The sequence below is a fragment of the Ylistrum balloti genome, unplaced genomic scaffold, assembly GCF_031769215.1.
Source record: "Ylistrum balloti isolate Yb309-2 unplaced genomic scaffold, AGI_CSIRO_Ybal_v1 Utg370186, whole genome shotgun sequence".
Taxonomy (NCBI): Eukaryota; Metazoa; Mollusca; class Bivalvia; order Pectinida; family Pectinidae; genus Ylistrum; species Ylistrum balloti.
The window spans coordinates 861,324-933,412 of NW_026782169.1; the positions used below are offsets into that span (position 1 = coordinate 861,324).

The window sequence follows — 72,089 nt, forward strand, 5'->3', positions numbered from 1 at the left end:
TATCTAATTTTTCTGGAAAGTGAATTTTTAACATAATTTCCATTTGTTCTTATGAAGAAATTTGATAAATGTTGACCAAAAATGCTTTTAAAGAAATTGGTCCATTGATAGATACTGGTAGTTACTTCCTGGTTCAACAGGCCACTGTGAAATAGGCTGTTAAATATATGCTAAGTTTGTGCTATATGTATATGAATTGACACTATGGCTAATAGCCTCAGCTTTCTGGTAATGCTACTTTAAAAAGGTATCTATTTGTACAAATGTGGCTAGAACAAGTGTATCCATATACATTAAGGGACATATGTAAATGAACATTTAGATATATTTTAACAAGTGCTAGTTAGTCCAAATATTAGAATTTTTTTTATCTATTTTTAGTCATTTCCTTTTACAAGTCAAGATTGATGCTTTGTACACACAAATTATTTTTCAATATTTTGTCGTTATTTCTCTTTCTTTCTTTTTTCTTTTGAAAAATAAACATTAATATAAATATATGGGTTCAATTAAAGGAACCCTAATGCCAGTCAATTAAAATTTGACAATGTTACAATATTTACAACAACACCAAGTACTAACATATTGTAGTCATTATTTTTCTAAGTGGAAAGCGGCTATTTTATCTGAACTTATTGGTACTTCTAGTCTACAAAATTAATTTGTTTGTCCACAAAATGATTAACAGATAAAACTTGACATGGATTGTAGTTTTTGTGGGTTTCTTGAGCAAGATTTATCCACAAAATCAATTGACAATGAAAATAAACATTTTTGTAAAACCACTAAATTTAAGACCCACAAATATATATAATTTTCCATTATCCATATCCTGCAATATCATATCTTTTCATGGAGTTTCATTTTTGTGGTTTTTCGAAATAAAAAAAAATAATTTAACACTCGATTTTGTGACTAAATATATCTCTATTAATCTGCTCATTCTTAACAGTAATTTTCAGGATTCAGAGGACAAACAAAATCATTGAAAACAAATCTGTAAAAGAAATTAATGATTTTTCAGTGTATGATTTTGTTTTGTCTGATGGAAGTGTGAAATATCTCTTGTCTGTTGTAATTCTGTAATAATGTCCGATGTTATCTATTTGATAGATTACTAATGAGCTCAGTTATACAAGTGTAGTTAATTAGCTCAGTGTAATTAATATGTTTCTGTGATGTTAGCACTGATATGGTAGCTAATCCTCTGAGACACCCTGAAGGAGATTGTTGTGAAACATGCATCACCAATTAGTTTCAACTGTTTCACTTTTCTTCCTTATTGTTTTTATTGATTTTTTCACAACTCTTCCCATTTAATGGTTGGACATACCCAAGATTTGCCTAATATTTAATATTTAATGTGTTTACGTAATTACCTACTTATTAAATATGTGTGAACTTTCTTAAGTCAGCAAAACTAATGATTACATCAGATGGTACCATTTCAGTGCAAATTTCGATATTCGTTTTGTACAAACCTTCCTATGTACCTTTGAAGTCTGTGATTGCTACAGTCTTTGATATATTATTGAGCATCAAAGATATTATAGCATTTTTTTTTTCTTTTTAACTTTAATTTCTTTGAGAAAATGATAAGATCACTGAAAATTTGACATAAATTTGAGAATTCATCCAGATTTTTTAGCATCAAATAATTTAATGATACATGATTTTAAATTGTTTATAGTAATTAATGTAAAAAAACATGATATTAACAAAAACATGACATTAAGCAATATGACATTAAGTGTAAGATATTGTGTTATTATCGAAACTATTCAAGGTTCTTGAGTAACAGTGAAGGTTAAAATCTAATGGAAGGTGTAGCCCTTCCTGGGATTACTGTTTTGTATTTTCCCCAATTGTACACTTGTCCTGTTTTTATTCCACAATAACTACAGGGATCAATGTATCACATCTGTCTGTAAAGCAGGGAGGGGGCTTATTAACAGACAGGAACTTGTCAGATAAGTACTGTATGTTTTCACTGACTTTAGCTTGTGTGACACAGTGATTTTTGGGACTCAGATATATGAGTCCTTGTCTCAGGCTTTTCCTGTGGGATTCACTCATATTTTGAGTACCCTCTATGTCTCTTAGTATCGGGACTCGTCAAAAATCCTACAAAATTACTGTGACAGGTTTTGTTCAGTGTGGTTTAGAATAAACACTACATGAATCGTGTGATGTTAAAGTGATTTTCACCCACAGCTGCTCACCACAGCTTTGTTTGTTTTAGCATGGAACATTCAACAAATGACATTCCCTTAACTTATGATATATATTTGTGTATGATTTCCAAGTAATATGTAAGTTTGAAGATGAATAATTTGTCTGGTTTACCTGGTATATGTTAATTAGTGTAAACAATACTTAATTTGAACCCACCCCTATCAGGAGCGCATACATGATTTTGGGTGAGACCGAGACTTAAAACTGAAAAATCTTCCATAAGGGAAGGGCACATGCTTGGTGCACCCCGCCTCTGGATCCACCAGTGCCTATCCCCCACCAAAACAGGCAATACACATATCATTTGTCTTGTGAGATATCCCTCAGTACATTTTAATTGACCAAGCTTCCTTAACTTTAGTTGAGATCAACGATTATGAGGATTCTATGTCATACTTTAACAGTCCACAATCAAGTAGCTTTCTCTTTGTCTTCCATAATGGTGCCCTTTTAGCTATGAAACTTGTCACAAAAACAAAATGGCCGACAATCAGCCATCTTGATTTTAGAGATCTTAGTTTAAAATCACTATTTTTCCATCAAGTATTTGATGGATTGTGCTTGACTATTCATTTATAGAATTCTCATTGGTTCTGTAAGTAATATTCTTGATGGATGTTAACAAAACAAATATATGTGTGTGTATATATATATATATATGTAGGTTTCCCTCTTTGATTGATGTCACAAAAATTATTCCGTCTTGTTGTAATGCAGAGTTATCTGCTCTTGTGAGCAGGAAGTGATTGTTATGTTATTAGTTTGCAGGAGAAAATTACGTCGTTTTCTCACAAATTTATGATGTTATTCTCTGGCAAACAAATGATATGATAATCAATACCTACTTATATGAGCAGATAAATCTGCTTTACAAAAAGATGGATTTTCACCTGCCAGTACATTGATGTGATAAACCTAAGAAGAATTTAGAAAAGAACACACAATAGTAGGGGCTAAACATTCCTGGTTTATAATCAATACACATATTCAACAACTTATTGTATTTATTCAGCAATAATCCCATGGCTGACATTAAGTCCACTCATATATTATTGTCCAGTGAAATTGCAAACTAATTAGATTTTATTGACCTGTAATAAGCCCACACCCTGATTTTGAGTTGTCCCCCCTTTGGTGTATTGCAGGATAACAGTATACATTTAACAAAAAAATGTAATATATAAATAGGTCAGTACTTGCTTTTTTATGGTTCAATGAATTAAAAATTGTGATTTTTTATTTTGCCATTTTTTTAATTGTTTGTAGTTTAAGAACAGACCAACATTGATATCAACATTGTCATCATATCATACATATATGAAAAAAAAGTTGGCTTAGTTTTATTATACATCCTGTATTGCCAGTGTTGGTTTCTTGTTTTTTCCCGGACTGTAAAAGTGTGCAGTTCTGGGTCAGTGAACATGCAGCTGTTTGTATAAAATGTCTACGTTGGCATTTATAACAAATCTCCAACATGACACAGAATACAGCTGTAGGCTATAATTCATGAAAATGAAATCTTGAAATATGACACTAAATGCTTAGGTAATGATTTTTAAGTTCCAGTACATGTAGTTACATTGTTATATAAGGATTCTACAGAATGTGATATATATAGAAAGAAAAAATCAAAGATTGACAGACAATTACTTAAAGCTGAGAGACATTTAATGTTTGATTCTGTAAAAATTTAAGACAACACACAGTTAAAACAGTAACCATTTTAAATAGAGTTATCTCCCCTTTTCATCTCCATACAAGTTTACATTATTGCTTTATGTCCTATTAACAGCCAGGGTCATCAAAGGACGTGCCAGGTTTTGGATGGTGGAGAAAACTCTGAGTTCTCAAAGAAAAACCACCAGCCTGCTGCCAGTACCTGGCAACTGTCCCTTGTAGGCTTCAAATTCGTGACCAAGAGGTGGGGGACTAAAGACGGCGACTGCAGCCCCCATGTCTCCAAACATCTATTGTAATAAAATGTCAACAGTTCATACTTAAAATAGAAGCAATTTGCAAATTCTTAATTGACAAACATACATGGCATTTTCACATATTAGATAGGTTTAGTCTTCTGAAGATAGAAAAAAAAACTACCAAACAGAAAAAAGGTTCATGTATATATTTGTCCTGCAATATGCCCAGCAAGTACATGTATCACAAATACTCTGACTCAGAGTAGAGAGATGATAATGATATAACATTTTGCTAACACTCTACTGAAAGTGTACTGAGTGGGATTATCATCAGACATGGGCTTATCAGCCAATAAATGCGGTATTTATAATTAAAATGTTCCAACACTGAGACACTACAAATATAAAGCAGTATAGCCAATTGGCCAACAGTTTGTATGTTAAATATTTGCTACAAACAAGCCAGCAACTCATTGCTTGTGGTTGATTAGATATTGTATAAACACAAGGCTAGAACAACACCTGCTGCTGCTGCTGAGGCGGAGGCTGTGTTACTAATGACAACCAGGTGTACAACTGCTGTAGTTGCTTTTGACTTTGATTATCTGCGCCTCAGCTAAACCAAGTGTCCCAAAATACTATATACATATTTGTAGCCATCTTAAAAATTGCTGGTAACATTTTTTTCCAAATTGGATAAAATGCTTAATGCTTGCCATTTTGTATACCAAGGTGCCATTCTCTCCAGACAAATATATCTATAATGACATATAAAATCTTAAATTAATGCTTTTGTTTTCTTTTTCTTTTTTAAGAAGCTCAGCTGGAAGTTAATAAAAATTAAGATATTTAATTTCTTTTTAAAATTAACTTTGCTGTTTTGGTTTTCAGATTTGTGCTTTTGGTGTTTGGTACTACTGGAAAAAGGGAATTAAGAATTTAAAATTGATTTGTTTGAAATTGATTGTTGTGCTGTAATATGTCTCTTGAAGAATATGGGCTAGCTGAAACAGCCTTGAAACAATGAGATCTGTATTTGAATGTATCATTTAAATAAATATTGAAATTGTTATAATAGAGAAAAAAAAAAGAAAATGGGTGAAGTTTGGATTGTTGTCAAAATGGAATTATCTCTCTTTCAGGAGTAAACTGGAAATAAAAATGTATTAATGTGTTGTAGATGTTAACATAACTCATCTACTTACCTTTTTAATTAAAAGTGCACTGGATTTTTGTTATAATATCAATTTTGCTATTTGTATTTCAGAAAGATGTACAAACATACGGGATCTTATATTCAGGGCAGTCGGCGAAGACTGGATATTCCTGGCCCTGCTGGGGGTCCTTATGGCCTTGCTCAGCTTCACCATGGATTACATAATCGAAAAATGCCAGGAAGGTACTGGTCAAGTGGTCACTAGCAGTCTTAAGGAATGAGAAATTTTAGGAATGTTACAATTTATTGTCAGCTTAACAAGATGAAGGCCAGAATAACTGCTTTAGTTTGGTTTATAAAATACATTTATTTGTAAGATATGAAATTTAATTTTACTACAACAAAACATACTGTGTCATTGATAATATTTGTGAGGGATTTAATTTTGTGTATTCACTGTCATTGAAGTTGGAATCTTTTTCCAAAATGATTGTGCCCTTTGTAACAGTATTTAGATATAAAACCATAGCATAGATTTGATTTATTTTTCTCAACAACCAGCTCTGAGGATCATGAAACAATCTTAAAGTTGTTTTTTTTTTTTTTTTTTTTTTGCTTAAACTGTCACATATGACCTCTATATTCATTGTCAATGATTGACTAAGTAAAAATTTAAAGACAGTTTTTTTACTTAAGATAATTTTATCAGGACCTATATCCCTAACTTCCAGCCTGATTATAAACATATGAACTGTTTATTTTTCCAGCCAAATTGTGGTTGTACGAGGAGGTAGCCTTTTCAGTGGGTCTACAATACCTAGCCTGGACCTTTTATTCCATAATATTTATCCTATTTGCGACAGGCTTCACACATCTCGTGGCGCCACAGGCTGTAGGTAAGTACGTCAGTATTATCATTTGTGATAATCTTTGATTGTTGCAAAATAGATTTTTAGTAAGTTATCCAGATGGCATTATCAAAAGTCAAATTTGATATATTTGCTATAACATTGTACAACCTATTTATGTTTATGTACTCAAACTCTCTAATGATTGAGTTTAACTTAGAATTACAGATAAAATTCTATACTTTTATTTAATTGGAACTTGCAAGTTTGTAAAAAAGGTTGTTTAAATTTAGTTTATATTTACTGTTTAAGAACCATTCAGCTTATAGCAAAACTAACAATCATTTCTTTTATAGGTTCTGGTATTCCAGAGATGAAAACAATACTTAGAGGTGTGGTATTGAAGGAATTCTTAACATTTAAAACATTGATGTCCAAAGTGGTTGGCCTCTGTTCATCCCTAGGCAGCACGCTTCCAATAGGGAAAGAGGTAACAGGATAGAAAATCTGGTTTATTGTTCGATCTCTTCTGACATAGTGATTAAAGCTCACAAGGTGTTTGTATTTTCAGGTACTTTTACTATTTTAGTCGTCAATAATAATAAACTTTATTTTTTTACAACAATTGTGAAACAAGTTATGTCAACTTATATTAATCACACTTGTTGACCAATACACCATATCATTACATGACCTTGAGATTCCTTTGATGATCAAACTAGTCTAGTTTAATCCACAAGTTGTCACACATGGAACTTTCAATTTTGCCATGAAATGTTCCAGGGGTGCAGAAATTGAAAGTGGAGTATCGTGGATGTCCTAAAGGCTAAATACTTGGTACATATGTATTCTATTCTGTTTATTACAGGGACCCTTTGTACATATAGCTAGTATTGTAGCCACATTATTAGGGAAGCTCACATCGTTCCGAGGAATATACGAGGTATGTATAACAAACTCTTCATCATTACTTTGTTTAATTTGATTGAATTCGGAAGCATTTTATGTTGGTCTTTACGTACAAAATTATTTCCAGCTTTTCCAATGATATGAACTGAATTTTGAAATAGAAAATTTATAAGGTTGTTAAATTTATTTCCGAAATTTATTATTCAGAAATATATAACATTTTGTTATAGAGAAATAATTTGTTCTACATGGACTGAATCTTTTACATGAAAATCTGACAATACAAATGATTAATCAAAATGACGCTCCCACTGGTGTCAAACGGTTATGTGGGTTTAACCAAGATAATAAGTGTGTGGAGTATTTTGGATTCATATCAGTTTGTTCATTAATTTCAGAATGAGTCTCGGCGCTCAGAAATGCTGGCTGCAGCTTGTGCAGTTGGAGTGGCTGGGACATTTGCTGCACCTATTGGTGGTAAGAACTCAATCTGTTTGTAAATATTGTACCATTGGGGTTTTAGAAATCCTAGGAAACTTTCAGTAGCTATTTAGTATGATGTAACAAGTGAGGTTGTGTTCATGGTTGTCTGATCTATTCAAACCACTTTCATACTTCAAAGTATTTTCTCCGTTACCTGTGAATGGGAGTACAAAACCCCTAAATTGATAAAATTTAAGACTCTTTGTGTCTGTGATATTTGTTCATTACATAAGTAGTGGACATTATTGTTATGTATATAAAACAATGTTTTATACTTTTGTTTGTCACAATAATAGCACTACAGTGCTAATGTTTTACTGTTTACCATATGCTACATTGAATAAAGTTTCCTGACTCTAGACTGGCTTTCAAGCATTAATACACTATAAGGAGTACGCCATGTGCCCGGTGTCAAAATATAACGAGGAACACTGTAAAGACCTTACATGCAATTTTACTTCATTTGTTCATATCTAGGGACAAATAACCTGTCACTTACATTCATATTTGCATCACCAGATGGAAAAATTTCATCCATGTTCCACTAGCACTTACAAATAGGATAACAAGTTGCTCACTTCTTTCAGTCCTTCTCCACCAAATGGGGGCTACAGGTTTGTCCTGGTCTGTCAGACCAGCACTACCAAAGGGGGCTACAGGTTTGTCCTGGTCTATCAGTCCCCCACCCCACCAGCACTACCAAATGGGGCTACAGGTGCGTTCTTGTCTGTCAATCCCCAGCCAGTCAGAGGGACTGCAAGTTTGTCCTCCTCTGTTAGTCAACCACTGGTATTGCAAGATAGGCCTACATGTTTGCTCTGATCTGTCTGACCCATACCAGTACAACCACAGTTGACTACACTAACTCAATCAATTAGTCATGTATCACACTGTCAGCTGCCAATATTTATATGTAAACTTGTTTTGGGAAGGATGAGTGTTGATGATACATTGTATCAGTTTTATTTTACTTCTGTTTGCTCCAGGTAATAGAAGGTTTAATTTTTCAATTCAATTTCCTTTCAGGTGTTCTGTTCAGTATAGAAGTAACAGCGACCTACTTTGCAGTGAGAAACTACTGGCGAGGCTTCTTCGCTGCTGTATGTGGGGCCTTAGTATTTAGACTGTTAGCATTATGGTTCAAAAATGAAGGTAGGATATTATGTGTGTTCTGAGACACAAGATAAAGTAAATCCTACATATTACTTACATATTGTATCTTTCTGCTTATAAATCAAAGTGATGGAAACAACTACCCATATATACTAGTAATAGGCTGAAATATTCATTAAATGAGAGTTTTGTATTTTTAGTATCAAATTAGGATAAAGTGAAATAATCAGTCAAACCTGTTTAAAGAGTACCAGAGAAAAGTGGCCTATATACACAGGTGGCCTTTATATAGAGTTTTTTTTTATAATTGCATACCACAAAGAATTAAAAAAAAAGGCCTTTGTAGACAGGTAACCTTTGTATAAAAGTGGCCTTTAAGGCAGGTTCGACTGTATTTATGGATATTTACGTAAAACCATATCAAAATACAATGTTTATGATTATAGAAATATAAAATTGCATTAAGTTGTGTTTATACTCCACGTGGTAAATGAAAATGATATATTCTTTAATACCGATTTCCTGACTATATTGTGTTACAGAAACCATAACAGCATTATTCAGGACGTCTTTAAGGACAGATTTCCCGTTTGATGCCTTAGAATTATTAGCATATTCATTTATTGGGTAAGTATTTACTATATACTTACATTTATGTACATCCAGTCCTTACTGTAATGCAAGGGGTTGGGATAGCTCTATCAGGTATATAGCTTTGGCCTATATCACCTTAGGTGAAGATTTGAGGTGGATGGTTAAACACTCCCTACCCATGATTGATGTTATCTCTCAGGAAGCTGAGAAAGCGACCTGTCTGTGCTGATGTATTTGTGTCCTTGGGCAAGTCACTTTACCCTAGTAGCACTCAAGGCATGTGATGAGCCTTTTGTATGGTGTTCGATGAGGTAGCTGGCAGTTACTAGAGAAAGATAAAATTTTATAAAGAAAATTGTGTTCAGTTTTATGTCTTTCAAGTGCTGACAATGGTACGTGATGGATGGTCTGTATGTTGTTAAGTGAGGTAGCTACACCTGCTACAGAAAGAAAGAAATTTGTTAAGGAAAACCATGCATAGTCTTACATCTTCCATGAGAATTACTTCATTTTTGCTTGAATCTTTGATAAAATCTGAAAAATTCTTAACAATTAAAATATCATCTTCAGTATTTGATGACCTTAACTTTAAAAATAATGTTACATTATGATAACTGCAGCTTCATAAAAAATGTTTTCATTTTAATATTATTTTCTTAACAGAATCATAGTTAATTTATAGTCCATACACTTAGTATATAGAAGAATAATTACTATTATTGAAGTTCTGTAACAAAAATTTCTGTTACCCTAAGAAGAAATTGCTCCATACTAGTGAAAGGAAATTGCACAAAGTTGTTTTATTGTATTTTAATATGAAATGATTTGTTCATTTGTTTCAGAGTCGTGTGTGGAAATTAGGAAAAGTTGTTTAATCGTATTGTAATATAAAGATTATTGTCCATTTGTTTCAGAGTCGTGTGTGGCTTCGGTGGGGCCTTGTTTATATTACTTCATAGAAAAATAATTTTATTTACAAGAAAACAGAAAAGAATGACAATGTTTTTACAGAAAAAGTAAGTATTTTTCCTTCGGTGGTATTACTATGTCATGCTTTATAAAATTTCATGTTTTCAATAAATCTGATCATTTATGATTGAGGATGAAACAGATTTACCCGAAATTCCTTAAACAAAAAATGAAATCAATGTAATAGAAGTAATATAATAACATAAGTTACTTGGTAGTCATAAAACTTCAAACGAGAAACACTAATTCAGGTAGTATAACTGGTTCTATCATAAGGGAATCGTCCTTTTAAAAAGTTAAAAAAAAGCTGAAAGAAATTAATTTCAGTATTTATGTGTATGAGGTATTTTTTTTTTTTTGTACCATATTTTTAGAAAAAAATCTATTCAAAGCAAGCAAGAGACATCAGAGATGTTAGTAAATTAAAAACTAATGTATATTTGATGACGGGTGACTCGCGACTGTCGTCACTGATGTTTTGGATCTGGTTTGTTTACAGTCGTTTTATATACCCGGGACTTGTCGCCCTGGTGATTTCCTCCCTCACATTCCCTCCAGGCCTTGGCCAGTTTTTTGCAGGAAGTGTAAGTAAACTTGGATTAAGTATTTGACATTGTTTAACAAAAAATTCCTGTTCATGTTTTACTGGTTACCACCTCTGGTGCAAATGAAATTTAATATTTACTGTTACTGTTGTAATCGACTTTATAAGTTTATTTTTTCTCACTAAACACAGATAAAGATAGCTTCTCTTGTGTGTGTAGTAATATATTACAAGTGAAGGACTTTGTGTAAATTTGTTGTCATTAGCAATGTAAATTCGTTCTCATTAGCCATACCTTAAATGAACATAACAATGTTATCTCCCCTTATTTTATTATGCTATAATTGTATTTTTTCATCATACAGTTAAGCACTGTTAAAAGAGTAATTGCCTGAAGATCATGTACACTTTCTTTCAAAGTATTGTACTGAATTATATCTGGGTGATATTTTGTAGTTGACAAGTCGACAAGCCATCAATGAGTTATTTAGTAACATAACATGGACGTCGGGTCAGGCAGACAACCTAGCAGAGGAGGAGATTATCAGCCATTGGAAGCATCCTGACACAAACATATATGTTAACCTTGTTATCTTCATTATTATGAATGTGAGTTGTTAGAAACGGCATGTGTCTTATGTTATGAATGCACAGAGCTCTCTTACTTAAACTTCAATCTAGAATTTTGTGGCTAAAGATGTTATTTCAGAAATTTTTCTATGACCTTATGGCAAACATAATCATGAAAAAACTCCCAGTTTCATCGTAAATTTTGAATATGATTTACATGTATTTACAAATTAACTGCAGTATGCAGGTTTTTATAATATTTTCCACTCAAAAATTTTCTACTACTTTTTACATGTAGAATCGGATCAAAAAAAATTAAAAAAACTTTTTTCTTTCGTTTGTAGTTTTGGTTTGGGGCCATTTGTAACACGCTACCTATCCCTGCGGGGGTGTTTGTTCCTGTCTTCACGGTGGGAGCTGCCTTCGGACGTCTTGTCGGAGAAGGCATGGCAGCGTGGTTTCCAGATGGTATTCCGTCAGGAAATGTGATCCGTAAAATTGTTCCTGGAGGGTATTCTGTCGTGGGTAAGTGTGATGTTGTCATTTACAGGTTATGCACAAGTTTCTTGGGAGGATGCTAATTGTGAGAATTTCTATAGCAAGTTTGCTATTTTGATCATTTATTGAGCTGTAATCAGGGTGATCTTTATTCAGAAGTGTGAGAGTTAAGAGTTATATATTCTTTTGTGAAGGTAGTAGTATGAAAAACATTTTTAAAATTGAACTATAATTTATATTGACTCAGAAAATCAAAACTGGGACGTATTAGTTTATACAAGTATACTCTTGTATATAGGTTTTGTTGTCTTTGACCAGAAACTACTGAAAACTTATCTCTTTAGAAATTCTTTAGATAAAATTGTGCTGATATTTTGTACAGGTGTTGCTCTTCAATAATTATATACTCATGTGAGTGTTACAGATTGCCATGTGTTTCTTCCAATAAAAAATATTAACCTCCAAACAGTGAATCAGTTATCCCACATTGTTGTTTAGGGAGTTATTGCCCTTGATTGTTTTAGCCTGAAAAAACCAGAGTTCCTCCCAACCAGTTCTTATCACAACAAGAACATTATGTATGATAAAACCATGACAACACTACCACCTCCATCTTATGAATTATTCATATGGAGCTGGCCATTTGTTCGATGAAGGTGACAATGTAGTCTTGGAAATATCACACATAGCTTCTTCCCGGTATAAGATTCTGATAGAAGAATCTTATATACTACTTACCAACCTGATGAAGATGCTTCACATTTTCCCAACTTCTACTTTAAGCTTCAGATAAAACCTCAATAAAGAGTTTACAGAGGGCTTGCTTGTTATATGAACCTATGCATGCTTAATTCGTGTCATGCTCTGGTCCCATTTTAAGAGTTAATGCCCTTGATATCATTCTCATTGGCAGCTTGATTAAGTGTTGGCCTATGAAACCTCGGATAAGAACTGAGGTGCATAGTTCAACACTTTCTACTCGTGACAGTTTGTGTTTCTCAGGAAGCTGAAAAGCGGACTGGTCAGTGCTCATAGGTTTGTTGCATACTTTACCCTCATTGGTCTGAGTGGCATGCAAGAGACCTCCCATATGTTGTTCACTGAGGTAGCCACCAGCTACTGAAAGGAAAATTTGCCTCTAAATGACCTTTGCTGTTCACAGAGGAGATAAACCTATCGAAGAAATAAACAGATCATTCACTTATATATGATCAATCGGTATAACTTTACACAAATCTGATTTGTCTGATGGACTTACATAAGTGTGTTCTGGGGTTTATCAAACTTTACACAAATCTGATTTGTCTGATGGGCTTACGTAAGAGTGTTCTAGGGTTTGGGTTTGATTGTTATAAGAGTTATGCTCCCTTGTTTACTGAGTCTAGAAAATATTTATCGAATCTACATCGTTTGAAATTACACAGTGAACTTTAGGTTCACAGACATGTTGTCTGTAAAATAAATCTTCTTTGTTTTACATTACTGACCAGTATAAAATACAAAGACACAGCAATTTTGCATTTAATTCACATTGATAAAAATTCTTGTCTATATTCATTGGTATAGTACCCTCTCCCAAAATAGTAGTTTAGTGTGTGTTAGAATGAGGTGTATGTTAAAGTATATAGTATACTCAAGTGCTAAATATAATTTACTAAATTTTTCCTATTGGGCACCCACTCACTGACACGCTGATCTGTTGGACACATCGTCACACATACCCATCTGTTGGTCACACTCTAACACCTGTTGGACTAATACACATGCATACCTTATGGACACAAATATTTAAACATATAATGGACACTTGTATGCCTGTTATATAAATACACATGCAAATCTGATGGGCGTACACTTACATTCTGCTGGTTATGTACTTGACCCCTGATGGACATATTTGCTCATCTGTTGGACATACCTGTTTTACACACACTTGTACACCTGTTGGACACACCTGTTTTACACACACTTGTACACCTGTTGGACACACCTGTTTTACACACACTCGTACACCTGTTGGACACACCTGTTTTACACACACTTGTACACCTGTTGGACACACCTGTTTTACACACACTTGTACACCTGTTTTACACACACTTGTACACCTGTTGGACACACCTATTTTACACACACTTGTACACCTGGTGGACACACCTGTTTTACACACACTTGAACACCTGTTGGACACACAAATAGGGAGAGGCTTAGTGGAATGGTTACCTGCTAAAATTATACACAAAACAGTCAAGCATAGAATTGTTCCAGGTGGATACGCCATCGTTGGTATGTTACAAAAACAATCTTGTTAGTCCTAAATTTTCATTATATTCAGGTGAACTTTTGTATAATAGTCTTAGTGTATATCGTTTCCTGTATCGTCACATTTCAAATATGGTCTCATGTAAATATGCAAATATATGGGAAAAAAAATTTGAATGACTCTGTAAGGTAACTGCCATTGTCCATTCAGATACAAGGAAACAAGACTTTGTTGTTACCATTGTGATGTCTCAATTGAAATATACATTCATTCTTACATGTAATTTCAAAATAAATTGACATCTTACCCACCAAATTGAATGTAAAATTCTAATTTTGTTCAGTACCATTTTAAAGAGTTATGGTCCCTGATATTATTCTCTTCCTACAACTTTTGAAAAAAAATAAAAGCAAAAAAAAAAAAAAAAATAAATAAAATAAAAAAAACAAACCCAAAACAGTAAATACTGACTTGTCAACAGAATCATAATTCAAAGTTGAATTCGATGAAACCATGGCAAATTATGAACAAAAGAAAGATTTACATAAACATCCCAAAAGTGATTGTACTTCTATCGTTGAAAATATGTAAGTTTATGAAAATAAAACTGAGGGAAAAAGTGATTTTTCTGGAGAAGTAAAGGTTTATAAATTAATACACCAGTCAAAGTCTTCAGATAAGTCAATAAATTACAAAATATTTGAAATCTTACTTTGGCCCGATAGACAGTGTGATGATCTTTTAAGTATCAATTTGAAAATAACAGTGCAACATATTTCTATAGGTATAATGAGGGGATGCCCCTTTCAAATGTAATATGGACTTTTTTTTAGATTATTTACAAATACCTATCTTGTATAAATGATAATTCATATTTATGTCTATAATGCTTATTGTTTGTGTGACAATATTTACACGTGAAGACATCTCCTGAGAATCTATACTTTTCATTGTTTTAAATTGTATTATGAAGTGTAACCTTTTGATATACTCTTCTGTGATGATACAGGTGCAGCCTCTTTATCGGGAAGTGTTACCAGGACAATATCAACATCTGTAATTGTGTTTGAGCTGACAGGTCAGATCAGTCACGTACTACCTGCAGTAGTAAGTATTTATCACACTCAATCGTTCACAAATTCGATTACACTTTTTTTTTTATAGTTTTAGCTTAAATAATCACCCCCCACCCCCCCACACTTTTACACTTTTAATTAGTATGAGAACTTTTTTCTTGTCATTGAAACAGTTTTTAACATGGTAAAGTTTTTCATCTGAACACTTTTTTTTACAGGTAGCTGTACTTATTGCTAATGCCATAGCCAATCAGCTGCAGCCTTCATTTTATGACAGTATCATCAAACTGAAGCGTCTGCCATACTTACCTGACATAGTGTCTTCCAAATCAAGGTATATAAATAGTGAAGTGTTGGTTTATCTGTCTCGGCAGCACTGTACATAGTTTATCTGTCTCGGCAGCACTGTACATAGTTTATCTGTCTTGGCAGCACTGTTATAGTTTATCTGTCTCATCAGTACTGTACATAGTTTATCTGTCTCAGCAGTACTGTACTTAGTTTATCTGTCTCAGCAGTACTGTACATAGTTTATCTGTCTGGACAGTACCGCACATAGTTTATCTGTCTCGACAGTTCTGTACGTAGTTTATCTGTCTCGGCAGCACTGTACATTGTTTATCTGTTTCAGCAGAACTGTACAGAGTTTATCTGTCTCGGCAGTACTGTACATAGTTTATCTGCCTCAGCAGTATTGTACATAATTTATCTGTCTTGGCAGTACTGTACATAATTTATCTGTCTCGGCAGTACTGTACATAGTCTATCTGTCTCATCAGTACTGTACATAGTTTATCTGTCTCAGCAGTATTGTACATAATTTATCTGTCTCGGCAGTACTGTACAGAGTTTATCTGTCTCGGCAGTACTGTACATAGTTTATCTGTCTCAGCAGTACTGTACATAGTTTATCTGTCTTGGCAGTACTGATAATTTATCTGTCTCGGTAGTACTGTACTTAGTTTATCTGTCTCGGCAGCACTGCCCATAGTTTATCTGTCTCAGCAGTACTGTACAGAGTTTATCTGTCTCGGCAGTACTGTACAAAGTTTATCTGTCTCGGCAGTACTGTACATAGTTTATCTGTCTCAGCAGCACTGTACATAGTTTATCTGTCTCTGCAGTACTGTACTTAGTTTATCTGTCTCTGCAGTACTGTACATAGTTTATCTGTCTCTGCAGTACTGTACATAATTTATCTGTCTCGGCAGTACTGTACAGTTGGTATTATTTGCAAGGGATTTATCTATGCTGTATTTACAGTCATTAAAGATAGTGCAAAATCAAATGCCCAGCACATTTTACAGTAAATGAAAATCTGAATTAAAAGTATTTATAAATCTATTCAGCTTATTATCAAGTCTAGACAGTATTCAAGAGCTCAAAAATAATATATTTCTTCCACATTTAATTTTGTTGAAGTGTTAAATAATTATGGCATGACAAACAAATCACTGTTCATTGGTCTTAAATGAAAGGTCAAGGTCACAGTAACTATAAATATATATTTGTTGATACTTCAAGTATGTATGTTAGGTATATCAGGTCTCTCAGACATTATCTAGTGTTTATGAGCCTTCCACTCTGGGTGGCTGGTTCGAGGCCTACAAATGGCTGTAATTGGGTACTGGTGGCAGATTGGTGGCTTTTCTCCAATAACTGTGGCTTTCCTCCACCAACTTAACCTGGCACGTCTATATATGACCCTGACTCTTAATAGGATGTAACCCAGTGTTGGCCAGACCACACACTTATAACAATACAAATGAAATCATTTGTGTCTGTGTGAATGAAATGTGTAATTAAGTGGATCTGAACGGCCCCTCTACATATAAGTACATGTTGTAATAATATTTTTATTTTATCGTGTCTTTTCAGCACTTGGAATGTGTATGTAGAAGACATAATGGTCACTGATGTCCAGTATGTGTCCTTTGTGTCCAGTTACGGTCATCTGAAAGACCTTATCACCAAGTCCATTCACAAAAGTTACCCACTAGTGGACTCTCCAGGTAAACAATCTTGATGGTCACTTTGATTTCATTGTAACAAGGTTTGGGAATATAAAATTTCTGTAAACAAACATTTGTTAACAGGAATAGGATTTTATTTCTTTTAGCTTTTTGACAAAATAAGTCAAAAATGTTCAGTTTACATTTGCTGTTTATTGTTTTCTCCACAAAAAATGGCTTAAAGTACATATTTATTAAAATTGATTATGCAAATCAAAAATAAAGGAGGAAGAAGATACTGGATTAAGTGTGCTAAAGAAAACATTGATAGGTCATTGGGACATTACTGGACCTCAAAATGAAGCAGTGGTAAGATTATAGATAATATCACTACTGTATAGTGGTGACCCATGCAGGAATGTATTGTAATTACTTATCAGAAATTAAGGTGGAGTAAGACGTCAAGGTGAGGATGTAAGTATACCTGGTGGTTCCATTGTTGTTCACCTTTTACTTATTTAGGAATGTGACATAACTCACTTAGATTAACCAAGATTGACATGGTATCAATGAAGCAGGAAATATTTATCCTTCTGGAACACCTGGTCTTATTGTTATTTTTTAGGAGTCTCTGTGGAAATATTTCATTGATGCACATTTTACCCCAGTTTCATCAAATTGTAGTTTGAATTTAGATTTGGTTGAAATTTTGTTTTGATATCTATCTAACATATATGTTTAGGTATCTAAGTTATGTAAATGGACATAGACACTCATTTAGATCTGAGATAGAGAATATCCTAATGGTATTCTGCTATTTTTAGCTGTTATAAGTGTTACTGGTTTGTATTTAGATTTCTGTAAAATTTCAATACAATATTTTGAATCGTAGGGTATCCTGATATTATAAGTTTAATCCTTTAAAAGTGCTGTTGTTTTGGTTTTTTTCAGATTCAATGATACTACTGGGGTCTATACAACGTTTTGAGCTAGAGCGGATCCTTTTGTTACACTTAAGTTACGACCAGAAAATCCTAATGAGCAACTCGGATGAGGACACGCCAGGAACACGAACCCCAAACTCAGAATTATCAACGGCCCAAAACTCTAGAGCCCCTTCACCCACAACTATTCCAGCTCTCACGGTCACTGAGTCCTCCCCAGCGCGATCATCGAGGTTCCAAGTTCTTAAGGTGGATGAAGTACAAGGCGGTGGAGGAGCAAACAGACTCCCAAACCCATTTAGAATGAGATTTTCAAAATCTGTAAGTGGTTTTTTTTTTTATCAAAAACATGATTGTGTGCAGGATTTTTTATCATTAAAAATTTTTCTTTAAATGGGACTGTGTTGGAGTAGTGGTAAAGGTGTGTGACCATCTTTATCATTAGCCTTCCACCTCTGGGTCGTTGGTTCAGAGCCTAATTGGGGTAGTCACCGGTTACTTGCCACAAGTTTTTCTCTGGGAACTTCGGCTTTTCTTTAGAACCTAAACCAGGCACATCCTTAAATGACCCTGGCACATCCTTAAATGGCCCTGGCTGTTTATAGGACCTAAAGCTACAATAAACCAATAGATCTGAAAACAAAGTAGAATTTTACTAATTGATGGACAATTTTTAAAGTAAAGATAAAAACAAGGATTTTGTTGAATCACTTTGAAAAATACATGGTATATTGGGAATCCATTGGAAAAAAATTGCTTGTTTAAAAGAATTACTGGTAAGGAAATTCATTTTAGCAATGTGTGACTTTAATTGCCTCACCATTTTGTATAAAATAATGTAATCCACCATTGTGATGTGTGACTTTGATAACATCTCTATTTTGTTGTAGTCCAACAGTCTGACAGAATTATCCGAGGAAGCTAAGGAGGAACAGACATATCATACTCTTCAACTTCCTCTCCGCTCCATCCTGAAAAACTCCAGCTCCACGTCCAGTATGGGCAAAGCTAGCAGCACCAGTGACCTCAAAAGTAAGGCCCCTTACTTTTGTATTCAAACATAAATTCTAAGTTTGTTTTTCCATCTCATACCTACTATATGTATGTATTAAATTGTTGAATATGGAATAAAATTATTTTTTAAACTAATGTAAGATATATATTTTAGTGATAATCATATTTTAGCCCATTTCACACTGACAATAATGTGCTTAAGTATCATTTCTGAATCTCTGTTTCAATTAATTTCTGATTTTGTTCAAGGACCAATTTTTTAATGAAATTTTGTTTACTTATGGAGAATTGTTTACTGCTTTGTCTCATGTTGTTTCCATGGAAACTATGGATATTATTGCACAAAATGGCCAAATATTGTCAAAGCAGCAATAATTATGTAGGCACTCATTCATCCTTGTGCTAATTCACCAAAACATGATGTTGCGCTAAAATTTGATTGTGTTAATAAATCCTTTATCTGCATCATTGTGCGATAATTTTGTGCACAAGATATCTCACGAACCCATGAAAATATTTACTTTATTTTTACACCATAGCATCTACAAACCAAATTCTACACCTGATCTGAATTTGATTTGTCAAAGTTAAAGGTCAAAGGTCACTGTTGACCACTTTTGAAACAACAGATTGTGTCAAGGTATCTGATAAACCTTTGAAAAGATTTAGTTAATATTTACACCATGGCATCAACCTACTAAGATCTACACCTGATCAGATGTTGACGGCCATTGGTCAAGTCAAAAGGTCACTGTTGACCACTTTTGAAACAAAAGATTGTGTCAAGGTATATGATAAACCCTTGAAAAGATTTAGTTGATATTTACACCATAACATCAACCTACTAAGATCTACACCTGATCAGATGTTGACGGCCATTGGTCAAGTCAAAAGGTCACTGTTGACCACTTTTGAAATGAAAAAGCTTATGTACAATATGTCTGATGAACTCCTCATTAGATAAAACCTCTCAGTAGATTTAAATCAGACAAAAAAGATAGGGCTATATCTATGTGAGCCCCTGCTTACTTTGTTTTTATTGTTTCAGCCTCTATAAATGCTTACTATGAACAGTTCCGGAACCAAAGAAAGGACAGCATTGTGGAGGACATGCCTTTTGTAATCAATGTAAGTCCTAGTATACTAGAGTTGTAATGTTGTAACAATGATGTCAGTTAGAAATAGTTCTTTGAGATATATCAGAATACATGACATATATTTCTTATTTTGTTTATGTTTTAGTCTGAATTTTGTTTCAATAACGGAAGAAAATAAAAAATACAATACTCCTGCCTGACCGTTTTTTTTCACTGTGATAATTGATTTAATTTTACAGAAGGGAAGTTTCCAGAACTTGGCAAAGAAAGTGCGACTGGTGAGTGTTTATATGTCAAATTTCTTCCATGTGCCCAAAATAAACTCTAAATTATTGATATATGATGTGACCATATCATAGACTGATATATTGAATCTTCCAGATAATTGAACAATTTTGTTGAAGATAAAAATATATGTCATCTCGTCCTGAAAGAACTTTAGAAATTTAAGTCTTGCTAGTTTTGCTCCCATAAAACATCATGGTTGCCCCCTCCCCCCACCCCTATGCCAGCCCCACCCCTATGCCAGCCCCACCCATCTCATCCCCACCCCTAATATATAAACCCTGTAACACTCCTGAAGTCCTTACTTTATCTAATTAACTTATAGAATTTCTTAATTACTTTTCCCTTAACATCCCAGTTTGTCCATTATCACAAATCCTGGGACATAATAATATATCAGTAGGCACTGTTATACATACCATCAACTTACATTTGTGTTTCAGGATCGTGAGAATAAAAATAAAAAGGTTGACACCACACCATTGTATATTACTGATACAAATTCATCGGTAAGACCAGGTCTTTGTCTTATTCGAAGTATATGTATCATAAGTAAAAATACTTTCTATATACAGTATACATACAAAAATTGTATCCAGTCTGATGTGTAACTATGAAGTATATTAATACCTATAAACATGATACTAGTATATCAACTAAAGAGTCATCTATAGTGTTATCAGCTGAATTGACATCTGTTTTGTAATTTTTTTTTCTTGAGGAGGGAGGGGAGTAGGGGATTTAAAAGATTACAATTTGAAGTCAGTTGTCTTCAGTGACAAATTCAGAAATTTATGTGGAAAAGAATTTGTATTTTAAATGGAATTTAAAAACAAATGGAAATGCAGCATATTTTAATACTTAATTCAAACATATCCATATTTAACTGTAGCATATATCCAGCTGTCCACTATATGTAAATTATCCCTGGCGATGCCAATTTCTTTGTTTCATTTTACATATATTATACATATATGTATTATCTTAGTAAATATTTTGTATTTCTATACTATTCCTGTACGTAAAACAGAAATTACTGCTAGTATTATGCGGTTTCAGTCTAAGGGATTTTAACCATTAGACTAATAGGTTGTTATAGATAAGTTTTAGGCGAGTTGAAATATTTATCGTCCAAAACTGAAATCAGTCATAGTAATCCATTACGCTGCCTAATTTACTTCACAATTCAATATCTTTAATTCTGGTTGACTCATGGTGGGAGGGATTATATTTTAAATGACAAAAAATAGCAGCCATGACATTACTGTGATGTTGTATCTTATACAGTACACACAGGCAGGTTGTGTACCCCATGGTTTTGTAAGTAACCCGTCTGAGATGTTGATATTTTGTCGTGGAAAGTTCTGCATTTGTATGTTTGATCTTGGACTGGATGTAAAATGTTACTTTGTTAATGGAGTTTTAAGCATGTTTTAGTACAAGTTCAATTTATGTTGTGGAATTTTTACTTCGGTAGACAATTTGATTGTTATGTCGTACTGTCAAATGCTTAAAGTCAGTAATGTATTTCTTAAATCAGAATTCTAGCTGGACTTTCTTTAATGCAAATCATATTGAAATCAGATTCTTAAAATGTTTGTTAATAGATTTTATAAAATATCCATTGAAAGAATGAATATAAAAGACTGTTTTTGTGGCAATCATACTTTATTCTTAAGTTGTATCAAGCATTGACCGTTCAATATGAAACAAATCTTCGAATTGAATGCTTTGAAAAACTGGAAATATGAATATTTTTATTCAGTATAACAGTATAATATTATTTGAGGATGTAGTCTTTTTGAAAACAGAGCTATATATAGTTTTATTTTTTAGGTCATCTGACCAAAGGGTCTGATGACCTATTGCGTCCGTCGTCCGTCGTAAACATTTTCAACTTCTCAAGTTCTACATGTCTCATTGAGCTGAAACTTACCTGAAATGATCGTGATATGATCCTGACCAAAGTTTGTAAATTTCAGGTTGGTCCGAAATCCAACATGGCCGCCATCTTGAAAATACATTTTCGACTTTTTCTCAAGTTCAAAATTTGAAATATTGTATTTTATGTCAGATGACCGTTAAGGCCCATAGGCCTCTTGTTATAAAATAAATGAGTCATTTGTAGTTACTGGCTAATGTGTTTTAGCAGAGTCCAGATTCTGACAGGGAGTTTCAGGTCTCCTTGTTTTTGTGGTATATGTCACTCTATAGACTGAATAATTAGTGATATTCTAGGCAAATATGATTTCATTTTAATTATTGTTATTGAGAACAACACAAAATCTGATAAATAACAGTTCTACAAGTGCTGCGAAGGTACCGCAATATTGTCGGGACAGTATAGTTCTCTCAAATATATGCCAACTGGACAATTAAAAAATCATAGTGACCTATCACTGCAAATTACCAAGCTACCTGGGACAAGGGTGAAAAATTAACACTGTGAAGTAGGACTTTTATACACAATCTATCTTGAAGTCTTACTGATTTGAAACACAACATTCATGTTCAAATATTTTATTTTTTGACCAGTTTATGACATTTTTTATGCTTTGAAAAATCTTGAATATTCATTGGAGAAATTAATTTGAATTTGATTTTTATCACAGAAACGTGTAAGTAAACTTCTCTGTTTTCTGGGCTTGTAGATGAGCTGATGATTGGTTTTAATTGCTGAAATTATATATATCTATTTAGAATATGGGCTTAACAGGAGTCGGTCTAAGTCTTTGAAAATTGCCTGTATAACTATATAGTGAATTTCTAAATCTTAAAACAGTGACAGAAGTGATGCTAAGGACAGGGGCTGTACAGGAGGGTCAAACTTCAGAAACTGAACCATATATTTTGAGAATATTTGATTTTAATAAGGTTATTAATTTTATGTTTATTTAAATTTCTTCTCAATTAATAAAGATTGATCCAACACTCCTTAGGTGGAACTTCGTGGTAACGTCCTCAGATAAATCTGTATAGGATTCAAAAGAGTTCCTTAAAAAAGGACAAATAAAACAAAAAGGAAACTCCATATTACAGGGATGTTTCGTGGAATATGACTTTTTGCTTTATATAATTTCTACTGAGATATTTGAAAGCATGACAGTATATATATATGTATATAACCTGCCTGCTTTGAATGGCTTCTTCCCCATCTGTCTGTATTCTCTCAGTGTTGTTCCACCATATCTTTTTAGTTGACCTTTGAACTCACTTGGATGCTGTTGATTTCTCCCCATTTTTCCAGTTCAGTTTTTTTTTGTGTTTGTTTACTAAATCCTTGTTTCTTATAATCCTTCTGTATATTATTTACAGTCTATAGAGATGTACTGTTAAAATTTTCTATTGTGTTATTTTGTGATGATTAAAACAAAAAGATTTTTTCTGAATGTAATTATAGTTGATATAATTGCAAATGACCTTCTGGCAAATCCCATTAAAACCCACTCCGGGGCTTTATGGAATATTTACTGGAGGGTTGCCATTAGTTTTATCTTGTCAAAGAAATATGATTTTTGCAATATCAATTAAAAATATATGCCCTGTTTTAGTTACCTTGGTGACGCATTTGCTGTATTCTATATTAGGTAATTTGTAGCTTAGCAATGCTTGCAGTAGTAGAGGTTTCTGGAATTTGGTTAATTTCTTGTTTTGCACTGTTAGACTTTGTAACATTGAATGAATACAGATATGTGTTGCTGTGGAGATTGTTTCGATATTGTACAACTTCATATCACATCAATTGAATGTTACAGAGAATATTACCACAAGGGTATGTGAAGTTTTAAGTAGGTGACAAAATGTGGAAAATTTTAGTAGTGTTTTGTACATTAATTAGTGGAAAGTTTGCAGTTACTGATGTTTTAGATATTATGGCTTGCTTTACATTTTCTTGCATACTGTAAAATTGTTAGTTTTTGTGGGGGATTTATTTTTAATTTAATCAGTGGCTACTCTATACCCACTAATTTATATGTTCACAAAGCGATATACAGATCAAAGTTGAAGTAGAATATAGTACAAGTAGATTTTGTGAGTCAGATTTGTCCACTAAATTCAGTACTAGTGAAAATGTATAATTTTGAAAACCACACAATTTGAGCCCCATGAAAATGTGGGATGTTACAGTATAAGTGAGTCACAAATCATACTTTGCTATTGTGGCAGTCACTTTGGGCAAGACATTTGATATTAATTGATAAGGATGGCATGTGGTGGTCCTCCTACATGTTGTTCAGTGAGGTAGCCACCGTCTGCTACAAGGATACCCTTCCTCAAAATGACTGTGGCTGTAGACTTTACAATAAACTCCACAAGCAAACAAACCTATAATTATCCAACTAGTATATGACCTCTTGTTGTACAAGACCACTATGTTAAAGGTAGGTCACAGTGACCTACATTTTCTGCTTCTTTTACTTTCTATTCAGAACTCTGATGTTTAAAAGTAATTTTCTAGTTGGAAAACTACAGATTATGCCTTACTTGGCTTGACTGGCAGTATTTGCAGATCTTTCACTGAGCAATGTTTTGTTATTTTAAATACATTGATATTGAATCTTTTTCTACCGTGGTAGTCAATGCGTAAACTTTACTGCTTAGTTTATAAGAATAAAGAATATAAATATTTATTTTATCTCGAAATAAATCTACGCATCTCATTGAGTAGGCATGATGTCCAGTTTGTTGGAATCAATTCTTGTTATGTATATATGTAGTCAACGTAAGTTATAGGACTTTCAGTACTTTGACTGTGTATATATATGTACAATGACAACGTTTTAGGACTTTCAGGACTTTGACTGTGTATATATATGTACAATGACAATGTTTCAGGACTTTCAGTACTTTGACTGTGTATATATATGTACAATGACAATGTTTCAGAACTTTGACTATGTATATATATGTACAATGACAATGTTTCAGGACTTTCAGTACTTTGACTGTGTATATATATGTACAATGACAATGTTTCAGGACTTTCAGTACTTTGACTGTGTATATATATGTACAATGACAATGTTTCAGAACTTTGACTATGTATATATATGTACAATGACAATGTTTCAGGACTTTCAGTACTTTGACTGTGTATATATATGTACAATGACAATGTTTCAGGACTTTCAGTACTTTGACTGTGTATATATATGTACAATGACAATGTTTCAGGACTTTCAGTACTTTGACTGTGTATATATATGTACAATGACAATGTTTCAGGACTTTCAGTACTTTGACTGTGTATATATATGTACAATGACAATGTTTCAGGACTTTCAGTACTTTGATTAGGTTTATATATGCACTGTGACACTGTTTCAGTTGTTATTGTAAGCTATTTCTTACTTTACTTTGATTTTTTCCCCTCAGCCACCGGAACCAGTTAAAGTGAAAAACTTACCAGCAGACAAGGTGAGTATACCGAAGTGTCAGAATTCAGTTGATTGGACTGATGTTGTATTGATATAAACTCTGATATTGTTTCATACTCCAGGGACAGTGATACCTTAACTCCTTAAAGTATTGACCAACAGAACCTCAGATGAAAATCAGAGATATGTAGTTCAATGCTCCCTCACTGGGATAGTTTGTGTTTCAAAGACTTTGAGAAACAGACTGGTCTGTGCTGTCATGGTTGTACTCATTGTTCAGGATAGCTTGGTAGGGACCTCCTGCATGTTGTTCTGTGAGGTAGCTTTCAGCTACTACAAGAAGACCCTACCTTGCAAGAATTACACGTAATATAATATCTTAGCTGTCATGAAAAGTCGCAAAACCTTTTGGTCTCACTTTCTTACTCATGACAGTGACATCAACCTTTCACTTTGAATCTTTGCAAATCTGTTGCTCAAAACAAGTTAGTCCTATGTTAAACAATTCTGTTATATAGGTTGATCTCATAGCATATACTACAAGACATCCATGATTTACAAAATATCTTACAGATTTCACAGTCCATTAACTCAGAAGTAAGTGGAAATTCAAGGATACAATACAAAGAATAAGAAGCTGGACTTTACAAAGTTTGGCATTCTTGCTCAGTACAAGTCCTATTCCAATCAAATCTAAACTGTTTTTAGGATATTACAAAGTGATGTCCTGTATAAGATATATAATTGATCTATAAACCAGTTTCCATCAGTGTTATACCCTTATGTTATGTTTGGTACAGCAACAACTGTGGGAGGAGCAACAGCTGTCAGACATCATTGATTGGGAGGGCTGTCAGATTGACCCCGCCCCCTTTCAGCTGGTTGAACGTACATCATTGCACAAGGTAAGATAAGAAATACAAGGCGTGGTATTATACCTTTTTCCAGAATGTTTTTGGCAGTTACAGAAATAAAAAATTAAAAAAAAAAGCAAAGGGAGTTGGAAACACAATTAGCAATTTAACCTGGTTCTTGTACAGAGTTTTGTGGGGGTATGGGACACAACTAGGAGTTACAGCCCAGCTCAGAAAAATCATCAAGTATTGTTTTTTCTACCCTTTGTTTTCATGGCAACAGGAACAAAGGAATTTTGCCTACACACCAAATTAAATAAAAGTGAGTGGTATTTGTAACACCTTAGCTCCTTGAGTGACTACCAATGAAATAGAAATAAATACTTCAAAAGGTCCATTGGGCCTGAACTGCAACCCATTTAGTGTCATAATCATAGGAGTATGACAGGGTTCAGTTTTTCATCTGTTAAAGTATCAAAACCACAGCATACATTATCAAATGATATAATGTTTTATTAGCAAGAGTCAGTTTGACAATATGGCAGTAATCATGTATCAAAATATTGCAAAATTAAAAAAAAAAAAAGAACATTTGACGAAAATTTCAGGAAAATGGAGAACCGATAAAGGTGTCATATAAAATCCAAAAGATTAGAGTTTCAATTTTAGTCAGTTTTGTTGGGGTAAGACAGGGGTCAGTATTTCCTCAAAAAATCTAATAAACAATGGTGTGCATAGTCATAGGATGTCAGTTTTGAATAAATAGATTCTGCTGTGAGTTTTTGTTTCGAAAATAAATAAAAAATAATAAAAAAAAACTTGAAAAAAACATTTTTATTTCAGATAGGAAATGTTTTTTGAGAGCTCATTATCTTAAGTGTATACATTGAAAATTTCAGAAAAATTGAGAATGAGTGAAATTGCCATGTAGAGGCTCAAGCAAAGTTATATTTCAAAAAATTTCGATGAAGAAAAGTATAATTATCTAATAAACAGTATTCTGACGAGGCAAGTGTTTACCAAAAATTCAACTGAATTTTGATTTGCGAAGTTTTATCGTTTTATAGAATTCATTGAATTGTATATACAATGTATTAGAATAAGGTAACCTAACAACAACAATGAACAGAGCCTACATTTGTATATATAGCCTAGAGGTAGTTGTTGGAAAATGGTTAGGCCACCTTGCATAAAGGATATACCTGAACATCAATCATCTAATTCCTGTAGTATGTTAATGGTTCTTAAATCTTACAGTTCTACATTCAGTTGTGGGAGGTATAACAATATATAGCTATTAGTTAAGTGATATCAAGTAATTTTTGGATAATTATATCAAAATGAATGATAGTGCATCATTCCAAGTTGTCATACAAGGTTCAAAGTCAGTGTCAACAAAACCCAAAAATTGCCAAGGAGACTTGCTTTATAGTATAATAGTTGACTAGAATCTTTGCTTATAGTAATACCCCAGTATGTTGTCTATTTTACCAGATATTTGAAGCAATTTTTGAATCATGACTCAAAAAGGAGACCAAAGTTAAGTTGAAAGAACAAATGGACAGCCACTGTTTGATGATATACCTAATTTTTAGGTTAATGTAATACAGATATGTTTTCAGCCTATTATGACAGTCCTTTGTAATAAATGTTACTACCAATCCTAGCTTTCTGATTGGTTCAAATTTTCCAACAAGTTACCCACGACACCTAGCATCTTTTGATGCGTAAACATTTATTTAAGTTTTCCTGTGATATTAATTATCAGGTATAATAATTCCTTGTTATGTCATTATAATATTGTGTTGAGTCTCTTGATGAATGTCTTCTCTCTGTTACAGGTCCATTCTCTCTTCTCCCTTCTTGGTCTAAATCACGCCTATGTTACCAATGCTGGGAAGTTAGTGGGGGTGTGTGGACTTAAAGAGGTAGGTATTATTAAATCTTTAATAGAGTGAGTTAGAATACTGTATTGGTTTTATACTGCTGTAAGTCCTAGGGACCATTATACAAATTCTGACCTAACCTCAGGAGGTGGGCTTATTACAGGTCAGTGAAATATGATTTGTTTGTAATTCTTAATACTTGCTTATTACAGGCGTGGACTTATTGTCAGATAAATAAGTTAAGCGGTTTTTGTCCATGATTTGTAAACAAATGATTCAATCAATCAAGCCAATAATAATTTTGTTGTCCTTAGTTACGGAAAGCCATCCAAGGCCGTATTGATGCACAGGCAAATGGTAAGCCGAATGATGAAGAGGATGATAGTGAAGTAGAAGATATTGACCCTCAAGATCTCAAGGTTGTGCCGTCTGTGGATCAGGACTATACCTTAGTAAACACCACTAACCCACAGCTCTCCAGGGATACTGAACTTCACACATTTAATCTGTCGGAAGTATAGCCCAGCTAACACGTCTCACAAAAGTTTGTCTACAGCGCTACCTAGATAATCATCTGTCCGGGGATATAACAGTTTACATGCTTGGCCAAGGAGTGATATCTGGCTTAAATCTTACGTGAAATTCAATCCACGGTGAAGATATTGTAAATTTGAGATGATGCTTTCAGACGCCCAGTATGACAGGCATTGTTACAAGGGCAAACAAGTCTACAGAATATTACAGTAGTACTTTTAAAATGTAACAACTGTGTCAGTAACAAAGGAATGTATATTGTTTTACTCTGTACTCGGACGTATACTCAACCATTGGAGGATTGAGTTACTCTGTACTCGGACATATACTCAACCATTGGAGGATTGAGTTACTCTGTACTTGGACATATACTCAGCATGGAGGCTTGTCAGCCCACTTAACTCTGTACAGAGACCAGTACTCAAACAGTGAGGGCTTGTTAGTCCACTTAACTCTGTACAGAGACCAGTACTCAAACAGTGAGGGCTTTTTAGTCCACTTAACTCTGTACAGAGACCAGGTACTCAAACAGTGAGGGCTTGTTAGTCCACTTAACTCTGTACAGAGACCAGTACTCAAACAGTGAGAGCTTGTTAGTCCACTTAACTCTGTACAGAGACCAGGTACTCAAACAGTGAGGGCTTGTTAGTCCACTTAACTCTGTACAGAGACCAGTACTCAAACAGTGAGAGCTTGTTAGTCCACTTAACTCTGTACAGAGACCAGTACTCAAACAGTGAGGGCTTGTTAGTCCACATGTTAGGGCTTGTTAGTCCACTTAACTCTGTACAGAGACCAGTACTCAAACAGTGAGGGCTTGTTAGTCCACTCTCACAAACATTTCAAAAAAATATCTTGATGATGAGGTAAGGATAGAGATGTTTATGTATGAAATATATATTTCAGAATTAGTAATATCTATATTTATATATATTTTACAACATATTTTACTAAATATTATCATGAAACAACAGGGAAAAGAAACTTCTTTTTCATTCTCTGAATAACAAGTTATTACAATAACTGGATGCTTACTACAGGAGCAGATTAGCTCCCTTTGCTGTATATTTCTGTCTATACAAAAAGTCATATATATTGATATATATGCAACACACAGCATTTTAATAAGGGGAGATAACTATATATAGAACAGGTCTTCCCACTGTGTACAATTTTGTTTGGAGGAGGGATTTGATCTTCATAAACAGTTTGAGATTTTTTTGTCAAATGGCAGGTCAAGAATGAGATTTCTTATCACTTTGTATGCATTTATTTCTGGTTTTGAATAGCAATGTATTTTGAAGTGCAGTGATATTATGTGGGATGATTCATATCATTGTTGTAATACAATACATATATATGGAACTCACAGGATAAAAAATTTAATTATGCATTGTTGTGTATACCATTGTTTGGTTAGGATACATTTGATGTGTATATGGACTTGTTGGTATATTTGTCATATATGTAGTTCATCTTGTAATAAGTCTTTGGGAAGGGACCGCAATAACTCAGTCAGTCAGAGTGTTGGCCTGTTTAACCTGAGGTGAAGATCTGAGGTATGTAATTTGACGCCCTGTACTGCGGCAGTTTGTGTTTCACAGGAAGCTAAGAAACCGACTGGCCTGTGACAGTAGTTGTGTCTTTGGGTAAAATGTTTTACCCTAATTGCTGTAGATGCCATGCGGCGGCCTCTCGTTTGTTGTTCAGTGATGTAACCACCATCTACAACAACAGCTATCTCAAAATGGCTGTGGCTGTCCACAGGTTGATAAATCCAGTGAAAAAAAACAAGCAAGTCCAGGAGGCCAGCACAATAGCCTTGACTCAAACTCAGGGTGATGCGCTTAGCACAGGACATTCAAGTAGTATTTTGGGCTTATTACTAGATATATGCCGTATCTTAGTTTGGTAGTGACAATACTTCAAAACCTGTTTATAATTGAAATGCTTTCTTAGAATTTCTTTCAAACACAAGAATTGTAAATCTGTGAAGATATTATGTCAAATTCTTTCCTGGTGCTATCGTTTATTTAAAGATGTGTATATTATATATCTATTTTTATACATAAGTCTGTCATCTCTTTTCGAGAAAGAGATGTTAATTGTATTTATCTCTGATTAAACTAAAATCAAATCTCTGCACAATTTTTGGTGTCCTTGGATTTTTTATTGCTCTCACCTTTCCTTCAGGGTAAGGGATTTTGGCAACTATATTTGCAGTGTCTGTCTTGTGTCCTCACTTCCCGTTCTGTCCAATTGTCTGTCCTATCTCTATCTAATTTCATCACAGAAGCAATGATATTGCTCTATGGATTTTGCCTTGGATGATTTTGTGGTTCAAGGGTCAAAGGTCAAGGTTACCTATACTCTATTGATGAATGTGATGGATAATATTTCCTAGATCTAAAACTCATCCAAACCACAAATTCTGATCTATTGACAAAGGCATAGATCTATATACATATGTACAGTGGTGTATATTCTTGTGTACAGTATACACGGAGGGCTATCATCAGCAGCATAGATTTATGACAGTCTACAGTGGTGTATTCCAGCATATACTACATAGTGTGATCTATCTACAGTACCTAGCGTATTTTCTGGTATGCACTATACAGTTTACAGTGGTAAATATTCCAGTATATGCTATATGAATTAAGATTTTGTTCTGGGCCAATATACATCATAAGATTTTTATAAAAATGGTGATAAAAGTCTTGGCATACAGATATTATTTGATTCACATTCTTAAATGTACAATAAATACTTAAATGCATTTTTGCCTTAGATACTTGTACACATACACCTGTACCCATTTAAGGGTCAAAATGTGACAGAATTAGAAATGTTGGGATGTTTCTATGCTGTGCAAATTTTTTGCTAACATCCTGAAAATGTGCCTTTTGCAATTTTTGCATATTTAATTTTTTATGATTTCATCAACTCAGAAATTTGAAAGGCCTCAGAATGGGCATAGCTTGCATATGTACAATAGGTTCCCAACATTAACTGGAGATATAAGTACCCAATTGTACTAGAAAAGAGATTTACATACCGACTGATATTTTTTTATTATTATAGAAATATTCACGACTAGAAAGTGTTTACGTGCATGTAAATACAGCAAATTGATGCATTACTTATGTATTTATAAAATAATAGAAAAAAAAACATGAAATTTTTTTTTCCATTTTTTGCAATTTTAAAAGGGTCATTTAATTCAAACACACAAAAAATGATATATGGTATTGAAATTTACCTAGTTTTTATTTCTGTAGTCTCTGGTGTTTAGTCAGTGGGATAAAATAATAATTTTTAAGTTATCTATTCACTGATACACTCTATGTTACATGTATGTCTATTATGTATTTCATACAAAGAAGAAAACCTTGTAATTAAGAAGAGCTATGTTGTAAATGTCTGTAAATACATGTATCATAAATTGTAACTAGTTTTTGCAAACATAAACAAAAGTGTGATAATATATTGGACACAAGTCAAGTATAAATGAAAGTGTGATAATTTACAACACAGGTCAAGCACAGACAAAAATGTGATGGTTTACTGGACGCAGGTCAAGCACAGACAAAATTGTGACTCAAATCTACTGTTACACGTAAGGTTAGGGTATTTTATTTTATTTTATTGATCATCAACCACTTCTTGCCAATTCTGAGGGAAGTAGTTTTTGCATAAATTGTCATTTTCTCCAGAAATTTTCAGAAGGAGGTATTTTTTTCATGAAAAGTCTGCTTGCAGATATATCGTGAACTAAGATATCGTGAGTTGGTGACCCTTGGCGAGAATTGGTACTTGGCAAGAATAAGTTGGTAGCTAGTACAGTGTTAGAGTAGTGGCAACTGTTTCTATGTGTAGTTAATGTGATATTAATTTGTGATGAAGAAGATGATGCTTCGTACTGTAAGTAGAGAAATCTATTGCTATATTGTTCTGATGTATTGTTATATACATACTGTAATCATTGTTGTTTTAGTGGAGTTTTATTTTTGATATTTTCAAAGATGGAAAGTTGCCAAAAATAGATTCTTTGAAAATGAAGTTAAGGAAATAAAACTTTCAGTTTATTTCATGACTTGGATAAAAATTACATCCCTTTCCAATCAAAGTTTTGGTAAACCAAAAAAATTTGAACCATGGATTGAAAAAAATTTAACAGTATTTATGTTACTGTTGGATTAGTTGGAGAAGACTATATAATTGTTGTCAGAAGACTATTCTTTATGTTAGAATAAAAAGTTTTAAAACGAAGAAAAATATCCCACAACTCAGTTGTTAGCAGTGTATACACTTAGATACATGTATTTTTCAATGATTCAAATGTTTTCAGTTTTATGAAAATCTTTAAAGAAAAAAGGATATACATCTAATCTCTTTAAGTCATGAAACAGACAATCTCTTTATTTATCAATTTTATTTTGATGGTAATTATTTTTTTCAAGAATTTATGAAATCCTTGAAAAAAAAGTAAGAAAATAAAATTTATCGAAAAAAAAAACAACTTTAAGAGGATCTCAGTGTAGAATAGGATGGGATTTTATCGTTTTTACATTGGTATTCTGTCATGTTTTCTATGTTTGTAATGTGATGACAACAAAACATTTATATTACTTATTATTTCCCAGAGGTTTACAGCAGTATACTTCAGTGTGATAACACTATAAAGTTTACTCCAGTTCCATACAATTCTAGGAGACTTGACATGGATATATTACAACCTCTCAAAAACATGTGCATGCAACACATGCACTCACCTCTCATACACTGGGAAGCCGTCCTTAAATGGACATAGTTGTTTATAGGACATTTAACTATTTAAACCAAACCAAACTTCAAAGTTCTGAACTACAATAATGTATTTTACCCAAGTCTATTTTGTGTGGTATTAATGTGACTGATTTGATTGGAAACAACCCACCTTACTTGTTCATATTCCCCCATTCCAGATATCTGTTGAACTGACAATATTGTTTTTGTTAATATATTTGTCAGTGACAAGTTTTCAACTTAATTATTTCTACTTAAACATTGTTTATTTACATAATTATGCTGGCCAAATGATCAAAATATTGTTTATTTTTAGATTAGATACATACTTGTTAATTTATAATGACAGAATGTCTTGGTTAAGTTGTACAAAGAATAGTAAGCTTTTTAAATTAAAATTTAATGTAATTATTCTGTCTTTTCGTAATACTGAGTTATCTGCTCTTGTAAGCAGGTATTAAGTTTGCACGAGAAAATTATGTCGTTTCCTACTGATGTTACTCTCATAAGTAAATGACATTACATCTACTGGCAAGAGCAGATAACTCTGCATTACAAAAAGACAAAATTAGATGAAATGTACATACAATGCATATGTGGTCAAGCTTTAAGATATTAAAACTGTATAGATATGTATAGATGTAGATTAGAGTCACAACGAATTTGAAAATTAATTTTTTGTTATGATACATTTAATTAATTTTCAATGATTCTTGACCAGAACAAGACTTTCTTTTGATTCAGGTTGAAAACATTTAAATCAATGTGTATGAAGGCTCGAAGTTAATAACCTGTGCATTCTTTTGCCATCTTCACAACTTTAACATTGGTGAAATACACATTCCTTATTTTTGCTTTGTTTATAAGTTTGAACAAGAGTCTGTTATTTAAAAAAAAATCTTACATTTTCTTTACATCTTTAACTCTTTTCCACAAAGCACAATCAATATATACATTTCTGACCTCTATAAAGATAGTGTTTACTCCGGGACCAAGTCACTCTCCTATTTGTTTATGCTCAAAATTACATGTATTTTGCAATAATAGTAACTATGAAATTGTCCTATTTTTGTACTATTTCTTTAAACCTTGGCTTCACCTTAACTCCATCTGATTTAATATCACCTGGTACTATTGTGGTGTTTTTATACTTACACAAAATTCTGACTTGTTAATATTATGGTATATATTCATGTAAACATCATTTATACAGGTAGGCTAAAATACCACATTTTGAAATTTGATTCCGTCATTATTTACTGTTGATCCTGATTACTCAAAAATTGTTCATTTTCGTGGGAGATTTATTTTCATTTGATTTTAAGGATACTCTTTGCACATGAATTCATATATTCATGAACTGTATAAGCACATATTTTGTATAAGCTGGTTTAATGTGCTATATTAACCAACAAAATTGAATGGCCAAGAAAAACAAGTTTTGAAAAAAAAAAACCCACGAAAATTAGGCACTGTGAAAATATATGATTTTTACAGTATCTTATTGTCAGATGTTTATGGTTCATAAATTTGAGATTATATAATTATATTATTATCAAATATAGATAGATTTTAAAAAAGAAGAACCAACACCAGTGACATACTGTATAATTAGATATTTTCATGGAGCACAATTTTCTGGGATCTTTTAAGAAAATAACTATATCATTTACACTTGATAATACATGATAGATATGGCTAAATAAATCTGATAATACGAATTCAACAGTTCATAGCCATATGAATTTGTTCATTAAAAGTACCTTGAAATGAACAAGAGTAAAATACTAACAAGCATTAGTGATTTTACAGTAACAGATGTTTTTAAAAATGGCCACTTCTATCACGGAATTACGTGTTAGTCCATGCTTCTCGTACATACTTCCAACAGTATTATGATAATGAGGATACAAAACATGAATGAAGCAAAGAGGGCAATATAGTTTTTATTACCTGACATAGTTCTAGGAAAATGAAGAACCAAGAAATAGAATAACAGATATGGAGATCATTCTTTGCGGAAAGATAAACTCTGCAAATATTTTTACCTACAGAATGGGAAGCAGTTGAAATAAATTTTGGAAATACAACTTCTAAAATCAAGGGTTCTATTCTTGATGTCACCTTTGTTACATATCATGGAAGTATTCAATTTTACTTTGATGAAGTTTTTGTTCTGACTTTTGAAAAAATAATGACAATGTTGCTGTGAAGATTTTCTGTCCTGGAAAAATTAAGATAGAGTTACCTATCAAAGTGTCACTTTCACCGTAATGCTGCTGTAGATTTCCTTTTAGTTTGTACCTTGTATCATAGTGATCGCATACATTTACATATACATAAACTGTACACAAAATAATTCAAATTGTATTATCTACAAGATGGGGGTCTACTGAGGTTTAGGTTTGACTAAGTAAAAAAAACTTAAGACAATTTTAGACGAAGATTGTTTCAGTATCCTGGAACCACTTCAAGTGCAAAAACCTTAAAGCTTGAATTCCAGCAATAACGTCAAACAACATGTATTCAAAACACAAAATATTTTCTGGTAGTTATTTTTATTTCACCTTTGTTGTGAAACACTGGTTTTGAGGATTGTTGTAAAATCATATATTTTTGTGGGACTTAATTTTCATGGTCTTTCAAAAAAAAACACTTTTTCATGGACACTTGATTTCCTGGTTAAATATTAGTCAATAAGTATACCGGTAGTTATATTTAGTTTAACAGTTCATGGATTTATGAATTCATTGGATTAAGAGTATCCATGATATCAGTGAAAATAAGTCCCCCACGAAAATTCAGGATTGTACAGTACTGGGTATCTTAAAGCATTTCAAAATTTTTAACCATAATTTTTATTGTATATACATCTTTGTTACAATATATGGTCAAATTCTATATCAAAATAATATACAATTTTTGTATTGTACCAGATATAGTTTATGAAATAATTCTGAGGCGTTTGTGTTACAATATTGTAATTCATATGTCATTATTATATTGTTTAATAAATAACTAAATAGTTCATTGGTAAGAGATCTGTTTATATACAAATTGTTTAATATTACCCAGACCATGCATGTTTCAATATTGATTATCTTCATCAGATATTGTCATAAATATGTTACGACGAAAAATTGGGAGAGGGATTCATCACAAATTCATAAATATAGTTTTTTTTTGTTTCTTTTTTTGTGACAACTTTTTCACAAATACGAAATCAAAAATGAAAATAAAGATTTCTCAGTCACTTGCTGGCATTTATTTTTTTTGTTTTTATGCGTGTGTGTGAGTGTGATTTATCAATAGTTAAGATTTGTTAATCAATGAACGTTATAGAATATCATGATTCATAGCTGGTTATTGTTGTGGGGAGATATATTCAATATTACATAGTACATTAACGTCACCCCAAAAATGTGTTTTGACTCTTAATTCAACACTGCAGCACATTTTAATAAGGAAACAAATTTTCTCAACACTCATATTCTGGGATTATTAATTCATTGTGATATCTTGTTAAGACCTTGTTCAAAGCTAATTATGTAGAGGTACACTGTCTGAGAAGAATTAAAAATAAAAATTGATGATTGAATGTGTGCTTGTGAGAGGACCTCGGCATCACTATGGCCATAATGTTGACTTGGGTTATAATCTACATATTCTTTCACATGGATACATCTAATGTTTTAATTTTCTTATAATGATTTCATATCAATTATGTTGGGAAAATGGAGAGAATTCTTAGGAATGTTAAGCTAAAGCTGGTATTCCAATACAAGAAGAAAGAATTGTTTATTTTCCTTTATACTGAGATATATTGTTTTTATCTCCTCATTTGTATGAAATCATATTGGATCTTAGAATGTAAGTATACAGGAATTTCTACAAATGTTTGTAATATTCAACTTGTTATGAAATTTTACTGAATTGTGAATCTGAATGAATTTTCATCTTGAATCATAAAATATCAATTGTATATTAAAACCATTTTCATGACATTTTTGTTGTTTGTTTGTTTGTTTTTTTTGTCAACCACCTCATAAACAGCCAGGGTCATTTTAAGGCAGGGTCTCCATGTTGCAGGAGATGATCACCTCACTGAACAACATATGGGAGGCCCGTCACATGTTATCAAGAGCAATTAGAGTAAAAGTGTCTTTCCCAAGGGCACCATCGCATCAGCACAGACTAGTCCATTTCTCAGCTTTGATCTCCATGCATCTCTGATCTTTACCAGAGACTATGTAAGACTCTACACCTGAGCTATCCTGAACCTTTTATTTAATACCTTTCAACATAATAATTTTTCTCTTCTTAGTTCACCTGCACACAAGTTTGACATTTGCTCACTTTCATCATCTTCTGTGACAAAGGTTTCCAAAATTCTAAACAGTTTATTTTATTATCTAATAAGGATAATCAACGTTTTCATCAAATAAATGAATATTGACTCCACTTAGAAGGTCAAATATGTTCAACTTTTCAAATGATTTCTGGATAACCAAAACGTTGTTGGAATGAATGACCTTGGCCCACTTTCAAGGTCCAAGGTGAGACCAAAGGGTCACATGGGAAAAAATTAAATATTGGAATGAACATATCTCTGATCTGGGAAAAGTTGGTTATTTCTACATGTAATATTGTCTTAGATCTCGTTGCAAGAAACTTTTTTGTCCAGCTAACTGCACGTGGAGGTCATATTCCTTACATTTGTAGGAGATTAATTAGCTATACATAAACCCTTTGGGCCCTGTTTTTCATTTAATTTTTAATGACCAAAACTAAGTTTTACAAACTCTTGATATGTTGAGTATAAAATATACAGAAATTTAATGACAAAACCTTTAACCGTTTGTCTGAAATGCGTCATTTCACCAAAGCCAGTTGGGTTTAATTCACCATAGCATGAATCTGGATATAGCTGGGACACGTTTGTTAGACATACATAATTGTGGTAAAATTTCACAACGTTCTTTGCTTATCTAGTGATTTGTTTCTGTTATTTGGCACTTTGAAAATTTATATTATATTATTATGTAATATCTCTTCAAATCCCATCCTTTTTCATAAATGCCCTGAAATGTGCCAAAACATTTTATTCACTTTCAGTATTTGTTTTCATATCTTGTATGTAAATGTAATTTTCTTTCAAATGGAGTGCTCTGTTTCATTTATAGTTAATGCTGCGAAATTAATTCAATATCATTTTCCATGGCTTTACATCTCAACCGGAATGATAACACCTTAAATGGACCCCATTGGAAATAAGCCTATTTTATAGGCTTTATGGGTAATCCAAGGCCAAAGGCATTTTCATCTGGTTTTACCTAATTTCTCTCTTTTTTATTGATATTTCTAAAGTTTTCAACTATTTTACTTAGAAGATTTGCAAGCACAGTGTAATTTAATTTCTGCGATACTAGTTTAAACTGTGATATTTTAAGGTACGTGAAATTCTTCTGTGATATCTTATATTTTATAATTAATAATTTTAAGAAATCCACAATAATTTATTACTGATTTTAATTGTTATTGAATTGCTTATGTAATGTGATATTTGTAATGTGTAATTTTATTATGCCTTTACCTGAATAAACATGATAATAAAAAAAGAGGAGAAATTCGTTTTGTCCAAGAATAAATCTATAATGAATTTATTTCATAAAATCTGCATGCAGTCTTCTTTTGTATCTTTTTTAACAAATGCTAATTCATTTTCATTTCTTTTTGTATTTGATCAGAATGTATGCCTTAGATTGATAAAAGACTTGTACATGCGTTGTTTTTGAATCGCAGAATAAATATGGAAAGTATTTATAAATTGTAAAACTAACCAGACGTAGCACGTTAAATTTCAAAGTGGCAATGAGAGTTGTCGTTCTTAGTCATTAAGTTCCGGTGTCGGACATTTTGGAAGTAAACAAGTGCTTGCCAACCCACCGTTTCAAAACATTTTGGTAAGGAATATTGTACTCTAACGATGTCTTTGCCATTATTTGAGTTTTATAGGGTATTCATTTACTTAAAATGCACAATCATACATTTTTTTTCCAAATCCGTTATTACTGCGTGATAATAAAATGGCAAAGAATGAAAACGGAAATGGACGAAAGTTCTGCACGAGAACTTACAGAAACAAGTTGCGTACCAATCAGCAACAAGGACATGTACACTATTATCTAAAATAATTAGCGATAAATATCAATATATTCATTGCTAGCATCGTCATTTGAAACTGTGCAAATCCCTATGAGTATGAGTGCACTGTTAATCCTTTTTGGGATTCCTCCTTGGGATTTGGTGATATCAGACGTTTGACAATACCCCTCGTCTGACTGGTCAAACGTCACATATAAATGAGTCCCTAGGAGGAAAAGAGAATAAGTGCACTGTCAGTTTGGAATAGTAGAAAATGAATGGCCATCACATGTGTTTGTAGGCATTTTGAAAGGAAAATTGTGAAAAGATCTTCTGAACTTTCAATTGGTCAAAATTATCATCATCCTTAAGTGAAACGGAAGTAATAGACGTTATCTTTCATAAAATAAAAAAAAATCTAAAAAATAAGAATTTATTACATTTTTGCCAATGATAACACATATTTGTTACATTTCACTAGTGAAAAATAAGACTTGAACCAATGAAAAACTGACAAATTATAAAGCCTGGAACAAAAAAACACAAAAAGAGAACACGAAAAAGTTGTTTACTAGTAACACAACCTCTCAATTCCATTGTAAAGTATCATTTCAATATAAGTCGGCAAACAATACCAGCCAGTGATTCAAATTACCTTATCAGAGATCAAACCTGATCACCAAAGGAACATCTTGAAAATGGAGCTAGACATTTCAACAGGATTCATGTCATTGAAAATGGAGCTAGACATTTCGACAGGATTCATGTCATCGAAAATGGCAGCTAGATTACAGCCATATTTTGAGCTGTTATGTTCAATACAATCTGTATATCATTATGTTTTGACAGTATATCTTCTACTTGCAGTTGAGGATAGCCTTGCCACTGCCTTATGATGTGGCATTACTGTTGGGCTCACAATTCCTACCATCTTATCCGATGGTTTCCGCAAAATAACCGTGTCAAGATGTAAGTATTTTTCTTGTATCTCTATGTATTATAGAAATAATGTGTATCCTACTTTCACTAGGATTTTGCTCAGGGTAGCCAGTTAATTTCACAATGATAGTATTTTTAGTTATTTCGTGGTACATTAATGTGATCGCTTATAATTACTTCATGAAATAATGATATACATGTGTATCGGCTGTCATTTTACATCCTGATCATGAAACATTAAGAACACAATTTGTTTATCTTAAAAAGAAATTGCAAAAACTTGATGTGTGAAAATAACCAGCTACATGCAAATAGTATACTTTTAAATGGTATTCTGAAGTTTTAACCAGTTAGAGAGAAATAGTTGTTTAACATATGTTTAAGTTTATATTAATCTTGAGGGTATTTCAGCTGTGGTACATCTTCAATTTAGGCATTTTACTTCATTATATAATCCGTAAGTCCCCCAAGAATTCTATTTGGCAGTAAATAATTAAGTTGCCTCTCTTCAGGTACATAGCTTGGCCAGCATCTACTTGTTGGCCGGGTAATACTGAAGCACTACAGCTGTTATAGCCCCTTAGCCCATATTGTTATAATGTAATAGACTGTTAAGATTCCTCTCAATGTGCCTCTGCATAATTCGTTCATAAGTTTATGTTAAAGGCCATTAGTTATGGTTCATGTAAACCATACATGTTGATATAGGTTTTGAGACATTTTCAGATATTGCTTCTAACATAAAAGTACCATTAGTTATTCTCTCTTATCTATCATTGCTCTAGACAGCATGCAATGGGCCTCCAGTATGTTGTTCAGTGAAGTAACCACCAGTTATTACAAAGTGACCCTACCTCAAAAGGACTTTGGGTGTTCAAGAATATTTCATTTTGTTAAGGTCGAGAATGCGCTGTGATGTTGTTTGCTAATTAAACTGGTGTGTTGACATTCATTTTGAGGCAGTGCTACCTTGTAAAGTGAAGCCGTACTTTTCAGCAGTGAAAACACATGAAACGTGCAATATTTTCCCTTGTTGAGGAGTTCACTGTTTACTGTATTATTTCCAGATTTATTGTGATGATGTTGATCACACTGGGATTGTTGGTACCCCAGATCTACATCCTGTTACAGCCGACAACATCGCGTTGGTGCGAGCAACCTCTTCTTCAGCTTCTCATCGTCTCCATTATCTTCACATTCATTTCCATTGGTGAGTGTTTGATGCGAATCTCTAACACTACTTTTTCCATGGTGTCAGGGATGGTACTTTATAAATTGTTAAATTTTCTGTTTATTACACTTTTGAGGGATGAAAGATAAAAATCACTAATAAGTAGTACATTGCAAAATCAAAAGCAAAAATTATCCATGTCATATAGTTCATAAGTCACTGATGTTCCACATCATAACTAAAGAACTCAATTTTGAAGAGAGCGTACACAACAGATAGTTTGATAAAACTGCTATTTATTTCAGCTTTTGGTTCGTTTGCATGCAAGAAGAAAGCAGTGTTTTGATTGGTCATAAAAGTTTTATAATAACTATAAAAGTGACAAGTTTTTGTAAAAAGAAGAAAAAAAAAAGTTTTTATTTTTTTGAACAATGAACAGTTTCTGCTGTGATTTACTACCAACATACTTAATTTCCTGGTATCACATTTTAGCACTTGATCACTTTTTAGCTAATTAGTGCATTGAGGTGCTTTTTAATTACAATATACGGAAGCAACAATTTGCACAATCATATTTTATCACAATACTTCACTATGAAAAGTACTTCAATACGATTGCCACTAAATTGTTTAATGTTAATTGAAATATATTTCATCAGAAGTGAAAGTTTAAATATAGTTTTTTTTCTGTTTCTCATGTTTGTTTGCAGGTTTTACCTTTTTGTTCATGCTGATGATACCTGTACCTCGGGAGTTGAAGATTGTGTTTCACATATTCGGGATCATGTGTTTTATAGAAGGTCTGGTGGCAGTCGTGTATACCTCCAGGGCTGGCAACTGTGTAGGTATCCTCCTGGTATATCAGCATTGTAAATAAAATATTTTGATAAAGCAGTATAACACAGTCAACCCTATCACTCAAGAGAAATTTGGCCTTTATCCACAGGTGACCTTTATATAGAGGTTTGATTACTATGAATTCCGTATGGAACCAAGAAAGTGGCCTCTACAGACAGGTGGTCTTTGTATAAAGGTGGCCTTTAAGACAAGTTCGACTGTATTCAGTCTGCTTTCATTGTAAGAAATTATTTTTTTTGAAGATTGAATGACTTTTTAAAGGAAGTTGGTACGAACGAAATTGGAATTGTAATTGTTTGTTAATTTTGAAATTGAAAATTTTTTAACTCACATGTACTAACAGCCTTGAATTATTTATTTGACAGAGATCTTAGAAAACTGAACAGAAAAATAAGTGATAAATAGTAAAACAAACCTAAAACAACTGATCAATCAAAGGGATTGTCAGTTTTACTTCAACCTTACCTCATAGTGGTCTAACAATGTTCTCTTTATAATACTACTTATCTAGAACAATCAAGTAGATTTTTCACCAAATTTTGTGTAAAGCACCATAGGATGAAAGGAATTTGGTTATCTATTAACAGATGGAGGGCAGGATGCCATAGGAGAAATAGAAATGTTTTTTCCATACAGTTGTTTGCAATTTTAATCAAGTTTTCCTTTTTTTCAATAACTTACAGAAATCTACGACAGAAGAATTATACTATATGTCTCTAGCGATTGCTTGGTTCACTTGCGCCTCCATAAGTAAGTTTCATACTCATATTTTGAGGTGTTATCCATACTTTGTTTATATACTATATTCATTCTAATTGACGCTTCAGGGGGGATGGGGGCATAAAATTTCTCATAGGGATCTTGTGTGACAGTCTGTGACTCTTGATTTTGAGCTCATATTAACACTTTCGTAAGTAGAAATTGTGTTCGTTTTATGACTGCATGCTTTGAGGATTGTTCAGTTTTGGAAATACAAGTTGGTATATTCTGGAATTATGCTGCACATGTATTGAAATTTATTTTACCACAAAGTAAGTCATACAAAAAAAAAAAAAAAAAAAAAAAAACAAACAAACAAACCCTTAAGTAGGGGGACAGGGTGTATCCAGAAAAAAAGCTTTCATTAGAATAAATATGGTATATACAGTGTCTATTACATTGAAAATGAATCTTTTACATAACCCTCATGGGGCTGCGATAGCTCAGATGGTTAGAGTGTTAGCCTACAAGTGAAGGTTCATTGTTTGACACTCCCTACACCTGGTGATTTTTGTTTCTCAAGAAGCCAAGAAATGGATTGATCTTTGCTGATATAATTGTGTCCATGGGCAAGACAATCTTTCTACTTTAGTTGCTCAGGATGTATAAACAAACAAACAAACCCTGGATATGTCTCGTAAATTAAACTTACTGTCTTAAGATATGGGTGTTAAAATATAGATTACACATGGCCTTGAATATGTACATCATTTATTTGATTTTTAATTTAATTAATTTCTCTATGAAAATTGAAAAAAATGAATGAGACATTATCTGTAAAATTAATAATTAGATTTTTTGTCTTGTTTTTCTTGCAGTATTTTTTGTGATCATGATTCCCTTCTGGATTATCAACATGGCGAAGCGTGACAGTTTGATCGACCGTCGCACAAGACAAGGAGTTTGTTACGAACCTGTCAAGTGCTGCTCATGTTTGTGGCATATCTGATTGGTTTGTAACATATAGGGTGCTTTCCAGTCTGGAACTTAGGTCAGAAACGACTAGTACATTTGGAATCTGTAGATGAAAATATGTTTCATTTTTCAAACATATATATACCCATTGTTGATCAATAGGTGAACCTTTAACTCATTAGTACTTAACGTCCGTGGTATTATATCGATATACATGTAGTATACTTACGTTAACATTTCAAAATTCAACCTTTTCTTACACAAATTAAGTAAAATTCTATCATTTTGAAAAGGAAAAGTAATGTGCTTTTTAAAACACTAACAGATACAAAATTTAGAATTTTTTTACCTTGCATTTGACTTATTCAAATATATATAGTCTCGATAGTGAATTGTTGAAATTTGGAATTTCAGTTATGATTGTACATTACATGTAATATGTAGTATCGTGTATTACCTTTAAAGAGCATTGTGCAAAATGTCCTTTAAATGTTTAGGAGATTTTTTATCATGTTATTTTTGCATTTATACCTTGTGGCTGTTGATCAGCAATTATATTATGAATCATCTGGTTATTTCGTTGATCGATAATCAGAAATATGTACATATATAAATATATATAGTTAAACCGGTCTCAAAGGTCGTCTTTATAAACAGGCCACCTGTCTGTAAAGGCCACGTTTTGATTCCTTATTGAATGCAATTTATTGTAATAGAACCTCTATATAACCTCTGTATAAAAGCCACTTTTGTCGGGTCCATCAAGTGGCCTCTGTAGACAGGTTCAACTGTATCTAAATTTTATTATAAAATTAATAAACCGTCCATTGCAATGTCTCTTTTTTTTTAATTGATCTTCATTTTACCAGCTTTATAACTTGGTCGTGATTTTGTACACCTGATCCTCTATGTATAAATGTAAAACTGAAGTGCTTTTATAAATTCTTAAGTTTAGATAAAAAGAGAAGGTACCACAGTCTCTTTTGTAAATGTCTACATTATCTTTTATATCTGCTGACCCCAGTAATGCTGTAATGCTATTTAACCCACTTGGTGCTGTAGGCGACTAAAGTCGACATGCAGACAGGCCGGCGTAGGCGACAATTTTTGCCATTGTTTTCGCACATTTTCCAGAAAATATTTGGCGCTGAGCTGTGCATCGTGAGAAATATCAGAAGTTTATCATTTTTAATCAGTGGTACTCTATTTTAAGAATTAGAACATACTTATGAATGAGCTGTGATATTACGATCGGAACTGGCACAGCTCAGGGTTCAACATGTCATCCTGTTTTGTGTAATAAGTCTGTGTTCTGGTATATTTTTCTTACTTGCCCATAACATCAGGCAAATTTGGGTGTTAAAAGATTCCCATTATATGTACGGCAATATAAGTTATCAGAACCAATTGGTTTAAATCTTACATGGATTCTGCTTAAATGGAACTAATAGATATACATTATGTAATAACATTCTAATATGTAATACTGATTTTTTACATTGTATAAAATTTTGTTTATATCAAAATTTTTCATATAATGTGGCTGTATGCCTTCTGCCATTAGATAAATCCTTTACACTTGACTTTTGTTCAATTTTGATATCAAATGGATATTTTCCAGTTCAGCCAGTTTATATAACAAAACTAGTTAACATTAGACAATCGCTTAATATCCATGAGGTGTTGCTGAAAATAAATTCTGTAAATAACCTAACATCCAGACTCCTATTACAGCAATGACGACCAGAAATATGGAGTGTATGCTCCTCCTGCACAGAAAATCAGCTGCATCTTCATTAATCCATCTTGATTATATGATAAAACAGTTATGGACTTTTTGCGTGGTAAATGTTCAGTGATATTGACCTGAAGAATACAAATATTGACCTCTGCTTCGTCTCATTCATTATTTATCTTCTGGTCAATATCACAGCATGTTAACCAAGTAAAAAGTTCATAATTGTATAATATAAGTATTGTATTACAATTTTAGACACTTACACAAATACTTATAACACGTCACTATATATCTATCACATAATCCGCCTGTTATCCAGTGAATTCTCTGGTGTAATATTTTTGTATATATGTCACAAGTGTAATATACCCTAGAGCATTTTTCATTGGTTGATTGTCATAATATGGATAATGATGTTGCATTATGAATTGAAAATAGCTCTACAAAAATTACTTTCAAACCTGTAACTTTCTGGAGTAATATAATAAAAAGTATCTTAAATTATATGAAATTTAATGGAACAAGTTTTACTTAAGGCAAGCAAGAATGCAAACTTTGAGACAAGTTGAGTAAAATCTCATATAATTTAAACTTATTTAAGATCCTTTTTATATATATACTCATTGTTCACTGTACTTGTATCTCATTCAGTTATTTATTGAACAATCCTAAAATTGTGTTCAGCTAGACAGTTACAATTTGAAGCTTTTTCACCCTGTAAGAGCTATGGTATTTCTGCATCAGTGACTAAGTCAGAGCTGTTCTTAGGAAAAATAGAAGTTAAACGAGTATCCATTGAAATTCTGGTGAAAATGGGATTTTGTGTAGAAATTTCAATACTCTTTATATTTTTGTATTGATAATGTTTATCAAAATAATTCTTGGCATCTTTGTTAAGTTCCAGGCAATATCTTTTCACTTTTTCTACTGCTGTTGATAACGAATGATGTAAAATAGAAAATGCTGCATTCACAATCTTTTACACCAGTATATTGAAGAAATGGGTTGTTCATTCTACATTATATATACTGGTATATTTTGCACGAAGCAATGTTGTTATTTATTCAGGCTGTTTTGAATTAATTATAACTTTCTATCAGGACTGGTATCAGTGTACTTCACCTGGTACAGAGTCAATAATTCTCAATGTCGCATCCGGCAACGTGATTGCTGATGTGAAGAGACTTGCTCTAGAATATGTCACCATGTTATGAAAACTTTGATTGTATAATTAGTGGTATAATGGCCGTCATTAAAGATCGTTTGAAATTGAACACCCAGTAAACATTTCCTACAAGTACTCAAAATCTTAATTAAAAGTTATATATCTGATGTTTGCTTTCTAAGTTATTGTTTTAGGCAGAGAAGCACAATATTTAATTCCTTGTGAACTAATGAAAAACATGAAATATTTCCCCCTAACTACTGAATACCAGGATATTTTCGCTGTAAAATATTTTTGCCCTCGTACCATTGAACACAAATTTGCCTCATGTTCTTTTCCCTAATCGAGGGTTACATGAAAGTTTAACAAATTAATGCCCTCATCTTAAATTTGCCCTCACTGTTCTTTGATGAAAAGGGTGAACATTTTTCAGTATAGAGTATATATAACTACAGGAAACATTTACCGTTGGTTTCTGGTCTCATCTAAAACTTTTCATTTCAAAATCATGAAAAATTTAATTATATTTTAACATCAAAATTTTAACCACCTATTTTTGCCCTTTGGGCAAACGTTCCACATATATATTGTAAATTAAGGATGACATATGCTACAAAAATTAAATGAGAGAAATCTGGATGATATGTGTACTACATGGTACAATATACTATCTTAAGAGAATCTGCTCACAATTTTTATCTTGAATTTGAAACATATATAACCGAACAATAGCCCGGAAAGACAAATATATTTTTTAATAGTTGAGATGAAAAATTATTAAGTGAAGTAATAATAATATTTCTAAAAAGCCTGCCACTCTTTCTTGAACCATTTCATTGAAAATGATGAAATTGTCTTGTTCAATCTTACAGCAGAGATGTTATGGTTGTACTTGGACATTAACTGATGTTGTTATTTTACAAATCTTTATAATATAACCGAAGTTAAATAAAAAACATTCTTATGTTAACTGTGTTGTTTTATACTATGAAATTTTGATCTCTACATGATGTACAGGGTTTGACCGACAGCGGATGTTCACCCATCATGAATGTTAAGCCTGATGGACAATTCTTTTCTGTGGCGATATCCACACCTGCTCATTCAAATCTCTTATTAATTGGAACTACACTTAATTAATCATATATTTTTGTGGGGCTTGATTTTCATGGTTTTCCGAAAAATACTTTCTCATGAACACACTTGATTTGATGGATAAATTTATACAGGTCAAAAAATCTTATGCTTATCTAAACATTCCTGGGCGTAAAGATTTGTGACTTCAGAAAACCTTTGAAAAATGAAAAAAAAACTTCCTCCTCCTCTCACAAAAATGTTTTTGCTGTGTTAAGGACTTAATTCATCATCACATGGTTCATATTTATTGCAGTTTTAATCAAACTTACCTACAATCCTATTTAATCGTTCATTTCAGTTATCAGAAAGCCTGCAAAGTTACATCATTATAAACAATTCCATCCTTCCTTTCAGGAGGAAAAAAATTATATACCCTTCTTTTTCACTACTGAAGTACCTTCACTATGGTGTTGTCTATTTGCCCCTTGTAAACCTTTACGTTTGTGGAGATCCATCCGTGTTTTCTATTTAAAATTGGTCGACATAACTACCATTACATGAAATCATATCTTCCAGAATGATATTCTGATTCAATAGTTTTTCTAACAAATTTTTCGATGGGAAGCATATCCACATGCCCATCTTTAGTTTTCAGCAGACCTCTTTTACTTTGTAGACTTTAAATTATTATGGCATGAAGTTGTGTTTTCAGTAAAGGGAGTTGGAATGTCTTTTCAAAACTTAGTCTAATATCTCCCAGTTTCCAACCGACCTCTAATATTGAACTCTTTGCAGGCTTTACAAGCATAAAAGAATCTTTTTATGCCCTGCCATAGCATTTGGTTAGCAATCAAATATAAGTATACTTTGGACTTTGATGTACTGTAGGTGTCAAAGTTCAAGTCTTTACAGCAGGGGCTTTTATGGTTTTCAGACATTTTCTATTATGTGATAAATGAGTTTCTTCGACATTTAGAGAGTTATTGCCCTTTGTTTTCTTCATTTTAGTCTTGACTGGACATCTCCCACTAAATTTTAATGGAGTCCTTCGTTACTTGGTAGGCTTTATAACAATGATATGGGAATATGTTTTCTTAACCAATACTTACATTCAACAATATTTGGAATAGTGCAGGACTATTTGTTCCCTCCTTCAATTTAAACAAATAACTCAGTAGGTTTAACCACATTGAAACGCAATTAACTTTCTCAGTAGCATTTTGAGTAAACAATTAATTTGATATTTGTAATGATTTTAACAGCAGTATTTCTGTGTGCATTATATGGACATTGATCTGCCCTACTTAACCTTTGGTCCAATGAGCAGATATTTCAAAATTAGTTGTTGACAGAAGAATTATAGCATAAATTTGGAAACACAAGTTAAAAAAGTAGTACTAAAAGAGAAATCTGCATCACATTTTCATACTGAATCTATCCATTGAGAAGTCCATGTCTTGTAATAAGCCTACATACATCTATTTGCAGTTCAACAAATGTCTGATTTACAACTGTATTGAAAATGGGTCATTCTACAAATCAGTTTTCTGTGGAACCCTAAAATTTATAAATTGTAAGAATACTGGGTCGTATATGGAATAGAGTAAAATGTGAAGGTCAGAGGTTCTTGATTCAGATACCACTTTTTATACGGTTTCAAAATTTTCAAACCATGACACCATCGCAAAGATAATGCCTCCGACAACCAGACACTAGTTGACCAAGACTTTACAAGCAACACCCGACTTTGTTCCTTAAGAGGCTAATGCAACAACTGCTGTCGAAAGTGTCCAAAGGATGCATTCGACAAAGATAAACTGGATTACTTCCCTTAATTATCATTTATATTTTTCATGAAGAATTCTATTTCATGTACAAATTCAGGAAAAAAGCCAGATCTTCAAACTTTAGAACATCAAATGATGTTTTCTATAAATATATATTCATAGTATTAACAAAAATGAAAAACATAAAAATATTTAATAATACTTAATTATTTTATGCTAAGATTGATATTCATAAATTCTGTTAATTCGAAATAAATGTAGGTAACTTTTGAATAAGCTTTATTATAAAGGGAAGCAATTCAGTATTATTCCATTATAGACACCAGATCACAAACAACATTTTTTTTCAATGCAGATGTTTATTTCATGCACAATTTTGTCTTTCAGACGTAAAAATTTCATTCGCCGCCTGGGTTTTTTTTCTTGGATCTACACAGAAACTGGATGTAGACCTCTGTGAGAAATTTCAATTATTAAGCACTATCAAATAACATTGGTATCATAATAAAACGTGCAACACCAAGTCAGTCAACTTTAATCTATTCCAATATTTGCCATATTTTGTTAAATAGTTTCTTCAAATATGTTTGGAATTGAAATGCACTTCATTCCGCTTTCTTTTTTTGTTAAATATTAGTATAAAAATTCTTTTGTTCCTTGTATAATTTTTTCTTTTTTTTTCTTTTTTTGTTAATTTATTGTGTAAAAGTCACACAAACAACTTTTCTCTTCAGTTCATCGTCCGAGTCAAAGTCATCAACTTTTCTCTTATGTGTGCCATCAGAGACAAATTTTCAACCTTTCTCATCTGTTTGTCTTCGGAGGAAAAGTTATCTATATATATATATCATTCATGGCATGTTATTTTTGCATAGTCGAGTGAGTTGGTGTTTCTTCCTACACACAAAAGAGAACATTTTTAGACCTGCCGCTATCTGCTCCTGCGTTGGTTACGTCAAGTCGGCCATGTCAAGATTTTAAATACATAAGGAAAAAGGCCATGTGATTAAAGCAATACACAGATGCAGGATTCTAGACTGCTGGACTACAAAGGTTTATCATAATATGTTCTTGGATGGTGATGCAAGATGGTTGCCGGCGAGAGATGCTTACTCGACCTGCTCTCCTCCATCATTTCGTTCATCTCCTGCGCCTGAGGATTCAGCACCGGCATCGTTAGAATCTCCTCCCTCCTGGCTGTTGGTTTCTTGGTTATCTTTGTTTATCTACAATTAAACAATTAATCTTTAGACAATACCAACTTTTGGCCAAGAAGCCAGTTTTCCACAAAAAACTTATTTAACTTAATTCAACTCCCTCATATTTTTTTTATTTCAGCATTACAATAGCTGAATTTTTCAACAATCATTAATCATTTACTCGACTTAAAACTGACAAAATTTTTGTCAGGAATGATCAATTTTTTTTAATCCCAACTCCTAACCTTTGATGCTTAAAGTTCAGAACATGTAATATAAAGCAAAGCAATATTCCTTATATATTTTCTCTGAAAACAATACAATTTCATAGCAAAAATGTTCATTTTCACTTTATCAGACTTACCCTCTTCCTTGAGTTTCCACGGCCTCTGCCACGCCCCCGACCGCCGCGTCCTCTTCCTCTATAAGGACGGCCCCTGAATGATCCGTCATCCTCACCACCCTGGCCATAGTACCTTGGGTTTCGTGGTTGGTAGAATCGGTAGCCAAAGGGTCGACGACGACGACGGAATTGATCATCCATGTACTGCCCGTCCTCTTCTACCATCTGTCCCCCATGGTTCTGGTACCTTGGGGGTGGTCTCAGTGGGCCCCTGCGGTAATTGCTCCCACGGAAGTAACCACGGTAACCACCAAAGTATCCTCCACGGTATGGCCTTCGTCGAGGTGGTCCTGCGGGGCGCCTCTGTCTCTCTTCCCCTTCTTCTGTTTCTTCTCCCTCACCACCCTCACCCTGAAGAATACGAAGGTTCCAAATCACAACACACACAGAATCAGAATCATATGATAACGGACATGGTTTACATTCCATTTGTATCTCAGTGACAAGACAGCAGAAAATTAAGGTGGACTTTTTGTGTAGCTTTCTGTACTGACTTAACTCATGTTAATTCAGTGACAAGACAGCAGAAAATTAAGGTGGACTATTTGTGTAGCTTTCTGTACTGACTTAACTCGTGTTATTTGAATGAGATGGAGCTAGAGTAGTTTAGGGTGTAAATTGGAAATGAGAACCAAATTCGAGACTTACATTGCGAGAGTAAGGTGGGAATCGACGGCCTCCAGGTCCTCCTTTGTAGTAGCCACGATAACGACGGCGATCAGCAGCATACTTGCTGCCCTGGACAGGATTGCCCTCAGGTCCAGTCACATTGGATGCCTCATTTCCCTGCAGCAGAAAATAACTTTTATCATTTCACACACTCATGTCAAATCTCATTTAAATGATCAGCAAACAGGACAATTTTAGTTTAACTGAAATATTTTATTCCAAATCCTGCAAACTTAGTATAATATGTTTAAATGTATAATTTTATAATGATATAATATAGACGTAAAACATATTTAAACTTGTTAGTCCGCAGGCTGATTTAGTTGACAACAAGTACAGTACAAACCATATATTAATTGAATAATAGATCTTGGTACAGAACCCACAAAAAATCTAGTCAGGATATCTATTGAGTTAGCGGCAGTGTATGCCTGTTTGTATCATTTATTGATATATTGTTGAAATCCAGTTTTACCTTTTCTCCTTCTACGACATCAAACTCGACTTTCTCACCATCACCAACACTTCGGAGGTATTTACGAGGGTTGTTCTTGGTGATGGCAGTCTGCAAATAAGAAACAATGTCATTGAATCAATGTGTGTAAAGATCAGTTCATAATTGTACACAATGTAAAGAAAAACATCCCCTGTTCCTTTAAAGCTGCAACTACAGCTTTTTCTTTTCCAGGGAAGTTCAATAGCTAAAATATTAACTAAAATGGATTTGGAACCTCGTCAAATGCCATGGAAAAAAAACCCTGCATTTCTACCAGCACTGGTTCACTGTTTTAAAAGGCCTGATCCCCAAATAGAACTTGTGGTGTGCTGATTAACAAAAGTAACTGATGATTAGTATGCCGCTTTGCTACCATTTGATCAATAAAATTTTCGCATATTGATCTAAAACCCATTTTCAAACATGGATGTTTTCCATTACAGGGATTAAAATAAACAAATTTTATGGATAGAAAAACTCTAGTACTCCCTAAGTGGTTTGTTTTCCCCTCTATATAAACAAAATTCTCTATCATGGAAATGTATTGAAAACATAACAAAATAAGGAAAATTTTTTCACAAATAGCTATTTTGTATATTTTTAATTAACATATTAGCAAATTGTGCAACCATGAAAAAGAGGTATGATTCTAATTTAAATAGTGACATATTTCATTTGTGTAATATTCATGTATGTCTTGTATATTGATCACAGCTCTTGAAAACTACCCAAATGGGCTGTGCAAAATTTCTGAAATAGCTTTTTTTGAATGGGTAGTACTTCCTGTCTTCTAGATTAACAATGCATGGTGTTTTTATAAATGAAAAGTGTAATGTTAGCATAGCTGTTTTTCAACTACTTTTTTTTCTGTTTGAGTTCTGTAGGTTTTGTTATCAAACATTTGGAAATTGGAAATTGGAAATTAATTGATGTTAAACTTGTGACTTGCCCATCAGTTTTATATTGGTTTTCCAGTCTAGTGCTTTAGATTTTTCAAATCAGTGTGTATCACATTTACATGTAGCAAACATTTTAACAATCTAAAAGACAGCTTGTAGGAGTTCAATGGTTTTTTTTAAACAAATCACACAAATCAATTATCAAAATAATGATAATAAGAAAAAAAATCTGGAATAATCTGTTTAAAAAAAAAAAAAAGTCTAGAATTGGTAACAAAGATTGATGATGAATTGGTTATGGAAATTGACAATGAATTGATTACGGAGACTGATAATGAATCTGTGTATCACTTCATTCTTACCTGATGGACAAATACATCTTCTTTGGTGTCATCTCTATGAAACAAAAGAAAGATAAGTTCAATGTGTGTTTCTACACAAAAATAGTTATCTAGTATTGTCAAAATTATCAGAAAATTGTTGATAATTCATGGATCCCACAACAATATCTTTGTCATTTTCCAGAAAAACATCACCGTCTGAATTTCACTTACTCATAATCATAATAAGATGCTATAAGGAAATATAGTCATATAATTTCTTTCATTAAAAAATAGTTTTCAAAAAACAAATCTGAGAGAAATTAAGAAAACAAATGCATATAAAATAATTCTTTTATCTATTTTTCACATCACATTAAATTTAACTTGCTAGCAAAATCTGTCATGAACTGAAACATATATAGATCTGTTATAACTATACCAGCTCATGGCATCATTTAAGTTCTTTTGAGATTTTCTAACACAATAAAAGTTAATTTAAAGCATGGGTTTGAAATCAAATATTACCACTGAGATGTCTAACAGGCACTTCTTCAATATTAAAAAAGAAGTCCTGTGGCAATTTTAGAAATATGAATTTGATCACACCTCTACACTTTTCTATGTCCAAGTTTGTTATAACATTTGAGTTTTTCGTGATCATTTTACACTCCATCACACACTTGACTGAGTCAACCCTTATGCCTATAATGATAAGATACTGTACTGTATATCAATTTGCACTTTACACCCGAAAAGGGGGTGTGGCACATTATGAATCTGTAGACAAAATAAAATATATAAACATGGCTATTCAAAATCCCACAGATTGTGATGTTTGCAAGCATAGACACATTGTATTGCTAACAAACACATTCAGTCTTCACTCGAGCAAAACAGCCCTATTCAAGTTTATTCACGTTTCACGTGATCGCACTGGTATGGAGAGGGGGGTGTCGGCATGGACGGAAATTTTATATTGGAAACCATGGAACTAAAATAAATAAGATATATATTATAGAAAATGAATAATAATCACCTGTTAATGAAGCCATATCCGCTTTTGACGTTGAACCATTTTACTGTGCCGGTAACTTTCGTCGCTGTGAAATAAAACACGAGACTAGATTCATGACCTAAAAAAACCACATGGTCGCTCGTCGAGATGGAACATGCCGGGTGAGAAAAAAAATCTGAATGCTAGCAATTTTGGGTAAAAACACACAAAATGAATAAAAATATTAAAGTCAACCATACCAATATACACAAATACTAATGTGTACCACAAACAAAAGACTTAATATATCAAATTTATCGAAATATCTTCACTCACGCTAAACCTACGAACATGGTCTCGATCGACCACGCGGTGACCCAGTTTCGCAGACATCCCAAGTATTTCGCGTTTTTCTTCGTTTTCTGATCAATTTGACACACAAAACTTACCGATGACATTTTTCTTAGGTTCTTCCTTTTCCTCCGGTTGTTTTTCGGAATCGGACATGGCCTCTGATGGTAATAAAGGTGTTACAAATTGTCCTGTTGGTAACTGGACTTCCTTGCTCTTTCCCTTTGTTCTTCTCTCTCACCCTCGGTAAGTTTGTGACCCCCGTATTACAGCTTACGCGTTGTTGATTGGCTGAAACATAAAACGTCGCAAAAATACTCTATTGCGATTGGTCAATCATTCCAGATGAAAATGTTGATACAAAATACGAATCAACACTATAAAACGAATTATTTTATTTGCTATTCTTATATTTGTTGTTTCTTGTAGACTAGTATTAACTATTTTTATGTTTGACATGCAATCTGAATGGTATCATAAAAAAACGAGAAGTTTGTTTGGACACTTTTACGATGAACACGTAGTAAGTGCAAAAACACACCCTCCCAAGAACCCTGTGTACAGCAGCCTTATATATGTTACATAATTGCATAACACTTAAAATGTTACATTGTCCAATTGCCAATCAATGTACATATTGTATTGTATTGCTGTATATATTCACCCCCTCCCCCTAACCCAGAATAAAAGAGAATGTTTTTTCGTTAAAGTTTAAAGGAGTTTCACTTAAGTGAAAAATAAAATAATGCAAACAATTATTTCAACTCAAGGTAAAAACATTTTCAGACAACTGAGTCAAAGTGAAATAGAAAAGATAATAAAAGTAAATGTAACTTACTTCCCTTAAGGCAAAAATAAAAATTCTAAACAAAAAAGTACTTTGTGAATACATAATGCTACTATCATATCGTTACTATGTTCTGTTGGTTGTCCAATACTGTGATGAATGTATATTGGTTTGGAAATACCAAGGTGGAACTGAGCGAAACGTGAAATATTATGGAATGGATATATTTGAGACTTTGATATGCAGACTGGATGGAATAGAGGAACAGATCAAAACTGTAAATGGACAGCAGTATAACTTATCTGTGTTTTAAATCCTGTCTTTTCCTGTCCCTAATCTCACCTCTATATTTCTAGCACCCTCTTTATTAATTTTCTCCTCCTATCATCTATATTTGTAGTCTTCACTCTTCATAGGTAATTTATATATTTTGTTTTCATGTGATTCCTCTGTAAAATATTCCCGTATTTATTGATTTAGGAGAGGACTAAATGAATTGATATAAATAGTGTCCGATACTTTTTTTATAAACAATAAATATGTTTAAAACATAATGTTAAATTATTTTCAATTAAGTGAATTTATCCTATTATTAAGTCTAATATAACGGTCAAAGCAATCTGAAGGTTACATTTTCTCCTATCAACCACACTTACCTAACTGTTTGTTCAATTTCACTTAGGTGAAAAAGGGTTTTCACTTCAGACGTGAAGAATAAAAATATATTAGGGCTAATAAAATTTATTTCACTTATATGGAATTCTTTTTCACTTAAGCGAAATATAGCATAATGTACAGAAGTTTATTTACCTTAAACAAAAAAAAATAATAATAACAAAAAAAAAAAAAAAAAACAAAAAAAAAAACAAAAAAGAATTTCATATAGATGAAATAAATTGAGAGCACATAAAAATGGTATTTAAAAAAGTTCAATATATTATAAGTATACAAAAACAACGTCAACTCATCTCATTCTAGCACAGAAGTGATAAACAAGACAACTTTGATATTCACTTGAAAATCATCATCATTTACACACATCGACTTACAACGTAATACATATATATTGGTATACAGCTCCCCTCCTCCTCCTCCTCCTCCTCCTCCTCATTCACACAACTTGGTGGTGTACATTTCTCCATAAGAGGAGATAGGATTAAATATTAAAATGGCTTCCTCTAGGAACCTTACTTGTTACATTCCGTCTTTCCATACAGAGCACATTGAATATATAATACATATATTATATAATTACGTATATACTAGGTATTTAAATATATATTTGTTTTATCAAGAATGGCATAGATTCATGATGACGTGTGAGAAACCTAGTTCTAAAAAATATACATATTTATCCGGTGAATGACCGGATTGTAAATTTTATGTATTTGAATGTTGTTATTATTGATCTCAGCTCAAAAGCAAAATCTTCGTATATTTAATGTGAAGGGTTTAAATAAAGCCTCTAACAACACGGACTTTGAATGAGAGTTTGGACTTTACCATATTTCCAAAATAAATGTAAAAATGTTTCCATGGTTACAACTGGAGATTGCAGAGAGGACTATCTTTTAGCTTTGCTTTAAAATGACTATTTTTTTCATTTATTTATTTTTTACAAGTTTGTACTTGTAACTAAAATATGCCGAACGACTCCAAATTGTAACCGTCGACAGAGAAATTCCAGTTCTAAGTGACTTGTAAAGGTCGTGTGTATATGTTTTACCAGTAAAGTCAAGAATATGTCCTTACATTTCTTTGACCTTACATATAGATGTGAGAGATTTCTTGTGTTAAAAATGTCACAAAATGTTTTGAACATTTCTCTTTTTTTTATTTAAAGTAAAACAAAACTGGCTTGTGGAACGGGACGAGTCGGTTCATGCTCCCTGATGTCAATTTTGTAAACATTTCTTAAATGTTGAGGCTATTTCAGGATATATAAGAAAATCATTATTAATGTTACATTTTAAAAATGAATTCATCAACGAAAAATGGTATTGGTATTGAAATCCTTAATAAATCCCACAATTATATATATATTTTCTAACCTCCACCATCAATAACAAAATTGGTGTGTCATATAGTTTGTAAGAGTGACCTCCCTTTAAGTGTTTGTGTGTTATCTGAATATTTCTCATCTACACCAATTCTCTGATTCATCTTTCCATTGACATAAATTAGTTTTAGATAGTTTCTTCCAATGTTTTTAAAGTTTATCCAACTTTAATTATCTTACCGAAATAAAAAAAAAATCTTTTTGTATAGAAGCAGACACATTCTTTTAACTTTTAACTTTTATGGATATGGAGCGTTTTAAAACCACCATGATCACGCTGTTGTATAAAATTTATTTCTAGACTCATACGAAAAAGAATTAACGGCCATCTTTTTTAGGGTCGTCCGCACTGGGTGGAGACATCGATAAGTGGTTGAATTTAATAAAATTAAATGAATTTTCCCAATCTCAGATAAATTGTTATATTTCGCATCAAAATAAAATCAAAATTCATCTTGATCATTTCATGAATGTTGAAACTAAAATAAATTCTTAATAAAATTAACGTCACTTTCTCTCATTATAAATCACCGTCAGTAAAAAAAATGTCCGTTCTGGTACCCCTTATCCTTGCTTTATAAAAACATAGCTTCCGTAGGGGACTGGGGTCCCTTCTCCTTCCTGTATAATACATAGCTACAACAGGGGACTAGGACCCCTTCTCCTTCCTGTATAATACACAGCTACAACAGGGGACTAGGACCCCTTCTCCTTCCTGTATAATGTATAGCTACAACAGGGGACTGGGGCCCCTTCTCCTTCCTGTATAATACATAGCTACAACAGGGGACTGAGGCCCCTTCTCCGTCCTGTATATTATATAGCTACAACAGGGGACTGGGAAACCTTCTCCTTCCTGTATAATACATAGCTACAACAGGGGACTGAGGCCCCTTCTCCTTCCTGTATAATACATAGCTACAACAGGGGACTGGGGCCACTTCTCCTTCCTATATAATACATAGCTACAACAGCGGACTGAGGCAAATGTCTGTTGATGACTCTTTCTAAGCCTTCTACTGTTGTGATGACCATCTCATACAGCAGCAATGGCCTAGTCAAGCGGGAAAGCCAGCCATTCTGAAATATCCAGACCTTGAACTAGCCAGGTAACCCTGTCTTGTCAGTGTTCCTCATTCCCACAGCCGTCTGCTGTTCTAGTCTTCTGATGCTGCTAGTGTCGCGAAGGCTGTCATCATACTACGTTCTCAGACGTTTGGTAGGGTTGTCAACTATCAATCATATGGTCTATCCCTTCTACTGTCAGCTGGAACTATGTGGTTATCTTTCCCTACCCGATGATGAGGCGTCTTGACATCCTTTTCCACGGTGCTGTCACCTGCAAAGCAGTCAGGACCCACGGCGCTTGGACATGGGTTCCTGTTGTGATAGTCCATAAAAACCTCTGCTTGGTGGTTGTCTGATGTTGGTATTTGGCTTTTGGCCACTAGTCTCCCTCTCTCCTGCCTTTATCAGCACGATCACCCCCATTACGAAGAGGATGACTGATATAGTGCAACTTGTCATGATTTCCTTCTCTAATTTCTGCCATAAAGTCGTGAAGTCTCTAACACAGAATCTTAGTTGTGTGCTGCTATAGTAGCTGGTGATCATTCTCTGTATATAGTCTGGTACATGTTAAAGTTAAAAAGACATGGCATGGCAAAGAGATGACGAAATAGTATCATAATACCAAGCGTCACTTACAACATGCCCGGTATTTACAGGGCAGGCGTCATTCGATCAAGTTTAATACATATGTAACAGAGGTCATTATTTATTTCAAAGCCTCCGCTAGGAATCGAACCCGGGACACCTGGCTTACTAGTCTGGCGTCCAACCAATCGAGCTAAAGAGAAGCTCTCTCTATTTCGGCTAGTAGTTTACTAGGGTTACACATAGAAAGCTTGCAAAGTGTGCAAGTAATATAGTGCTAGTTTTTAAATATTGTTTTACTTTTATCAGCAAAAAAAGGAGGGGAAAAAAGAAAGAAAAAAATACAGAATAATTAATATGAATGGCTTTGTTTTAGTATAAATAAATAAATGGACCGATCTGTGTTGTCGTAGTTTTGTCATTGGTAAATTCATTTTACCCTTATTGCTCTGGATGTCATGCGATGGATCTCCTGTATGTTGTTCAGTGAGGCAGCCACCAGCTGCCCCAAGGGGATCCCGCCTCAAAATGATCCATGTAGTTCACGGGACAAACACAGCAAGCAAACAAAGAAAACCAAAACATAATCTAACAACTTAACACACACTGGTAAGTTTTTCTTGTGTGTTGGATAGGAAAAAATCACACCGATATAAGACACACAAGATGGTATTTCTCTCCATAAATTGCAGCAAATATGTTTGTTGTTCCGCATGAGTTGAATATGTTTTCGGGAAATTAATTTCGTATTACTCGTCAATGCGATACAATATTGTGTATTGAGTTGATGTTTGAATTAAAGAAGTTCCTCTCCTTTACAGTACAGGTATAGTATTTTGCTTATCTATTTATCACTATGATCACCTTTGTTCATGTGAAATGCTTATCTAAACTGTACAATGACAGACTAGCACAGACAAAGGAGTTTTACACAACCAACAGACATCATGGTTTTAGTCAAGATGGTAAATGACATTTTTCTTTATCTAATTTTAAGCTTTACCATGTAATATGTTATTATCAAATTATTACATGTTTCAGGGATGCAGAGAACGAAAGTGAAAGTAACCCCTCACTTTCGCGCTTTGGAACCCTAGAAATCTTCATGCACAACACCTTGTGTATAAGACGAGAATACTAATTTGTAAATTCGATGTACATCAAACGAATTCGAGTTTGCATCACTGTATTTTGTACAGGATTTGAAGTTGATATCGCTCCTTTATAATCTTCTAAAGGAGACTATCATTCTGTGATTGGTCATTTTTTCTCCTGAAACCCGCTCTAGACCTATCAAATTACTTCGCCTGCGCCTTCATTTCGATATGAAATATTCCAGGGATGCAGAGAAGGACAATGATCGTAACCCTTTGGGTATTGAGGATGTGCGAACAGTTTTCTGTATGCTACCACTGAGAATTATTTGTTAACAGTTGCACGGGTTTGGTACATACATCTTATTCCTTTCATTTTCGGGTCATTGTACTTTGCATATATCTTTGTATCACATTTTGAATAAAGGTTATTTCACATTTGTTTTTCCACAGATACCACTGGCATGTACGACATTAATTCTAACACTAATTTCGCCTTATGTGTCCTCCAACGTGAAAATACCACCACAAACAAAGCACACACCCATTGTCACTGATTCAAGCGATGTGAAACACAGGATGGCGTTTGGACGGTCTAATCGAAACTGGCATCCGCTCTTCAGTCAGAACCCGGATAATCTCGAGCCCGCCTTTAACCCAGGACCTTTTCAACCTATGGGTAATGTCTTTTTTGAAGGAGGCAACACTGGAAACCATCAATCTTTTAATAATAACTTTGGAGGAGAAAACTGCATGCTGTGCCCTCGGCAGGACAAACAAATGTGTGTACATTTCTTTGCTGGAAGCATGTGCGACCTTTTTGTCAACTTGTGTTACCCTTACTTAAACGATCATGTTGAAATCTTTGGGGCGACTTATCTCCGGATAGATTTGTCTGAACGGAACGGGCGGGTGAGATGAGTTTTTTTTTAAATTAAGATTTGAAAAGTCATTTATGATTAATTATACAGTATACAGAATGTGATGGAAGAATGTGTTTCATGAAAAAAGTTCAACATTAGTCCAACAAACGATTTGACACACTGACAACCTGAAAAATATGAATCAAACTGTTGTGTAGATTTTTTTTTATTTCAGAAAAAAATCATATTTGAAAGAGCATTGCTGATTCGCTTATCTAACTGAAAAATGGTTGCATTGTTAATTAACACCGGTCGTTATTTTTACAAAATAAGAAAGAAATAAAATAAATAAATAAATAAATAAATTGATAAATAAACAGTAAGAAAAAAACATATCTAACTTAATATTATACACAATAATGCAGGATATGTCAATATTAATGGTAACCACAGATCACAGATCCCGAATTGTTTAAGACTTACTCTTTCAGATACAATTAACTATTTAAATGATCAACAGTATTATAGGTCAACCATTTCCTTAGCGCGTCTTAACTCAGAATAGGACATTCACATTTGTTATATCGTTACTGTTTATTATCTATACCTTTCTACTAAGTCTGAAATTCCAGGTGTTTGGCCTAGTTACCGGTCAACATCTCGATGTTGACTGATTACGTCACAGCTCATTACTGTTCGGTACTTCCCGGTTGTTACAATTTCCGCCATCTAGCAACAATGCCCCCAACCCTACCCCATCTCATATGATGTTGTCTTCTCATTTATATTTATCTATAATGTTTCGTTTTCTTAGATATCAACGGTTAAAGGTATAACAAACCACTTGTATGCTGGATTTTCGGTCAACATGTGTTATGTTGAACCCTCGTACCAAACTGTTGCCTTCGGCCTCAGGCGAAAGTTGAATCCTCTGGTTTAACATAACACATGTTGACATCACACCCAATCAACAAATGTATAATATTTCCATGAACAAAACTAATGTAATGATTTATAAACAGTCTGCCTGGGCGATGAGGTCAACTGCGGAGTGGCACTGTGGTAAGGACAAAATGTTTTCTTTCTATTTCACCTACTAAACCTACAGTACCCCTGCTGATGAGCGTTTTATGCTATGGATAAAATAACATTGCATTCTACAGAGATTTTGTATGAATTCCCGACCCACAGACCATATCTATGTCAAGAAGTGTAACTCGAGAGAAGAAAAAACTTTTTTTCAATTATTTTTTTTTAGATAACGCAAGGTGTCGAATATCTTAGTAACATATACATAACCGTGATAAGAAATATTTTATCTTTCCAATGAGTGTTTGATGGACGAGATTGTACAAACCAAGTTATGACTTCGGAATTCGGAAATATAGGTCGAAATGGCTTGGTAGACGTCTACCTGTCCGGATGAAACACGATCTTGTCTCAAGGCACCATAACAGGGACTGATCCAGGATATCGGATTAGAGGATCGCATTTTTAAACGAGCGTTAATTTTCGTTTGTAAGAATAAAATTTATGCTTAAGTACAATTACCATATAAGGTAGTTGTTTTTTACAAGGGCCACAATCCAATATGGCTGACATTTTTTTACCATTCACTCATCTACCTTCTTTATTATTGTTTGCGAGTATAGATGGAATTATCTAGGTATAGAAAGTGATATTAACACAGCTTACGTTTATAAAGAACACATATATTTATACTATTTTCTTTCTAACAAGTTGCATACATAATGGCAGCCCCACGCACAGTATCGTTACGGGTGCGCATACGTGAACATAAGCATATTTGGATCGGTAAGACGATTGACAAGATCGGGTAGGATTATGTCTTGTAACATATATATAATTCAATTTCAATTTGCCGTTAAAATATCTTGTGATGATTTATTTTTGGCCATTTCAAACAAAACAATGAAATTAACACCATTAAAACGGCCTTTTTATTCCTCGATCCTGTAAATTCTCGCTCAATCCTGTAATTAGTTAATCGCATTTGTAGCAATACAGTTGACCCTATTATCACTTGCTTTACACCAGATCTTAAATGAACATTTCACTTTTATTTCAAAATCTCATCGGATCATTTAGTTTTCTATATTTCATAAGATTGCAATCAGCTGGACAGCTCGTGTTTTGAACAATAGCTAAGCTGCCAACAGTCTTACATAATCATATTGATCATGTTAATGTAAATCCATTGTTTTCTACTGTAGTCGTTAACAAAATTCTTTTTCGAAGCAATTAATTTGAAGCAAGTTTATATAATTAGAAAATACGTATCGAAAGAAAGTATTACCCTTCCAATTCGGTTCCGACCCCAAAGTGGGAAATGAAACAATATTTTGCTTCATAACGCTGCTCTTTCTAAATGCTTGAAGCCATTTCAACCAAATTTGGTCTGAAAAATGATTGGAAATGGGTTATCGTTTCTTAAATTCAGAAAGTGAATCCGACCACTGGGAACCTGGAGGTGGGCGGGGCCCGAAATGGGAAAGTTAGTCAATATTTTGCTTCAAAATGCTGCTTTTCCTTAATGCTTGATTAGAATTCAACCAAATTTGACCTGAGACATCACTGAGGATGGACAATTATTTTGTTTAATTCAGAAAGTTGATTCGACCCTTAGTAACCTGGGGGCGGGCGGAACTCCAAATGGGAAAGTTAGTCAATATTTTGCTTTAAAATGCTACTCTTCATTAAGCCTTGACTGGGTTTTAACCAACTATGGTACGAAACATCATTGATGAAGGAAAAATCATTTCATAAATTCAGAAAGCTGATCTGACCCCTAAGGACTTGGGGATGGTGCCCCCAAAGGGGAAGTTAGGCAATCTGTTGGACCATAACGCGACTCCGTTTTTACGCCTGAGTAAAGTTCAACCAATTTGGCATGTGTTGCAGTGGTGATATCAAACATGCATGAAGTAATCCTCTGATCAACTCGTGTTTCATTCACACCAATGGGAAAATATTTGGAGTTCGATTTGTGAAGGGAAAAAAGAGATAAACGTTGTTATTTTTCAGTCTGATCAAAACGTCATCATGGTAACCGCAGTAGCCATATTTGTAACCTGATTGTGCTACTGCTTTTCATAAACAGAACCTAAAATTTATGATCGTCTGTTACTTTCAAGGAATGTTCAAAATTTGAATTCATCAGATGTGTCAGACCACCAACAGTGAATCCTGTGGTTTCTTCATCCGTTTGTCAATTGTCAGATGACTGTTAAGGGCCAAAGCTCTCATGTTTGCTTTAACTGCTACTGGTTAACAGTGTCACCAGGTCAAAGGTCAAGGTTACATTTTAACTAGAATATATTTTTATTGGCAAATACTTTGATATGCTATTATTACATATCATCAAATTTCTTAAATAAATTTGATAGCTTAATCCAGATAGAGAAGGATTTGATAACTTAAAAGCTAACTTTCAGTTCTCCTTTATATTTGATTTATAAAAACTGAAAAATTATTCTTCATCAGAATGTTTAATTCGCTATAATATAATTTGCTCGCTCTAGGAGAAATAGCGAAAATATTTATCCTTGAAAATGACCAGTCATACAGTAGTCACTGTTAAAGCTGTATAAAGTCTTTAAACATCTTTATGTATTTAAAGTCCCAATCTCTATCACTTGTAAACGAGATATTTTTATCATCCTCAAATTTTCTTGCATAAAAAGCCACGGGAACAATTTTTTCTCTAGGTTTTGTCAGGACCTCTCTCAAGTTTGTATAAATATCCGGAAAGGTTTGAAGAAACGCTCATTGTTTAACTTCCGTTTCCTTTAACGTTTCTAGAAATGGGAAATGTGTGACTGGTTGTGTTAACGAGGATCTGTCGTGCAGAAAAAAAAATGATATGTGTACTGCCTTTAAAATGGACCTGTTGATGCTTATCGAGCCACGTCGCTAGTAGAATGCTTTGTTGGTTTAAACAGTCAACGGAAACATACTGCTGTCTATCAAAATGTGTTGAAATACATAGTACATCAAGTAAGCGATGTATAAGCGATTCGCACTATTATGGTTTAGCTGAATACTATAATGACAATGAGATGAGAACAGTACACCGTATCTTGCTTCCAAACATTTAAATAAAGGACAGTGAAGTCTATATAGAAGATAAGTAAAACCCCTCAAGCATGAACAAAATACAGACAACAGCGATGACTCTACACAAAGACTTATAAATAAGCTGTGTTAATCGTTCCTTTTTAAATGACGATGGACAGTGCGTATCATTCAACAACATTCAGACTTTAGGTTATTGATGTACAGAATGGTAACTAGCCATGTATATATTGTTTACACATTTGATATCCATGTTTATTTGAAAGCATCATACCTCCGTAAATGATAATAATGAGAAACGATTTATGTAATCAATAATTTAACATATCATTAGATATGTCTTGATATCACTTAATCGAATTATTGATATAATTTTTATTGATATCGATTTTCATCGGCTAATTGTCAAAGCGGTAGGATTATCGCAGTGCAATGTAACCACGGTAAAGCGTTTAAATGTTTAATCACCTTTACATAGAAAGACAAAGGAGAAAAAGTAAGCGGATGACAAGTATTAGTCAAGATTTCAGCGTATTAACATTTCGTTATGAAATTTATCTGCTTGTCGGTTCTAGTTTCATGACGTCGCTTCGTGTCTGTCAATTGATCTATTTTTGATTTATGATATACCTCTTTTCAAAATGTAAAAATGGCCATAAAGCCCCGAGTGCTTTAGAATCATAGCATAGAATTGTTCTGTGATATATTTCATGTTAAACATTTGTGTTGCATGTCTTATAATCAGCGACGCCGACTTCTGGAGTAGTAGCGAGTTCCACACCCACTACTACCTCTAGCACAACAACAAAAACAACAACAACAACAACAACAGCAACAACAACAACAGTCACAAACCCACCCACCACGTCCCCGAAAGGTATTTGACTCTTTTGATCTCACTTCATAGATTATATTCAGTTAAAAATGAATTGTCTGTTAGGGCTGATTGATAAGTTGTGAGCCTCATATCAAGGATTTGACTTTTGGCGGACATATTGCATTATTTTTCAACATAATCTCCTTCCGTATCTACACACTTTTACCAGCGATGTTTAATGGCCCCAATGCCACTTTTACAGAAGTCCTTTTCTTGACCTTTTTCAATCTTGAAAATAGATTAAAGTCTGATTGAGCGAGATAAGGTGAAAAAGGCGGATGTTCAATCAATTCAAAGCCACAATCGTTAATGGCAGTCATGGCAATGGCAGACTTGTGAACCGGGGCATTGTCCTGGCGAAACAACGCCTTTTTAATAAACTTTCTGCGGCGCTTAACATCAATATTTATTTAATATTTTCTCTTAACCATGTTTCATTTATTGTCACAAACCTCTACAGAAAGTTAGTGTGTTTCTGATGAAATGTCAGAAGTCTTGGTACCCAACGGACTGAGAGCTTTCTCAATGAAAGACGTTCCGTATGAATGCAATGTTCTCTTTCCTGTGAAATCCCAACTGTACTGGATATATATCTCTGTATAACTCGCCTGTCAACCATAACAATACCATGGACTTTATTGACCATTTCTGGGGTTGAAACGGTAACAGGCTTTCTCAAAGGGCCTACATGCCGCCCTGAAATTCCGTCATCCACCTTCTCTCCCTGGCATGGGCATCAATCCCTATTGTTTCTACCACATCATGGATATCCTTAGGGGCGCTTCCGCGATTTTGTCCATTTTGCAAAACTCACTTGCCTGATTTCTTTAGAGTGATACCTCTTCAACCGACATGGACTGACCAAATGACACCAATCTTTGCGTATGTAACCTTATGTAGTCAAGAAATAGTAGAGCTGAAAAAGGACACCCCTGCTTAATTACTTCAATACATGGCTTACAACTTATCAGTCAGCCCAAGCTTTTTAATAGTAAGAAATCTTTATAAGTATTTGCCAAGTTTTCAGTTGATGTTCATTTCCAATGTGATCGCGCTTATTAAGAATCGTTGAAGGTGCGTTTGGTGGATGGTCCCAATGCACGTGAAGGTCGGGTCGAGGTCCTACACAATGGTACATGGGGGACTGTTTGTGACGATAGCTGGGACGATGATGACGCAAAAGTTGTTTGTCGGATGCTCGGTTATGACACGTGAGTTTCTATCAATCTGTATGATGTGTATGTTGTGTTTCAAGAACACAATATATATGTGAATAGTTTGGGTAAAAATAATAACACACAGGTGGTTAGCACCTTTCAATATGAAAACATGTAACCAAATACAAATGTAAAGGGTTCAACAGCACAATGCAGCTTTAGATACTTGTCAGAAATGGTATTGGCCTAACAATGTGAAACAAAACAAAAAAAATTGTTTGCAAAGCATGTTTTCCTTAATGGACTGCATATAGTAAAATCTAATTTGACTTCCAATGTAATTCCAAGTGCCTCTGCTACACACATGTCCAAGGCTAGATATGGAAGTGGTGTTGGACCTATATGGTTGGACGAAACCCAGTGCACTGGTCAAGAGACTAACCTTGGTCAGTGTTCTATGCAGGCATATGGACGTGGAGATTGTGACCATACAGAGGATGCTGGAGTGATATGTCCAGGAGGCAAGAAGCTATTAATTTAGAGAGTTTTGTCTTTGTCGTGTTCGATAAAGATACATTTTATTGTATCTACATAAGATTCTGAAGTAAATTCCTGGTGCAGGCGATATCTAACATACAACCACACATGAAATTAGTGATTTATGAAGAACAGAAAAACTGCTTCAAAAGAATTCATGGGTATTAACTGATTTGAACACATCTAAATCATTATAAAAATCTTTACTCTTAAGAATCGTTGAAAGTGCGTTTGGTGGATGGTCCCAATGCACGTGAAGGTCGGGTCGAGGTCCTACACAATGGTACATGGGGGACTGTTTGTGACGATAGCTGGGACGATAATGACGCAAAAGTTGTTTGTCGCATGTTGGGATACAAGAGGTAACATTCCCAATACTATTGTTTAGAATGTTTATTTTCTATTGTGATATATTATTTAATATCGCTAATCACTTATCTGAAAAGACTGTTTAAAACTTACAGGAAAAAGATAAATCCTTTCTTTTTATCATTGTTCGTCAGCAGTTGAAAATGTCTTTCTCCCAAATCAAATCAAATATATTTGGAAAGCAAGCTTTGCAACATTAATGTACTCACAATTCTAATTGATCATTATAAAACGGAATTTACAAGAGTTCCAGATATAAACTTGTTCAGTTCATACATCCATCCACCGTTATCCATCAATCTTCAGTACTACGCACGCGTCCAAGGCTAGATATGGAAGTGGTGTTGGACCTATATGGTTGGACGAAACCCAGTGCACTGGTCAAGAGACTAACCTTGGTCAGTGTTCTATGCAGGCATATGGACGTGGAGATTGTGACCACACAGAGGATGCCGGAGTCATATGTGAACCAGGTAATACAATATTAACGTGTAAAAAATACCAGATTACGATCTCTTTCTGTAGCGAAATTCTAATTTGATAACGAAACATCACTTTCTTGGTTTAACCAGGCTCTACAGTTGATTGCCGATGAAGCAGAATACGCTAATCCTTCATGACCTGTGGTTAGTGCCTCCGTCTATAACTGGCAGTTGTTGATAGTTTGTTATCACTTCATCGATTGTGAGCCTGGATTAGGAGAAATATCTAATCCTCGGTCAAGTCTAAGACTCATATTTTGGCCACATTGAATTAATATATTTTATTTTTCTTTCTACAATTTCTAGTCCCAGATTGTCGATCTCTATTGTGTTTGATGAGTCCCAGTATTATGGATGTGAGTGAGAACTAAAGGATTATTTGCACTTGACCTTGGTATTCTTTGCCTGATCGCTCTTATTTTATACAAAGATGGTCTTACATGCGTTTGTGTGAGAGTGATTGAGATTTTTTCGTTATACAAGATATTATGCTTACTCATATAACTGAAATACATACCTCAATCAACAAGGACAGGTTTTCACCATACTGTATAATTAGGGTGATGATTTCTTTTGCAACATATCCCTTTCTGGATAGCAACAGCCATGCATCATCAACCTATGGTGTTAACTAGTCGCAGTTAATTCGGTATCTGAAGATTTGTTCCAAGACATGTGTTGTAACATTTCATATGACATGAAAATTCATTTACGATCCTGTACTAAGGTGTTCGGTTGACGCAGATTCGATTCCCTGAAGGGACGTGAAAAGGTAGGGGGTTACCTGGCCTTATATTGGAGTTTTCTCCGGGCAATCGGGTTTTCTTTTAAAACGAACGAATTATATATTAAAGATTTAAAATTTTACGACCGTGATGTTAAATGAGATCTAAAACACGTATCATATCATTTTACGAATTGAAAGTTTCACGATCACCTTTAGGTAGGTGATCACCTGAAGTAGAGAAAACATCATCCCCGCGAAAAATAACCGGCTATACAGTATTGACTGATAAACTAAGATCGAACAAAAGTTGGGTATGTATCTCACATCAGTCTGAAAATATGTAACAAGGAAACGCTAAACGCTCGAAAACAGATAGCCCTCAAAAATGACGCTGAAGTTTCTGCCATTAATGAACCCGTACATGTGGAAACAAACCTGTATGAAAAAGGGAGATAACTCAATAGGTTTGTAGTGGTTATGTTGATAGTACAGATAAATTAATTAATTTTTGTTTGATATATATATATATATACGTGTGCAGTCATAACAATTTTATTACAATTCCTTTATTTACATTCCACATTTCCGTGTCACAGGGATTAAAAAAACCCATCTCCTTTTTTCCTGGAAGACATTTTTCACGAGCTATGATTGTACATTTTCTAGGTAACATAATGACACATTGAACTGTACGATACGAACAGGAAATAATTGAATTACGTAGCTCAAAAGTCTCGCTTAGTTTTATGAAACTGGTTTTAGTTTCATGCACTTCAAACCTTTTTCACTCAGAAAGCACAACTAACTGTTGTTTTTTCCCCCATTAATTTCTAACATAACTTCAAAATAGATTTCCCCCTTGCATCAAAGATTTTGTTTCTTCCCTGACAATAGTAGTCGTGTAATCCAGTGAACCAGGTTTATTTTTTCATATTTTCCCGATCCTCTTGAAAAAAATTTTGCTGATCTTAAGCTAAGAATCCACAAATCACCTTCATAGGAAAACAGTTCGTGTGTCTATTGCAAACATAATGACATCTGACATCAATACTGAGCAAAGAGATTTCTTACACAAACAGTAATCAAAAGTAGGTCATAAGCGTTAACAGGAGACATTCATTTCATATTCACTTTCTGTTGATTCAAAATGAGAAGTCTGTGGTAAGTCAGTTATTGTTTGATTGCTCGTCACTCTCGATCGATCGGTTGTAATTAATTTTTACTCGAACACCATGCAACATTTCAACAAATGTTTACTGCACAAAAACATAAATTCGTCAGATAGCAGGCTAAGGTTATATAAATCTTCTCCAGTTATAAATAGAAAAATGTATAGTAGCATTGATTTGAACATAGCTCTCACGAGGGGAAAGGATCTGATGCTTTTAGGTGTATTCTTTAAAAGGAAAAAGTTAAATCAGAATTGACATGTTGCCCTTTCGTAAAGCTTGTAAAGATTTGGAAATATATCTTCTCCGTTATGTGTTGTAAGTGTCCACATAGGTAGCTGGCTTTTTGTCACTTTGGTATTAAACCCTACAATAATCCTTTAGTTTAACCCAGGACATTATTCCCTAGCACTAATAAAAAGGT

At 33.6% G+C, this 72,089-nt stretch overlaps 4 protein-coding genes across 4 annotated transcripts; 3 read left to right on the forward strand and 1 right to left on the reverse strand.

Annotated features, from left to right (window-relative positions):
- The first annotated feature begins 5,483 nt into the window (after positions 1-5,483).
- LOC132551219 (chloride channel protein 2-like) lies at positions 5,484-29,105 on the forward strand. Its single transcript, XM_060215333.1, has 22 exons — positions 5,484-5,550; positions 6,075-6,203; positions 6,512-6,645; positions 7,024-7,098; positions 7,463-7,541; positions 8,574-8,699; positions 9,203-9,287; positions 10,169-10,270; positions 10,723-10,807; positions 11,224-11,376; positions 11,682-11,862; positions 15,108-15,205; positions 15,393-15,508; positions 17,053-17,186; positions 18,078-18,391; positions 18,961-19,102; positions 20,133-20,212; positions 20,421-20,459; positions 25,843-25,884; positions 26,645-26,749; positions 28,540-28,626; positions 28,899-29,105. Exons 1-22 carry the CDS (start codon positions 5,499-5,501, stop codon positions 29,103-29,105), a joined length of 2,565 nt encoding a protein of 854 aa, XP_060071316.1. The 5' UTR covers positions 5,484-5,498.
- An 11,837-nt stretch (positions 29,106-40,942) lies between these two features.
- On the forward strand, positions 40,943-44,916 carry LOC132551222 (uncharacterized). The gene is made up of 5 exons (XM_060215335.1): positions 40,943-41,019; positions 42,057-42,199; positions 42,871-43,001; positions 43,702-43,768; positions 44,596-44,916. The coding sequence occupies exons 1-5, from the start codon at positions 40,943-40,945 to the stop codon at positions 44,724-44,726; spliced, it is 549 nt and encodes a 182-aa protein (XP_060071318.1). The 3' UTR covers positions 44,727-44,916.
- Positions 44,917-50,798: 5,882 nt separating this feature from the next.
- LOC132551206 (Y-box factor homolog) lies at positions 50,799-56,027 on the reverse strand. Its single transcript, XM_060215320.1, has 7 exons — positions 55,892-56,027; positions 55,485-55,548; positions 54,488-54,521; positions 53,206-53,295; positions 52,710-52,847; positions 52,023-52,412; positions 50,799-51,685 (listed from the first exon to the last, which is right to left on the reverse strand). Exons 1-7 carry the CDS (start codon positions 55,947-55,949, stop codon positions 51,569-51,571), a joined length of 891 nt encoding a protein of 296 aa, XP_060071303.1. The 5' UTR covers positions 55,950-56,027; the 3' UTR covers positions 50,799-51,568.
- A 5,941-nt stretch (positions 56,028-61,968) lies between these two features.
- On the forward strand, positions 61,969-70,140 carry LOC132551231 (neurotrypsin-like). The gene is made up of 6 exons (XM_060215345.1): positions 61,969-62,068; positions 68,288-68,435; positions 68,730-68,902; positions 69,133-69,280; positions 69,594-69,760; positions 70,076-70,140. The coding sequence occupies exons 1-6, from the start codon at positions 61,969-61,971 to the stop codon at positions 70,138-70,140; spliced, it is 801 nt and encodes a 266-aa protein (XP_060071328.1).
- The last annotated feature ends 1,949 nt before the right edge of the window (positions 70,141-72,089 follow it).

What these genes read in the sequence shown, in the direction of transcription:
- LOC132551219 (XM_060215333.1), top strand. Translation starts at nt 5,499, where the DNA reads ATGGCCTTGCTCAGCTTCACCATGGATTACATAATCGAAAAATGCCAG. An exon ending in AATCGAAAAATGCCAGGAAG is followed by an intron (nt 5,551 to 6,074) that starts GTACTGGTCAAG and finishes TTATTTTTCCAG; the next exon opens with CCAAATTGTGGTTGTACGAG. An exon ending in TTATCTTCATTATTATGAAT is followed by an intron (nt 11,377 to 11,681) that starts GTGAGTTGTTAG and finishes TTTCGTTTGTAG; the next exon opens with TTTTGGTTTGGGGCCATTTG.
- LOC132551222 (XM_060215335.1), top strand. Translation starts at nt 40,943, where the DNA reads ATGATGTGGCATTACTGTTGGGCTCACAATTCCTACCATCTTATCCGA. An exon ending in CTTCACATTCATTTCCATTG is followed by an intron (nt 42,200 to 42,870) that starts GTGAGTGTTTGA and finishes GTTTGTTTGCAG; the next exon opens with GTTTTACCTTTTTGTTCATG. An exon ending in CCTCCAGGGCTGGCAACTGT is followed by an intron (nt 43,002 to 43,701) that starts GTAGGTATCCTC and finishes AATAACTTACAG; the next exon opens with AAATCTACGACAGAAGAATT.
- LOC132551206 (XM_060215320.1), bottom strand. Translation starts at nt 55,949, where the DNA reads ATGTCCGATTCCGAAAAACAACCGGAGGAAAAGGAAGAACCTAAGAAA. An exon ending in AAGATGTATTTGTCCATCAG is followed by an intron (nt 53,296 to 54,487) that starts GTAAGAATGAAG and finishes TCTTATTTGCAG; the next exon opens with ACTGCCATCACCAAGAACAA. An exon ending in TCCCACCTTACTCTCGCAAT is followed by an intron (nt 52,413 to 52,709) that starts GTAAGTCTCGAA and finishes CGTATTCTTCAG; the next exon opens with GGTGAGGGTGGTGAGGGAGA.
- LOC132551231 (XM_060215345.1), top strand. Translation starts at nt 61,969, where the DNA reads ATGGCGTTTGGACGGTCTAATCGAAACTGGCATCCGCTCTTCAGTCAG. An exon ending in CGCATGTTGGGATACAAGAG is followed by an intron (nt 69,281 to 69,593) that starts GTAACATTCCCA and finishes ATCAATCTTCAG; the next exon opens with TACTACGCACGCGTCCAAGG. An exon ending in CGGAGTCATATGTGAACCAG is followed by an intron (nt 69,761 to 70,075) that starts GTAATACAATAT and finishes TACAATTTCTAG; the next exon opens with TCCCAGATTGTCGATCTCTA.